Below are 72,089 nucleotides of genomic sequence, written 5' to 3'. Positions count from 1 at the left end.
TGCTTATTTGGAATAGCAATTAAAACACAATGTATTATATCCTATATAGATGTGCATGATATGTGAGGTTGTGTGTTGTATCTATGGTAATCTTTTTATCTTCGTAGCCTCGTAGGGGATGTCCTTTTCTCTTCCCTGCAACCGCTTTCTCATAGAAGAGATGTTGCGAGTTTGTCTCTGCTTTATCATTATTTTCATGGCAAGTGCTCGGCTGAGCTCCAATCTATTGTCCCCCCCCTCGCCAGACTTTCACAAGAAACACATGTCTAGCAGAAAACACTATCACTCATTCCCCCTACTCTTTATCTGTGCCTAAACCTAAACGTAGATTCCATGAACAAAGCTTCTTTTTCTTAGAACTGCACGCCTGTGGAATTGTCTTCCGTTTTCCTGCTTTCCAGCTGACTACAATATGGTTGCCTTCAAGTCTAACGTAAACAAGTTTTTGATGAACCGTTCCATATAAGTTAACAAATTTACCGAATTTCCATTATTAACGATTACTATATTGTCCAATTTCTACTGTACACTATTTAACCCTTATCCTCGAATGGCCTCTTAACCTTGATAATGTGGTGATGCCGATGTAAAAAAAAATAAATCTTCCAAATATATTAAAGATAAAAGATTATCTCTCTGTAAAGTTTTCACCTTTTTCCCGTCCAATGCAAACCTAAAGTTCGTGATAACTATAGATAGCCATATTTTTCTGTTCTAATCTAAAGACTGAACACTGGATTTAGGACCAATCAAAATTCAGACATATTTTTAACTCTCCACAAAAAAATAAAGTTTATTTTCGTTTATTTGTTTATACCACGTAGCCAATATATATTAAAAAAATCCGTCAAGACTGAAGGCAGCCACATACACACACACATACATATATATATATATATATAAAATATATATATATAATATATAATATATATATATATATAAATATATAATATATATATAATATATATATGCATATATATATATATGGCGATTAAGCTACACTGAATATTCCACGTTTCATCCACTCTAGGACTCTTCAGGCTTATGCGCGAATTCTGTGGTTGTTGTCGTTTTTATATGCTCATCTTCTGTTGAGATTTTAGTTAGCCAATCAGCTTTCTAGTATCCACCGCACCCTTCCTATCAGCCAATGAGTATGCATTTATCGGACAAAGGCCTATTTGACCTCTGGTTGACCTGTTCCTTTGTGTGTGCTCTATTTAGTTTCTTTATCTGTTTTAAAACTAGTTTGGTGTTTTTTTTTGTTTTTCTTAATGTTAGTTTATATATAAATATATATATATATGTGTGTGTGTGTGTGTGTGTGTGTGTGTGTGTGTGTGTGTGTGTGTGTGTGTGTGTGTGTGTGTGTGTGTGTGTGTGTGTGTGTGTGTGTGTGTGTGTGTGTGTGTACATACATATATGCACCCGCCTGATAAACCCAACTAAACCAGAAATAGCTAGAATTAGCAAAACAATACTTTCTAGAGTAAACAAACAAATCAAACAAGACCCAGAATTAAACCAGTGGGCAAATACTGCCGAAGCAATCACCTGGTTTAAAAATATAGAAAACAAAGATAAATGTACGTTTATACAGTTTGACATCATATACTTTTATTCCTCGATATCCAAAGAACTTTTTAACATTGCCCTAGAATTTGCCGAGGCATACACTGATATATCCTCGGAAGAAATCAACATCATTAAAAAATGTAGAAAATCAGTTCTAATAAATAACAATAACCAATGGATAAAAACTAAAATGAAAAATTCGTTTGACTTGGCGATGTGTGCCAGGGATTCTGCAGAGGCATTAGATCTTGTGGGATTATTCATTCTATATACCCTCACAAGCATATTTGATACTACGGATATCGGCCTATATAGAGATGACGGACTAGCTATAATAAAAAAAAAAAACTCCAACAAAGTCACGGGAGATAACTTTAAGAAAATCATACACACGCAAATGAAAAAAATTAAGCCTAAAAGCAGACGTATCAGCTAACATAAAAATAACAAACTTCCTGGACGTCAAGTTAAATTTAGAACACATATGAACCCTACTTAAAAGATAACGCTACTCCAATATACGTAAACCCTAAGTCCAATCACCCACCATCAATTATAAAACAGATTCCTAACTCGATCGTAAGTAGACTCAGTAATAACTCAAGCGATGAAAATGCATTTAACAGGTCAACCAATACCTATGAAACAGCCTTAAAAAATAGTGGATACAAAAATATTGATATCAAATATAAGCAACAAAACACCAATAACTATAATAAATAATAATTTGATAATATAGAACTATAATTTGGTATAGGGCTCCATATAATCAAATGTTAAAAACAAAACTTGGCAAGAAATTTCTAGATCTTATTGAAAAACACTTTCCCGCAACCAACCCCTTAGACAAAATTTTCAATAAAAATACCCTAAAGTTATCCTACAGTTGTTGCGAAAATTTAGAGATGATAGTTAAAGCACACAATAACAAAATATTAAATAAAAACAATGTAAATAACAACAAAATAGACAATAAAAAAGTAGACGTAACAAAAATAAAACTAACAGTAGCAGAAATAATAATAATAATAATAATAATAATAATAATAATAATAATAATAATAATAATAATAATAAACCAGCCCCGGACAAGAACAACCATACTATAAATAAAAATACTAATAACGAACAAGATAAATGCAACTGTAGACACCGTACACTTTGCCCACTTCAAAATAAATGTTTAACCAAAGCGTAGTTTACGAGGCCACAATATTTTAGAAAGAAACCCCAAATAACAAGAAATATTACGTAGGTATGACTAACTTAGATTTCAAACCCCGATACTATGACCACAAAAGTACATTCAACAATAAAAAAACACAGTATGAAAACAACACTAGCGAATAAATACTGGGAACTCAAAGAAAGCAGACATTCGCCGGTAGTCGAATGGAAAATAATAAGACAAGCTACCACGTGTAGGGACCTAGACGACCCATGTAGATTATGGCTTCATAAAAAAATTTGCTATCCTGTACTTTAAAGAACCCCAACATCTATTAAATTGTAGAAGAGAAATAGCAAACAACTGTGTTCACAAGATAAAATGTACCCTAAGATAGCGATACAAAATAGTTTTAAAACTAACAAAAACAAATGAAAATAAACAAATAAATAAATTAAATAAACATGAATATACATAAACTATCACACATATATGTATGTATATATATATGTATATATATATGTGTGTGCATATATGTATGTACACATATATATATTTATATATAAACATAAAAAACACTAACCTAGTTTTAAAACAGATCAAGAAACTAAATAGAGCACACACAAAGGAACAGATCAACCAGAGGTCAAATAGGCCTTTGTCCGATAAATGTATGCTCATTGGCTGATAGGAAGGGCGCGGTGGATACTAGAAAGCTGATTGGCTAACTAAAATCTCAATAGAAGATGAGCATATAAAAACGACAAACAACCACAGACTTCGCGCATAAGCCTGAAGAGTCCTAGAGTGGCTGAAACGCAGAATATTCAGTGTAGCTTAATCGCCATATATATTTGATAAATTACTAACTAGCTCTACCTACGTATTGAGTACTTTTGAAGTAAATACTTAAAGTTTACGCATAAATCTATACTTTCGTATATTAATTTTATGTGAGTAAATTAAGTATTTATATATATATATATATATATATATATATATATATATATACAAAATAACAAACCGAGTTATGCGTTCAGGTTTATTTCGAGACTTCCTCGAAAGGAAGTCTCGAATAAAGACGAAACGTTGAACACATAAGTCGGTTTGTTCCTTTTTATTTCTCTATTTTGTCGGAATACTATCTCCATTATTCTTATCACACACACACACACATATATATATATATATATATATATATATATATATATATATATATCCTGTGTTGATGAAACCGTCTTTCCAGATTGTAATAAAACGGAAATTGTAAACAAAGGACGAAAAGCAGCCGATGGTGGGCATTGTTTCCAAATGAATTACTTTAGTCTTATTTTTTGTTGTTGTTTCTTTGAACAAAAACAATTACTTGAAACATTTGACTAATACTTAAATGCGGTCATTTTTTATATATCGTGAAGCATTTGATTAATGATTAAATTCAGATAGTTTTTAATGTATATCTTATAAGTAATTAAAAAAACAAATATGTCGGCTAGAATCTTTCTTTCACTAAAACAAAAAACTAGTACTGTTATTTAAAACAAATTATAAACCCGCGTTCAGTTCCGATTCTGTAGAAAGAACCTAATTTTTATTGGAATAAAATATGGAAAATCTGTTTTGATATTAAACAAGCCTGGGTGCCCGGCGTAACCCGGGTGTTTGAAGGTGTGCGTTGAGCAAAATAAAAAAAAAAGTGGTAGTAGGCGGGTAGGCTCGAACCCGTAACGAAAAGAAGGAAAAGAACGTGAAAAAAAACGTGACGTTTTTGCTGTTGCGTCCATCGCCAAATCGGAAGTGACGTAGGTTCAAATTAAGGCTATTCAATCAAAAAGAGGGGATTACTTTCGAAAATATCGGCGAAGAAACGATCCCTCCCTGTAGAAAAGTGTCCAGTTGAGGGTGAAGGAATTAATGTTTTCAGTCAATTCTTCGATATCTGTCGTCCGAAGGGTCGAGCTTCAAAATGGTATCGATCTCGTGAGAATCCATCGCCTCTTTCGAAAGTTTTAGGCAGACATACAAACAAATAAACATACATACATACATACATGCACACATACATTAAACAGATATGTGAGATTTATATTATAGAATGTTTTTTAATTCAATTTCAACCCCAGACAAGGCACAGTGCCACTTTGAAGTAGAGGGCTACTATCGGGGCCATAAGTTGCAGGGATATTATGAAGGGAGATGAGTAGCAAGATGTCTGTTCATATTGCACTTGAACTTCTGCATGTCAGTACAGTTGGGAATACAGAATCCTAGAAGGAAGTTCCAAAGTCTAGCAGTTCTGGAGAAGAAACTATTGCAGTAGAAGGTTTTCTTACATCTAGGGATCTCTACTGTGAAGGGGTGGGATTTAGCTGCTTGTCGGGTTTGTCGGGGGTATTTACGTCGAGGGGGTACAAGTGCTTTCAGTTCGTCAGAGCATTCACCATTAAAGTACTTGTAGAACAGGCAGAGAGACGCAACATTTCGTCGATGGGACAGAGGCTGAAGTCTAGATGACAGTTCAGGACCTACCAGGTTGGCGACTCTCTTTTGAACCCTGTCCAGGAATGGCAGACAAGTAGCAGATGCATCAGCCCAAATGTGACAACAGTACTCCATACATGAGCGAATGGTGACTTTATATGGGGTATAGGATACGTTCAGGCGCAAATAGTTTTCTTGCACGGTAGAGAGAGCTAACCTTTTTCGCAGCAGGTACGTTATAATATAAAATAAGTCACTGTTTATCTAGGCCAAAAGTCACACAAGGTTAAAAGTATTATAGTTCAATTGAATGCAATGGATCCATCTGGGCGCGAACCTTGTTTAGCAGCTTCATTTAATCGCTCATTTCTCACTCAATTATTTTTAAAAGACTGATTACATTGAAGCACTTTAGCGATCTCTTCTGAAGACAGCACACAAATGTAGTTAAAGTAAAACGTTGCCAAACAGAAAAAAATGGTCACTTTCATCACGAATACGCCGCTGGCTTCGACAGACTTGATCGTTCTTCTTTTTTTTTACGGTTAAAATTAAAATTATAACCTTTTTTATTTCTCATAATCATTCCGGATTTAATTAAAAATAAATATTTTATAATATTTTTCTCATTTCGCCCAAATCATTTTCAACTGGCGAACTTAAAACCATTTTGCGCATATAACAGCGAAAGAATGGACGAATGAAAGATAAAAAAAAAAAAGATATCAAAGAAATACTCAGTGAATAAAAAAAAGAAGGAAGTAAAGAAAAATAAATAAATAAATAAACAAGGATAAAGGGAAAAGTGAGAGAAAGAAAAACAGATGAATGAATAAAATGTTGAAGAATAAATAAAGAATAAATGATTGAATGATTAAAAAACGACGAATAAACGAAAAAAATGGCGTTCAATATGAATGATAAATCTATAATATAAATCTAACCTGTCTGTTTAAATGTATGTATGTATGTATGTATGCATGCATGCATGTATGTATGTATGCATGTATGTATGTATGTATGCATGTATGTATGCATGTATGTATGTATGCATGTATGTATGTATGCATGCATGCATGTATGTATGTATGTATGCATGCATGCATGCATGTATGTATGTATGTATGTATGTATGCATGTATGTATGTATGTATGTATGTCTGCCTAAAACTTTCGACAGAGGCGACGGATTTTCACGAGATTGATATCATTTGGAATCTTGATGTCTTGGACGAATTATATCGAAAAATTAGCAAAAAACATTAATTTCTTCACCCTCAACTGGGCAGTTTGCTACAAAGATGGATTGATTGTTTTTTTTTGTTTGTTTGTTTTTTGTTGTTTTTTTTTGCGGACCATTTTTGCCACTCATCGTATCGGCTGGATTGACTTTGCCTAATTTTACCGTTCCCAACTCTCGGTCGCGTCATGAAGTAGGGTCAGATTTTCTTTCAATTTTTGCCTACAACCATTTTTTTTTTTTTTTTTTTTTTTGCTTAACACAAAACACCTGGCCACCCAGGCTAGCATATCATAATTCACATGTAATTTATTTTTAATCAAATAAAAATTAATAAAAATAGAAGAAATAAAGAATAAACGATTAAATCATTAAGAAAATTACAGGATAAGAAGAGTGACAGATAACTGAAATAAAAAGGTCACTTTAAATAAGAATGAGAAATGTATTGTCATCCATCGATGAATTATTTTTTAATTGAAAAGAATGAATAAAAGAACTGAATGGTTAAGTGAACGAACCGATGGCTGAAAGGAATGATGGATTAAAGGAGAATGATTGATTAATTAAAGAAAATTAATAGAAAGAACTGATTCATTAAGGAATTGTAGAATAAATGATTAAATGATCCATTGACTGATTAATGAAAGGAATGATGGATTAATGAAAGAATGGCGGATTGCTTAAAGAATGATGGATTAAAAAAAAAGAATGATAGGTTATAATGAAAAGAATAATGAAATATTGAAATGTAGTAAAGTACAATAGATTAATGAAAAAGGTATGGGTTAATACAAGAATTACGGATTAATCAATAAAATAGTGGATTAATAAAAAAAAGGATGAATTTAGGAAAGAATGAAAGATTACTGAAATAATTGCGGATTACTGAAAGAATGACGGATTAATGAAAAAAATGCATTAATGAAAAACGATGGATTACTGAAAAAATAATGGGATAATGAATGACTGATTAATGAAACGAACGACGAATTACTAAGAGGGATGATGGATTAATAAAATGATTGAATTAATAAAATGAATGATGAATTAATGTAAAGAATGATTAATTAATGAAAGGAATGATTTATAGTGAAAGGAATGATTTATAGTGAAAGGAATGATTTATAGTGAAAGGAATGATTAATTAATGAAAGGAATAACGGATTAATAAAATCCGAGTGATAAATAACTTATGATTTATTTGTGAAATACGTTTTCTATAAAAAACGGTGAATAGATGTAAAAGAAATAAAAATGGCGAAGAAAGAATAACGATAAACTAATAAAAGCAAACGATAACAAAGAAAGAAAATAAATTGATGAAAAAGAGGGAGCGAATTACTAATGAAGAAATAACTAAAAATATTATCAAGTGGGAACTAAAGAGAAAAAATAACGAAAAATAAAACAAAAGAAAAAAAAGAAAAAGTAAAGAAAAAAATTTCTGCGAAACACTAATGAAAAAGTAAGATCTTTTTTCTATTAACTTCGAAATCTTTTAAAAAATCATTTAACATAGCTTCCAGCAAAAAAAAGATTGATTGATAATGTTGTGGTTGCAAGGTTGAACAATAATTAGTAAGGAAATACAATGAAGACGCAAACAACAAGATAATGCAATAATAAGTGTATTAAAGAAAAGGTATATTTACAATATGTACAAATGACGGTGTCGAGTCAGAGTCTTGGTGGGAGGACATGTACGCTCTTCGGCGTCACTTCCGGTGGCATTTGAGTAAGACACACCAAGGCCAACCTAGGCTTGCCATTTATAGTGTTATGTTATTCGCATATGCAAATAAGTGGTTGCCACCACAACACCCCCCTCCCAAGATTTGAAGTCACACAGATTTCAATATCTTTTTCTTTTTGGGTTTACCATTAATGGTTCATTCACTTTTCTTTTCCTACCTGATCTTCGGGGTTCAGGTGCATTTTGAGGCGGTTCCAAATTAAAAGATTCGTATATGATATCTATGGTGTCCTCCTCTTCGACTGTTATCGTATCATCATCATCTTGGATATGACATTTTTTATCTGATTTAGGTGCCTTTTATGTATATTCTGTGGACCTTTAATCATGTATGTACAATCACCAATGCTTTTATCCACTACTCCACATTCCCAGTAAGATGTGTTATTTCTGTAGCACTTAAAATATACTCGATCTCCCGAGTTATATTTCTTTCTTCTCGTGTGTGTAGTGTTTCGGATAATTGCCTGCCTTGGCAATAGTTTGTCAAACGCTGATTTTACCTTTCTGGCAAACATTAGATCAGCTGGTGATATGTTTGATGGTGTACTAGGATGTGGTGTAATCCTATATACTTGCAAGAATTGTTGCAAAGCTTTTTCTGTTGGTGTTCCAATGGATTTCTTTAACGCTCGTTTTAGCGTGTCCACGAACCTTTCCGCGAGGCCGTTCGACCTTGGATGATACGGCGGAGTCGTGATGTGCTTCACTCGGAACGTGTCGCAAAATTCCTTAAACTCTGCGGATGTGAACTGCGTTCCGTTGTCAGTGACCAGTGTGTCTGGTACACCGAATCTTGCAAACAACTCGTGTAGGAACCCTATTGAGTTGTTCGTTGTTGGATTCCTGTAACGCATTACCTCCGGCCATTTTGTGAAACTATCCACTACAATTAAATAATAGTTTTCACCTACTGGACCAGCGAAGTCCATGTGGATTCTCGACCATGGTTGGTCGGTTTTCGGCCAAGGTTTGTGTACTATAGGTGGAGATTTTGCCGCTAACTGGCATCCTTTACATTTATCAATTGTTGTCGCTATGTCAGTGTCCATGTTACGCCAGTACACGTAGCTTCTCATTAACGACTTCATTCGATTTATCCCCGGATGTCCTGTGTGGAAATATCTTAACATCCTATTCTGCAATGTTTTAGGTATTACCACTCTCTCGCTGTACAGTAACACATCGTCACATATGGAGAAAACTTCCTGCACCTTTGTGTCCGTTATAATTTTCTCTTTTATGTCCTTTATATATTCGTCTTTCTCGGCTTCCCTTTTAATGTCCGACAAAGTTACGGGTAGTTCCTTAATGATGTTTGCTACCATATTTTTTACTTCAACATTTGTCCGAATTGCTGCAATGACTGATTCTTCCAGATTGTGTTTCTGTGGTATCAGTCTTGACAGTCCATCCGCATGGCAAATCTTTTTTTATGCTAGATGTTGTAGCTGGAAATCGTAATTAAGTAGTATTGTACCCCAGCGCAGCAATCTATTTGTGGTGTATACCGGCAATCCTTTTTTTGATCCATAGATCGTGATTAACGGTTTATGGTCGGTTTCAAGTATGAATTGTCTACCATATAAATATCGGTGAAATTTAGTCACGGCAAAGATTATGCTCAGCGCTTCTTTTTCGATTTGTGAATATGCCCTTTCGGCTGGTATCAGCGTTCTCGAAGCGTGCGCTATTGGTTTTCTAGACCCATCCGGCATAATATGTTGAATGCATGCTCCTAAGCCGTAGGAGCTAGCGTCACTAGCGACGACTATTTTTAAATTTGTGTCAAAGTGCGTTAAGAATAATTCGGATGTTAGTGCGCTCTTTATTTTGTCAAAAGCGGTTTGACATTCTTGCGTCCAGTTCCACGGTGTATCCTTTTTAAGCAGATTATTTAAGGGGGCTCGCAAGTTATGCATTCCTTCAATAAAAGATTGGTAATAATTTGCGAGTCCTAAGAAACTCTGCAAGGTTGTTACATTATCGGGTGCTGGCATATTTTTTATCGCCGCAGATCTGTCTGGGTCTGGACGTCGTCCATGTTTGTTTATTATGTGTCCAAGATACTTAATCTCGCTCATACAAAAGTCACATTTACTTTCTTTTACTTTAAAGCCGAATTCTTGTATTTGAGTAAATACTTGTTTCAAATGTTCCTTATGTTCTTCTGGGGATTTGCTCCTGACAACAATGTCGTCCAGGTATGCACATGCGCACTCAATACCACGTAGCATGGTGTCCATCGCTTGCTGAAAGATGGCAGGCGCGACTTTGATGCCAAAAGGCAATCGGTTGTATTTGTATAATCCATTATGCGTATTGATGCATAGTATTTTTGAGCAATTCTCCTCGACCGGTATTTGCAAATACGCGTCGCTCAAGTCTATCTTGAAGAAGATATTACCCCCATTCAACTTCGTGAATATTTCCTCTGGGCTTGGTAGGGGGTAATGGTGATCTTTTAATAGGGAGTTGACCCCGGTCGAAAAGTCTGCGCACACTCTAACTTCGTCATTCTTTTTCTTTACGTATACGGTGGGGCTGCCCACTCGTTGTGTTCTATTTTTGATAGAATTCCCGTCTGTTCCAATCTATTTAATTCTTTATCAATCTTTTCCAACCCAGCGAACGGAACATTTCGCTTTTTTCTAAAAATCGGGCTGGCGTTTTCTTTAAGTTCAAACGAGGCCTTGAATTTATTGCAGCGACCTAAGTTAGTCGTGAATGCCTCAGGAAATAATTCTTTTAAATCGTCTTTTATATTTACTGTTGTTGGAGAAGAACATTCTAATTTTTTACAGAATGTATTGATTGGGTTATCCCATAGTCCGAATTTCTCAATTAAATCTATTCCAAACAGATTTTCACTATTTTTTAGTACGAATATTTTTAATTTCTTCGAAATCCCTTTCAATTTTATCGGGAGGACAACTTCTTCAAATTTTATACCACCATCAGTTACCGTCCGGGCTGCTTTACTAGTTTTCATCATGGCCGGTTTTCCCAACTTTTTCCACGTATTCAGGTTTATTATAGAAACATCGGAGCCGGAGTCGAGTTGTAACTTTATTGATGTTTTAAATATTTCCACTTTTACGTATTTTCGCCGATCTTTGTCTAATTTTGTATTTGATTTTGTTTGCTGTACTCTCTTTCTGGTGTAATCTTTATATCTGCAGCAATCGCTTTTGTGTCCCACCTTCTTACAAATGTAGCATTTTTTCTTCTTATAAGGACAATCTGATTCCCAATGCTTTTCTGCACATCTCTTACAGTTATATTTAGGAAGAGGCTTGTTATATTCTGTACTATATTTATGGTTATTATCTTTGGAATATCCCATTCGATTGCTTTTCTTTGCAAAGTTCTTGGTTGGTGCGTATGGTTTTCTAACTTTTCTTACATATGCCACTCCGGATTCTTCTATATTTTTTTAATCCTTTTTTAGTGTAATGGCCCTTCACAGTCCTCTGCTAGTTTCTGGAGGGTTAAGTCTTGCTAAGATTCCAGCTTAGACAACACTCGTCTGCGTATTTCTGCATTTTTCGTGGAAACTAACCCTTGAGCGTAGATTAGACATTTAAAATCTTCTACCGCTAGTTCTGCAAGCTTAAAATTATCGCAGTTTTTATTGACAACTGATGCGTATGTCAAATAATCTTGGTTGTCCATCTTTCTTAGATTCATGCACAGCCATCTTTTATGAAAAAGAGATATATTTGGATTAAATAATTCTTTTAGTAATTTTAAAGCTTCCATGAACTCTAATTCCGCAGTTTTTTTAGGTAATATGTAATCTACGAATTTGCTGTGTTCTGATGTACCCAATTTTCTGAGTAAGAGGCTCACTTTCTGACTATTTGCCCAATTTTTACAGTCCAGTTGAAAAACATCCTCGTATCTTGTGTAGTATGCTTCAAAATTCTTCTCTTCCTCAGGCACATATGTGTCCATGCTATTAAAAATAGTTATATGGGAGAAATTAACACTATCGACATTTTCTCGATTACTCTTTAGTAGTTCCAGTGTTTTAGCAAAACGTTCATCTTGTCTTTCTTCATATTCCAATTGTAGTTTCTTATGCCTTTCTTCCTGTTCCAATTGCAGTTTTTTCTGCTTTAATTGTGCCATTTTCTGCTTTTCTTCTTGTTCCTGCTGCCATTTCAATAATCTGTCCTCTCTCTTTTCCTCGCGGCCAGCCTGTGCCTGTATTTGTGTTTGCAAAAACTCGTTTTGTGTAGCTTGTCTGCGTTCATCCCGCTCAGCCTGTGCTTGTAAAAATTGCATGAAAATTTTTGATAAGTCTTCCATGTTTTTTTTTGTTTTGTTTTTTAGTGTGTAGTTAAAAAAAAATATTGTACCATGTACAATATACACCGGTTTGGGTTACAACAAAAAGGCAAATTGCTGTAAGCTCCTGTTTTCAATAATAATATCGCTGCTTGCAATAATATATTCTTTTTGCGAGTCACACTGCAAAAAAAAAAAATAAAACAGGTTTATCTGAAATCACGAAATGGAATTGACTTTCCGTTTTTAGGCACTTACTAATAAGTAACTCTTTCCACAAAATAAAAGTTTGGGTTTTTTGGGGTTTTTTTTTTTTGGTTTTTTTTTATCGAGTCACAATTGAATAAATGTATGCAGTACATTTAGTTCTTTGAGTTTTTTTTTCTAGTATTTTAGTAATTAAAATACCTCTTAAATTGAGATTACCTTTTTTCCGTGACGTTTTACTGTATTATCCGTTATTCAGTGACAACTTCAAGAAAAAAAATCCTTTCCTTGAATTTTAGTTTTAGCTGTGGTATTTCCTTTTAGTACCGACGTCAACCAAAACATTAATTAAAAAGTCCTTTAGTTGTTGTTTTGTTTACGGAGAACAGTAATTAGAATCCACTTTTCGTAGGTTACTTCCTTGCTTTTCGTAATACGGGTCTGACCTGTCGTATTTGCGACAGAACAAAGTTCGCTTTTCGTTTGCAAGTTGGTCCTTTAGTACGATTTGTCGTGTAGCGACAAAACAAAAATTCACTTTTACATTCGTTTGCAAGTCGGATTCCCAGAAAACGGCGTAAATTGTCGCTTTTGCCACGTTAGAGTTTTTTTTTCACTTGAGTTGAAACTTCTCTTTAGCGTAAAATCCGTTTGCTCGTCAACACTTTGCATTCCTTAAAAAAAATGGTCAACCTTTGCGTTGTACTTTTTTTTTTTAAATAGTTCTTCGTCAAACTGTTATATTTGACGCTTCATATCTCGTCGCCAACTGTTGTGGTTGAAAGGTTGAACAATAATTAGTAAGGAAATACAATGAAGACGCAAACACCAAGATAACGCAATAATAAGTGTATTAAAGAAAAGGTATATTTACAATATGTACAAATGACGGTGTCGAGTCAGAGTCTTGGTGGGAGGACATGTACGCTCTTCGGCGTCACTTCCGGTGGCATTTGAGTAAGACACACCAAGGCCAACCTAGGCTTGCCATTTATAGTGTTATGTTATTCGCATATGCAAATAAGTGGTTGCCACCACAACAGATAACTTTGTCACTCAATGTTGTTTTTTATTTATTTATTTATTTTGTGAGATTCGTTTTAATTTTTTTCTATTGTTTTTTATTTAGTTACATATTTCCTTCTCCCCCTCCTTTTCCATCTCTCTCTCTCTTCCTCTTTCTTACTCTTTTTCTTTCTTTCTCTCTCTCTCTCTCTCTCTCTCTTTCACGCTGCATTTCTTGTATACTCTTCTATACTCTTTCTTTCTTTTTTATTTCGCTTTTTCCTGTGCTTCTACTGTATCTATCTATATTATATCTCTTCCTTTCTTTATCTTCCTTTTTATTACAGTTACTCTCTCTCTCTCTCTATATATATATATATATATATATATATATATATATATATAGAGAGAGAGAGAGAGAGAGTAACTGTAATAAATATATATATATCTTTCTATCTATCTATCTGCCTATCTATTTATCTTTCTATCTATCTATCTGCCTATCTATTTATCTTTATATCTATCTATCTTTATTTTTTATTTCCGTATATCTTCCTTTCTACTCTTTCGACTAAAACCTTGCGGGCATTTCAATGCTCTTTCATCTTGAATAACAACTATTTATTAACTTTTTTAATGAAAACAAAAATTGAACTCATAACCAATAAATTTGAAATTCTATTAAATAAATCCTGTGCACATTTTTATCTCTCTCTCTCTTTCTCTCTCTCTCTCTTTTACTCATACACACTCTATCTATCTATCTACTCACTTTCTACCACTATCACTACTTCTATATGTACCTCGCTGTTTCTCTCTTTCTCTGTCTATTACCCTATTTCTCTGTCTCTCCTCTCTCTCCCTCTCTCTTTCTCTCTCTCTCTTTATATATATATATATATATATATATATATATATATATATATATATATATATACTAGCATTTCAGCCCGGCGTTGCTCGGGTATTTGGCGGTGTATGCTGAGCAAAAAAAAAAAGCGGTCAATTGTTTTAACTTTGACCCCTATTATTACCCCTTAACATTTATTGTTTCGGGCTCAAATCAAGTTATTAAGTTAGATCCATGTCCAAGGGACCTATATCTAAGATTTCAAGTGTTTAAACCCAAAATTGTCGGAGGAGTTTGGTAGAGTTCTCAAATGTCAAATCGTTGAACTTTGACCCCTTAACACAAAGACTTTTCAAATCTCAGTACACTATATATCAAATTTCGAGTCTGTAGACTTAAAATTGAGAGAGTTATTGCGTAGGAAAATGTACACCCACAGACACGTTCACTTATATATGTTATATATTCGTTCTTCATTGAGTTCTCATTAGGGTTATCATCCTGGGGCGCCATTTTGAATCATTGAGGGGGACCAAATTGATCTTTCGTTACATTTGAATATGTTATATAGAGTTCTTCATTTAGGGGCACTTTTTACGTTTGGGTGTATACACTATATAACATCAAAGATTCCGTGTGATTGTCTCTAATATAAATGGTTGTGTGTTTGATTATCATAAAGGGAATCGTGTGTGTGACATGTAATTTCTGAACCTACCTCTGTTTCTCGCTGTGGAACCATCTGGCAATTTCTCATCCTGGAGGGAGACTTGATACCTGTTTGACGAAGATTTATCACTCCAAGACGATGAAATGGTTTTATAGTTTTTTATTTCACTTTCCCCAGAGGTTCTGCAGAAGTGGAAGTGAAATCGGCTTGTGTTAGTTCTTCTTCACACACGTCAGCGTTCGTCTCCCCCCTCCCCAGTTAAGAGGGGGGGACCACGGAAAAAACGTCCGTCTTCTTCAAAGCTTAAATCAAATCTCCAGATCTAGCCAACCACGTCACACATACGTAATTTGGTCAGCTGACCTTTGGTTCTGGTAAACGTGTCTACCTCCACGTTTACTCACCTCTCTCTCTCTCTCTCTCTCTCCCTCTCTCCTTCTCTATTCTCTTATAGAGACACAGAGAGAGAAAACAGAAAGAGTAAGAAAGCCAGAGAGGGGGGAGAGATGCTCGTTAACACACACATATATATATATATATATATATATATATATATATATATATTATTATTATTATTATTATTATTATTATTATTATTATTATTATTTCAGCCCGGCGTTGCCCATGTGTTTGGAGGTGTATGTTGAGCAAAAAAAACAAAAAAAAAAGAAAGAAAAAAGGCGATCAATTTTTTTAAAACTTTGACCCCTATTATGACCCCTTAACATTTATTGTTTTTGGCTCTAATCAAGTTATTAAGATAGACCCATGTCTAAGGAAACTATATCTAAAATTTCAAGTGTTTAGACCAAAAATTGTCGGAAGAGTTTTGTAAAGTTCTCAAAGGTCAAATCGCTCAACTCTGATCCCTTAACAGCCAAATTTCTAGCCGAAAACCGATCACATCGATTTTCCCAAATTTCAGTACCCTGCATATCAAATTTCGAGTCTGTAGGCTTAAAATTGACAGAGTTATTGCGTGAGGAAATGTACACAAACACACACACATACCCACACACACACGCGCGCGCGCAGACACTTTCACTTTTATAGATATATAGATAGATATACAGGGTGACCCCCCCCAAAAAAAACAGAGGACATTCAATTGTTTTTCTGAGCATTTTACAGTCAACGGAGAAAAAAAGGGCAAAGACCCTAGTGTTTTGATGTGATGTTTTGAATATAATAAACTAGTTATGATCAAAGTTTCATTCCATTCAGACAAAACACTAAGAAACGGGGCCTAATTAGAGTTGGGGCCCGTTTTTGGCAGGGGTCACCCTGTATTACATAGAAATATTCGAACATGAAAAGTAATAAGGTTAAGATTAAGCTTAGAAAAGTAAAAAGAACTAGTTGTTAAAACTGGAATAGAAAAAGACATGATATTCTAGTAAAAAATATTGCAGCATTAAGAATTTTTAAAAAATTCCATTTGACATCAATTCTTAATTAATATGGCAATATTTTAAGTTATAAAATTATTATATTTTTACTAGCGGGGCGTTTCCCAGCGTTGCCCTGGTTTTTAGAGGCGTGTGTGGTTGGGGGGGGTAAAATGAAAACAAGGCGAAGTAAAAACCCTGTTTGAATATTATAAAAACAAACAATAAAAACTATTTTAAAAAATCGTATAAAAAAAACAATTAAAAAAATGAATGGTGGTGCCCGTGTGTTTGAAAAATGCCAAAAAAGTTTAAAGGGGGGGTCGAATTCGAAACATTGAGGCGAAAGCGCAAAAAAAAGACGTGATGAATTAAGAATTGAATTAGGTCAAATATTAATTCCGCAGTGAAGTTTGTTTTAGTTTAGTTTCAGTAATCACATCACACTCGAATTCTGAATGAATTTTTTTGTTTTCTCGAATTCTAAATGAATTTATTTGTTTTAATTTTAATTTTAGTGTAATGCAAGTGAATTTACGATATCGTTGCGTAGTAATCTTTGTGTAAAAATAAATGTTGAGTTGAAAGTACTAATAAATAAAGGTCATAGTTATATTTCACGGTTAGAGTCGTTAAAACCGGAAGTAAAATCCGGTTAGTCTCGCATATTGCGTCTTTTTTATTTCTATTTTATTATGAAAAAAAACAGAAAATCAGGGAAAAAAGATTTTAAGAAAAATAAGAAACGGCATAAGTAACCTTGTACAATTACAAACCGGTGTGTTTCCTCGTAGTGTTCCTTGTGAACGCATCCACTGCGGTGTAAATGGGGAGAGGGGAAAGGAGGAATCTAATAGAGAGAAAAGATGTTGCAACTCCCATTGAATCTAAGCGATTTTGGCAGTGGACTCTCACCGGAAAAAATATAGGAATATACCATTGCCGAGGAACTGTAGAGGTAATAGGCCTATAGCAAACCTCAGATAATGTGCTACAGTCTGTACGCATTACATTTGCATGTAATTTCATGATTTTTAATCCTATTAAGGTCAAAGTTGGAGGGGGAAAATGAGTTCATTTTATTTATATAGAGAGAGAAGATAGAAGAATAGAATAGAAGAAGAAGAAGAAGAAGAAAGAAAATAAAATAGATAGAAGATAGATAGATAGAAGAAGATAGAAGAATAGATAGATAGATAGATAGATAGATAGATAAAAGAAGATAGAAGAAAAAAGATAGATAGAGAAGCTATATAGAAGAAGAAGAATAGATAGAAGATAGAAAGAAGATAGGATAGAAGAGAAGAGACTAGAATATCTTGTCTTTTTCTTTTTAAAGTTTAAACAACTAGTCCTTTAGCTTTGCCATGTTTAAATCTATGCTATATTACTTTACGCATTTTTCTATGTAATTTATGATTTTTTAAGGCTTTGCTTTGAAATAAAAATTTATCTCTCTATTCCACTTGTTACCTATGAATTATCAGCGACAGTACAGCCGAGTGACAGATCGGGACAGTGTTGAATTATTAGCGACAGCTTTTTATAGCTACTATTGCCCGGGTGTTTTTAGGTGTGTGTATGGAGGGGATAAGTAATAACCCTGAAACGATATTAAAAAAATCGGAAAAACCAAATCCAAAAAAAAGCAGCGAAAAAAAACCGCTGTGTGTATTGGGGGGGAAGTAAACTAAAGAATAAGCGAAGTAAAAAAAAAAGAAAGAAATGTTGCCCGCGTGTCTAAAAATGTAAAAGAAAAAAAACAGTTTTGGTCGTGAAGCTGGATTGAACCCGGAACGCGGAGGTGAAACTAACTCTAACCACTTAACTGTCTAGGCTAAGAGTAAGAGGAATTGATTATAGCGTTAAAATAAGGCTTATAAAGCGAGTGAAAGAGGTTTAATTGACAGATAGCCACCAAATAAGGTCATCGCGGGTGCGTCGTTACGAGATGACGAAGCAGTATTTTATTTTTTTATTAAATTACGTATTTCGTTTCCTGTCTAGACATCTCTCTCTATCTGTCTCTCTCTCTCTCTGTTTGCGTTTGTGTATGTGTGTGTGTCTCTCTCTCATTCTCTCTCTCTCTCTCACTCACTTCTACTTCCTTACTCTAAAGACTGGAAAATGGCGTCTGGCTGTTTTGTTTTTGTAAAAACTTCGATCGTTAATATTTTTTGTAAGCGTATTTTTTTTTACTTCACATTTTTGGCTTGTTATTTTTCGTTTAACTATCGTATCTAACTATTTTGAATGTGCTAATAACTTTGGTAACGTTGCCATAGCGTAGAAGTTCATAGTTTAGCTTGTGTAAGGGTTAATTTTTTTTACCGATAACATGTTTTTGTAAATTCAAACTGCCATTGGAGCTTGCTGGTGTCAAGATCACGTGACATGACTCAGCGGGTTTTAAATACAAGTTGACCCAAAATAAACGGCCCCGTGTATACTTTATGTAGAAGATTTGGCGCCCGTATTTTTTGGAGCAGTTATAAATCGATTTAAAAATATATAATGTTTAACATTAAAATGTAACTTTTGGGGGACCCCCCCCCGCCTGCAGAAAATCGATCAGTTGACGCACTTCTGATGGTCCTTTTGGGCTAATTTTTCGATATTTGTCGTCCGGAGGGTGGTGCCTTAATATGATGCCAAGTTTGTGAATTTTTGTTTCGTCGGTCAAAAGTTTTTAGCAGACACACAAACATACATACATACATACATACATTTTCGCTTTTATATATATATATATATATATATATATATATATATATATATATATATATATATATTACGTTATCATCCTCGCTGTTCCCAGCCGATTTGATGTAGATTAACAGATTTTGTTGCTATGGTAACCAACAGCCAATCAAAAATAAAAAAAACGTTTCTCCGTTACTTACAGATTCTGAGAATTTTTTAACACAGTAATTTTATAACTTCTGAATTACTGAATGAAAATTGAAATTTTGTTTTTCAAAATATAGTTGAGAAGGTGACTTATGAATTGTAATAATTGTTTGAAATTTGGTTGCAAGATAAATGAGAAAGCAGGCCTAAATGAGTAAAACTAACACATAACACGGCATATCCATCCATAGCCTTGGACCCCTGGAGCAGCATAGGCACACACAACAAATTTGTAGATGTTTTTGTAGCAAGGAGTTCTTTTTACAGTGTGAGGGTGTTGGCCCCACGCCCAACCTTCCCAGAAGGTACATACAGCGCATAGCCTTCCCAAATGGTCACCCATCTGGTACTAGGCCAGGTTCGACGTTGCTTAACTTCGGCATGTCAACGTGATTGTGCTGTACTTGAACAATATACATACTACTCTATTTCTTTCTGTATCTTCCCTCTTTCTCTCTCTTCTTCTTTTTCTCTTGCTTCCTCCATCTATCTTATCATGTTCGTTACACTGATATATTAAGATGCAAGTGTAGGAAACTATATAGGATCACCTTTGCTGTGACGTCTTGTCTGAAAACTGAGGCAATTTCGCTTCTCTATTTTATTTTATTTTTTACTTTATTCGTACAAAACGTAGTAAGTGGTTGCTCCTGATAAATCAAGAGTCACCACATGGTCAGAATAGAGTGTAATTTTCATAGCGTTTCGGTCGATGCAACTTCCGACCTTCTTCTGGTGTATCTTGTCGAACGTAGGACTCTGTCTGCCAAACTCTGAAATCTGCACGGAATTCTGAACAGAACCATTTAGTTAATCTACTGTGTAGCATGCTATTTTTCCGTCAGCCACGACTGGGTAGAAGTTCTAAGTAATACACAATTGTATTTTGAGTGTTGCCCACTCTGAAGATTGAACCTTCGAACTCCAGAAGAGTCTAACTATTACAATTGAATTATACCATGTACTTTATCCACTACACCACGGGTCATTGCGATCATTCAGAAACATAATAAATATAACAGTCAAATATTTTCAAACCTTGGGTAAATAAAGCGGAGTAAAAATAATTGTCTGATTTACAGTGGATTTTTTTTTAACATTTTCACCTCAAACAAGGCACATCGCCACTTTGATGTAGGGGGCTACTATCAGGGACATGAACTACAGGGGTACTATGTGGGAAGTTGGGCATCAAGATGTCGGTTAGCGTTACACTTGAACTTCTGCATGTCAGTACAGTTGGAAAAGCAGGAACCCGGAAAGGAATTCCAAAGCCTAGCGGTTTGGGGGAAGAAACTACTGGAGTAGAAGGCTCTCTTACATCTAGGGATCTCTACTATGAATAGGTGGGATTTTGCTGCTTGTCGGGTTTGTCGGAGGTGTTCACGTCGAGGGGTTACAAGTGCTTGCAGTTCGACGGAGCATTCTCCGTTAAAGTACTTGTAGAACAGGCAGAGGGATGCTACATTTCGTCGATGTGACAGAGGCTGAAGCTTAGATGACAGTTCAGGACCTATCAGGTTGGGGAATCTCTTTTGAACCTTGTCTAGGAACGAGAGACTAGTAGCAGATGCGCCAGCCCAAATATGACAACAATACTCCATACATGGGCGAATGGTGACCTTATAGAGGTACAGAATACTTTCGGGCGTTAGTAGTTTTCTAGCACGGTAGAGAGAACCTACCTTCTTCGCAGAGGTCCTGGCAATGCTCTCAATGTAATTGTTCCAACTCATGTTTACTGTGAACGTTAGACCGAGGAGGTTAAAAGATGTACTTTCAGATAAAGAGTCTTTGGCCATTGCTATTGGTGGTAGAGAAGGATTCTTGTAATTATTGAAGGAAACAAGTTTAGTCTTTGTAGCATTTAATTATGTAATTATTTTTTTTTGTTTGTCGTCTTCTGGTGTTTGATGGATATCAAGAACACAAATAGGATGTTAAGTTACATATCATAGTATCACTATAAAGTTCAACATTATTTTCTACTTGCGTACGTATTTTTATTCTGGGCGACATCCTGCCAGTTTCTATCATTTTTTTTATTTGAATACATGGCCATGGTTTACATCTAAATGCAAGTATACTCATGTCAGGTTGTCCTGACAAACTTCTGCACAAAAAGACACTGAAGACACTCGAGGGAGGCATCTAGTTGGCATGTGTAGGTGTGTGTATATATAAATATTATTATCTTTAATTCTGTATGCTGTTCCTTCAAGGCAGATTTATTTGCGTGGTTTGCGCGTGGTTTGTGCTTGGTGCTTTATTTGTGGGCTCCCAGGCACGAATTATACTTTGCTATTTAGAAATCAGTTGGCGAGTCCTCTAAGGCATTTTGGATACGCCCCTTTTCTAATTAACTTTTTAAATAAATAGTTATATAATTATCATTACAAATATTTACGCTATTAATACAATATTAAGAATTAAAAAAAAACATACGCAGTAAAAAAATAACATACACAGGTGCACACAAGAGACGCCTTTCGTAAGATGGATCATATATATATATATATATATATATATATATATATATGTGTGTGTGTGTGTGTGTGTGTGTGTGTGTGTGTGTGTGTGTGTGTGTGTGTGTGTGTGTGTGTGTGGATAGATAGATAGATAGATACACACACACAGATACACACACAGAGACACACACAGACACACACACACACACACATATATATATATATATATATATATATATATATATATATATATATATATATATAGTAAACTATGAAAAGAAATTAATGGCAATAAGCTACATGGAATCTTCTGTGTTTTATCCTCATAAGGAATCGTTAGGCTAAAATGAAATTCGTAATACCGGGTGCTTTTATATATACACGTGATGTTTAGTCTAGATAGTAAACCAATCAGATTCATCATTATTTTCTCTCACGGGTTAATATTTTCATTAGACAGTAATATGGTTTCTCTCCAAGATTCGGCTGACTTTTACTTCCTCACTTTTGTTGTGTTTTATATAGAGGTGAAGCATACTTTGCTCCAACAACAACATGGCAAAAAAACGACATACTGAAGATGGCGCTTTCCGTCGAAATATATTTATATACTTTAACATAAATTTCTTACTAAATAAACATCTGTCTATTTTGTAACAATGCGTTGGATCTGGCTTCAGACGTATATAATACGTATCTTATTTAATATATATATATATATATATATATACTAGCTGTACCCTGCCACGCGTTGCTGTGGCTCAAATTGGCGCAATGGAAAAAGTTCCAAAATAAGAAAAAGCATGTTTCTTATAGGTTTAAATTTCCATTTTGCATGGGTACACAGTTTTTGTTGTTCCATTTTCTTAGCTGATATAGAGATTTTCCGGTTTGGTGACTCTTGAATATGTAACATAAATTGTCCATGTGAAAAAACAGTCAGTGTGTAACTGTAAGGCCCACAATTGTAAAGATTGTTCCCTGTGCTTTGTTGATGGTTATTGCAAATTACAATAAAATTGGAAAGTGCAATTTGCTAAAGTGTAATGATGTATCCGGTGGAATCATAGGAATGTATAGAATGAAAATATATTCATGTGTGAAAGGTCCTGTTAAGATTGCTGTTTCTATGATATTGTTTGTTATTTTTTTTTACTGCAAGCTATGTGCCATTGCAAAGCTTGGATTGGTTTATATTTCACAACATGATAATTAGTACACCAAATTTCAGTTACAATACATGCGGTGGCATCCCTGGCAACTATAACTGTTGGATAATTAACCACTTTATCTGCTTTCACAACAGTGTCGATGGATTTGTATTTGACTACCTCACTTGGAATTTTACATTTAATTATAGCGTTAAGTTCATGGGCATCTTTGTATTGACCTGCAAGAATAGCTCATTCACTCAGTCAAATGGAATTCTTATATTTTGAATATCTGCAAAAACCTTTTAATCTAACTATTCTTTTGATGAAATAAAATTACAGAAATTACAGAAGTTAAAAGTCAAAGAATTTTGCCCTTAACTCTGATCAGCTGGCACTTTTTCGTACCCAATTTCCCACAAGTGATGCAAAAGTTTTTGTGCGGATCGAACAGTCTGCAACTGTACATGCATATTTTGAGTTAAGTTTAATGTCTTCGCATGGAACAAAAAAGTAGAGTATTTGAGGCAAGCATTTATTTCATCTGCTGGTGTTGATTGAAGAATAACAGATAACATTTGTCTGAAATCTCCTGCAAGCAATATTACTGCATTCCCAAATGGTCTGACATTGCCACGCAAATCTTGCAAGGATCGGCCAAGAGCCTCAAGTGATTTTTTGCGTACCATTGTGCATTCATCCTAAACAATAAGTTTGCATTTCTGCAATATTTTTCCCCATATTGGATGTTTTGGAGATGTCGAAGATGAGATTTTTGAAAAGTTGAATGTTTTAAAGTAGAATAAATAATTCTTCTACTTGGCAGCAAGGTCGCAGGTATTCTTCATGCAGCAAGGGCTAAGGCTATGTCATTTTGTTACCAAATGGCTGCCAAAATTAATTTAATTAGAAAGGTCTTACCAGTTACTTCTGGTGCTGTTCAAGGTAGCAGTAATTTCCAAATAACTTCTATTCTCACCGTCAGTAAATTAGGTGACTAAAATAGGATTTATCCATGTTTTGACAATGCCTTATTCACTGTAATTAATTTAGGAGACTAAAATAGGATGAGGGATTAGAGATGGACAGATAGAGAGGAATATATATAGATAGAAAAGAGACAGTGAGAGGAAAATAGAGAAAGAGAAGGAGATAGAGAGATAAAAGGAATTGATAGATAAACAGAGAGAGAGGTGGAGTGTTAGAAACAGAGGGATGAAACAGAGGAAAGGAGAGAGATAGAGGGAGTTAGAGAGAGAAAGGGGCTCAAAGAGAGATGGAGAGGGTGATATAGAGAGAAAGATAGATTGAGAGAGGGAAAGGGAGAGATGGATAGAGAGAGATATTGAGAGAGGGGGAGAGAAACAGAAGGTTAACTACACTTCACCGTTTTTTTCCTCGTTCAGTAGAGCAGAAATCTTTCAAGACTGAGGCAATTTTAATGTTTTGTTATTATCCAGAGTACCCCTTTTGGGGGGGGCTAGATTTTCCTCGCATTAGAAACCGACCGGGTTATCTGTACTTTCACTTAACAAATTAATAAAAGAAAAACATATTGTAAAATTTGAATTTAACAGGAAAATACTATTTTAAAAAATAGCACGGTAACATAAGTGCATAAGTGCCACTTTAGGTACTCCTTGGGCGTTGAGTTCCATGGCGACCAGCATAATTATGTAATGGTCGCTCCCTTAGCCCCCTCCCCCTCCCAGTCAAGGCTAATGCATGCGCATGTAACATTTTTTTTTATTTACTGACGTTGGCTTAGTAACTAAACGATTTATTGATAATTTCGTAACCCTTAAACGCATGCCGGAAGATTAAAATTGGTTCATTATTGTTGTAATGAAAAAAAAAGGTTTCATTCAACACAAAACCAAAAACACATATTAATGATAAATGATTTATTATTCTATTCATTGAAATTTACTAATTTTTAAATAAAAAAGTAAAAAAAAGTTAATAAAAAAATAGTTGCTTATGTGCGCATAAACAACTTGTTTTTTTTTATAGATTAAGTCCACCTTATAATCACCCCCTCCCCAACCTCCTCATCTTAAGAACAGCTTCCGGAATAAACACCACTTTTGGAGGGGGGGCTATTTGCAAAATTTAACTGATATTTGTTGTCAGCATACCCACCCGAAAATACGATTAAAAAAAAAAGGAGGGGTTCAGTGCCCGTGGCAGAGAAGTAGATTTATTTATCAATAAAAGTTGCGGAGAAGTAAATTTATTTATCAATAAAAGTCGTCATTTAAAAAAGAAAATTGTGGAGGTGGACCTAAATGTTTTGTTTTCGCACTATTCAACAATTTGTTCATCTGCGCATGTGAATTAAAAAATATTTGTAAAAGTGAGAAGTTATTAGTAAATGATTTAGTTTTTTTTTTTAATTTATTTATTTTGTTTTTTTTTACATTAGATCCACCTCCACAAATGTTAAGAACGGCTTTCAGAATAAACACCCCCAACCTCTCCATGTTAACAACGGATTTCGGAATAAACACCATTGGGGGGGGATATTTAAAAAAAAAAGTCGATAAAAGTCGTCATTTAAAAAGAAATTTAAAATCAAATGTTTGTAAAAAGTGAGAAATTATTAATAAATGTTTAGTAACATTTTTCGGTGCTAATGCAGAGAGTGATCTGCGCTATTTTTTAAATCGTGTTTTTTTTTTTTAATTAATTGCAAGGTTAAAGTACAGAATAGGTACAAAACACCCTCCCCCCCCCATGTTAAGAATGGCTTTTTAAATAATAACGTTATTATTTCAGCATGGATCACTCTCTGCATGAGTACCCATTTTTCTTTTAATATTCATAAAAAGTAAAACTTTTTTCAAAATAAATAAATAAATAAATAAATGTTTGTAAATGTGACAGATAATCGTTTAGTTACGGCAACGTCAGTAAATAAAATATGTTACGCGCGGGGTGAGGTGGGAGACTAAGGGAGCGACTATTATTTTTTCTACTGGTCGCCATGGAACTCAACGCCCAAGGAGTACCAAAATTTAATTTTTTGTCAAATAAATAAATTTCAATCAATTTTTGCAATAAATAATAGATAGCAACGTCGTTAATTTTACGACTCGCCCCAGCATATTATAAACACCCTAACTTCCCCATGTTAAGAACGGCTTTCGAGGTTTTTGGAAGGGCGTTTTTTTTTAACATGGGGGGGTTAGGGTGTTTATAATACGTTGAGGCATGTCGTAAAAATGAAACAGTTTAGAAAAAGTTAAAACAAACTTTTTTATGTAAACAATGCCGTGAAAATAAACTAAACAATTAAAACGTAATGTTTCATGAGTGAAGCCTTAACATAAATAAAATTTAAAAAACATAAGTACATAAATGAATTTAAAGTTTTAAAATATGGGATTATTATTATTTTGTGTGTGTGTGTGTGTGTGTGTGTGTGTGTGTGTGTGTGTGTGTGTGTGTGTGTGTGTGATCCGCGCTATTTTTTTAAAATCGTTTTCCACGTTTAAAGTTTTATGATATGTTTTTATTCAATTGTAAGATTAAAGTACAGAATAGGTACAAAACACCCTTCCTTCCCCATGTTAAGAATGGCTTTTTAAATAATAACATTATTATTTCAGCACGGATCTGTGATCCGTCGGATCACTCTCTGCATGAGTAAGTTTTTTTGTTTGTTTTTTTTTACTTATCGAGTTAACAGAAAATGAAATCTTTCGTCAATTCGTGGCTGTGAAATGAATCGAACCGGAAGTTCAGTTTTATCAACAGAACAGATTCGCAGTAAAAAAAATATTTATTTTATTTAATATTTTAATTTTAATAAATCGCGAGGTAAATTTATTTCAATAACATAAAAACATTCCTCGACTCTAAAGATGGGTTGTCTGAAAATTTCAAATAAATTGGTAACTTAGAAATAGGGTTTTATTTGTTTAGAACGAACCAACTTTACATTTATATATATATATATATATATATATATATATATATATATATATATATATATATATATATATATGAGGTATTGAAATGAAATTAGATTACAAGGTGGTGAATCTAGTGGTTTCTAGTCTTATAGAATACTAGAAGGAAATATTCATATAAGACGGATTAATATAAAACAATCCCAGCCAAATAAAATTGCTCAATATACTAAATAGAGCAAATAAAAATTCTAGTTTACATGTTCAAATTTCATTTAAAAGGATCAATTTTCAAATAAAATTTAAAATTTATTGCTTGAATCAAAGAATACAAATTTAAATTAATGTCCTTAACCCATGAGTTTTAAATATAAGCACATCTCCTCAGAGAAAAATTTCTAGCAAAATACTAATATTGGTTCCCAATAATTTTACTAAGTAGCACATACTGAGGAAAATATTAAAAGTGAAATGCTTTAAAGTGACATAAAGGGAATGGATGTAGAATGTAAAGAAAGAAGATGATGAATGGTATCTAAATGCAGAATTAATTTTTGAAAAATGTTTAATCTCCATAATGCGTGAAAGTTGGTAAAATCTGGGTAAGAACTGAGAGTTTCTGGTAATATCCATGGTAAAAGCAGGCAGCAGGAAATTTTCGCCAAAATTAATCCGTTTTCCTAATGGTAGTATCCGAGGGTAGAGGTAAGTTCCGTTGTTTAAAGTTTTAAAATTTAGATGATCAAACTGAAGTTCAAAAATGCCAAAGGCAATAATAAAATATAAAATAAAATATAGTGTTATACAAGTTATTATAGGTGCCACAGGGCTTACGAAGAAGAACCTGAAGTCCTACCTAACTAATATTCCTGGTGAACCAAGTGCAAAAGAGATCCAGACAATTGCACTTAAGGGAACAACGAGGATACTAAAAAGATCTCTCGGTTGGTTTCACTAAAAAGCAGGGAAATGTTGACAGCTGGTTTGACTGCCCCATACTCAGCATTACAATCTTCAAAGAAAGAAAATGAAAAAAAAAAAAGAAGAAACATTTTATCTATATTTTTCGTAAGACTGACGCAGAATTACAGGTCGTCATGTTCTCGATGCTATAAAGTGTGTCGATCCTAAGAAAATGAAAAATAACATAATTTTATGTCTTCTAGCTTGATCCAGACCAATGCTTGACATCAGTGTCGGGTCTGTTCAAGAATATATAACTCGTTGGTGGGACTGAAGAACAATCTGCGGGACCATAAACGAACACGTTTAATGAAGGAGTGAGACACGTTTGACAAGACGTTGCAGTCATCATATATATATATATATATATATATATATATATATATATGTGTGTGTGTGTGTGTGTGTGTGTGTGTGTGTGTGTGGTATAAGAAGGCTGTATCAATGCAGGGAACCTTCTTTCGTTTGTCCATTTTTTTCATACGACGTGCCTTAAATAAGTTTTCAGATTTTTCTTTCGTATGGGTACTTTTATTGATAGTACGCACATGAAACTTTACTCCCCTTCTAAGTAATCTCCTCCGGCTGCAATGCCCTTTCTGTGCCATTCCAACAACTTTTGAAAGGATCCATAGAAGTCCTCTTGTGTGAGCGTGTTCATGACCCTCGCCACAGCTTCTTTCATCTCCTCAGCTGCCTCATAACGACAGCCTCTAAGGTTTTCCTTGAGCTTAGGGAATAACCAAAAGCCACTGGACTATAGGGAGGTTGAGGAACTGTCTTCATTCCCATCTTATTCAAATAGTCTGTGACAAGGATGGAACTGTGAACTGGTGCACTGTCTTGGTGTAAATGTCACTGGCCCGATTTAAAGAGTGCTGGCCTCTTCCGGCGGAATCTCTTCCTTATCTCCCTTAAAACTTCGTATACAAAGTATTCCTGGACTATCTGTCCTGTGGGAACCCAGTGCATGTGGATCAGGCCGGTACTGTCAAAAAAAGAATCATCATAATTTTCTTGGTGGATTTGCTGTCTGGTCTTCTTGGACTTAGGAGAAGGAGCATGCTTCCACTGGGAGCGTTGTCTCTTAGTCTCTGTACCAGAGCAGTAGATCCACCTTTAATCGCAGATCAGCAGAGCACCAACAACTGCGGGATCTGAATTGATCCGTTCGATCATCTCCCTGCTGTCATGACAACGTTTTTATTCCTGATCTTCTTTGAACACCCTTGGGACAAACTCCGCGCAAATATTACGCATTTTTAGTTCCTCGCGAATAATTGTGTATACATTTCCCACACTGACATCAAACTTTGCACTTATTGTTTCTATAGACACACAAGGGTCCTTATCCATGAAATTCTTTATTTGGACAATCAACTGGTGTTCTGACTTCCATACTCCTTCCACACCTATAATCATCTCTCACAGACACCCTGCCTTCCTTGAATCTATTATGCCACTCAAAAACTGATGCTCGATTCATGCAAGATGATCCTAAAGCAATCCATACGTTTCCATGGCATTTTTTTCCAAGTTTAAAACAGAATTTTATTGCATATCGTTTTTCTAAAGTATCCTCGCGTACAAATTGGATTTTTAAATTCACCACTGGCTGTAGTAGAGTGTATTTCAATTCCTGTTGTACCTGTTTGTTTGAACCTGAAATCATAAGAATTGGTCAGTCATCTCATAAGATGTATAGCAATAACATACTATAATTTCAAGAGTCTACGATCATTTTAAATGCTTGTATACAAATGTCTGGAAACTTCTTGAAAGCGCCCCGCATTTGGAGGAGTATAAGAAGACTGTAGCAATGCAGGAAACCTTTTCTGTTTATCCATTTTTTCTCCTACACGTCACACTAATTCACCTGCCGGTTTCTTCTATTTCTACATCTTTCTTAGACTTATCTTTTTTTTTACCAGCAATGCTTCAAGCAAACTACCTTTCCCTTATATATATGTATATATATATATATATATACTAGTGAAAGTATATATATATATATATATATATATATATATATATATACACAGTGGTCACTATTTATCAAGGCCCGGAAGCCACTCAGGGATAAGGGTTATTGCATGTACATTACGTTAGTGTGGAGATTTGATGAAGTGTTTAAGGGGGTGGTTCATTAGGAATTTGTTAACGTTGGACTTGAACACATCCAAGTTGTAGTCAGGTGGGAAGCAGGCAGACGGAACAGAGTTCCACAGGTATGCAATTCTAAGAAAGAAGCTTTGTTCATGGAATCCACGTTTTGATTATATATATATATATATCACTAACATTAATATAGGTATCACTAACATTAATGATTTTATGAACCACACAGAAAAAGCAATAAATACGGACACAGAAAGAAACATACAGGTTTACACTCAATAAACAAAACAGAAACACGCTCACACTGTACAAAAGCACACACACATCACAAAAAATTATAAATATACATACGCGGATAATGTAAATAGACACTCATGCATCCCAAGAGATCTCCTATCGTAAACACAGACGCAAGGGTCAACAAGTACATATAAGCATGCACTCACAATGAAGATACAAACAAACACACTTGATTGGACTGTATAACAAAACTCTCCAACAGATATGGTGATAGACTTCTGAGGCTCACAAAAAAGAATTAAGTATTCCAATAACCATGGAACTAACTGGACACAGGAAAAAGAATATACCCGGTTAACCAAGTGCAAGATAAATGCAAAGTGCACTTAAAGGGACAGTTAGAATCTTTAAAAAAAATCTCTCGGTTGAAGTTTTTAAAATAGCAAGAGAATGTCTGGCATCCGGCAGGATTTCCCATTCGCCATAAAACAAACGGATAAAAAGAAATTGAAGAAAAGGTACGTGCGCACTACATGCATACACGAGAACAATAGAAACACAAACATGGAGAATCTATCTATCTATCTATCTATCTATCTATCTATATATATATATATCTATAAAAGTGAACGTGTCTGTGTGTCTGTCTGTGTGTCTGTGTACATTTCCCTACGCAATAACTCTTTCAATTTTAAGTCTACAGACTCGAAATTTTATATACATGGTACTGAGATTTGGGAAAATCGATGTGATCGGTTTTCGGCCAGAACTTTGGCGATTAAGGGGTCAAAGTACAACGATTTGACCTTTGAGAACTCGACCAAACTCCTCCGCCAATTTTGGGTCTAAACACTTGAAATTTTAGATATAGTTTCCTTGGACATGGATCTAACTTAATAACTTGATTTGAGGCCCAGACAATAAATGTTAAGGGGTCATTATAGGGGTCAAAGTTTTAAAAAATTGACCCCTGCGGTCTCTACCAAATTACTCAGACAATTTCTGGTCTAAACATTTGAAATTTTACATAAAGAGTATTCAGAGATTGGGCAAGCTTTTTAATCGGTTTGGGTCGAAATTTTTTAGTTACCAATATATAAATGTATGTATGTATGTTTGCATGTCTGCCTAAAACTTTCTACAGAGGCGATAGATTTTCACAAGATCAGTATCGTTTATAAGCTTCACCTTTCAGACGATAAATATAAAAAAATTGGCTAAAAACATTAATATCTTCACCTTCAACTGGTCACTTTTCAACAGGGGGGTCGCTTTTTTCGCCGATATTTTAGAAAAGTTATCCTCTCCTTTCGATTGTCTAGCCTTAATTTAAACCTACGTCACTTTCGGTTTGGCGGTGGTGATAACAGCAAAGACGTCAGATTTTTTATGTTCTTTTCCTCCTTCGCAGTACCGGTTCGAGCCTGCCTTCCCACTACCACTTTTTTTTTTTTTTGTTGTTCAACACACACCTCCAAACACCCAGACAACGCCAGGCATCCATGCTAGTTTTCAATAAAATAAACTTATTTTCGCGTTGTTAAATATTGAAACACGTTTATCATTTAAATATCACATTTAGAAATTAAATGCGAGAAAGATATGCAGGCTCATTTTAATTATATAATAGGGTCTCCTCCCTTTATAAAATACAATCTATATAATGATAAAACTCATATCAGCTTGCTTGCTTGCTTGAGCGTTTAACCGTGATCATCGTCATAGATGGCCTGTCAACTGAAAAATGACGTCATCGTCATAGGTCCTAGCAAGCAAGATAAGTGGAACACAGACTGTCGATAATGGGCAGACATTTTTTACAGAAAGCGTTAGAAAACTTCAAAATTGGATTAAAAAGATAAACATGATACTTTGTACTGAAACTCGTCCAATAATAAAAATATTAATAATAAAAACGTATTGAAAGGGAGAAAAGTTGTTAAAACGTTTAAAAAGAAAAGGAATACGATTTGATTTGTATGAAACTGAAGTTTATTCAATAGAAATAAATAAAATAAACAATAAATATTATTAAATAAAAAAAAATAATATTTTAAAAATCAAAACTGAAAAACAAACGATAAATTAGTTTAACTGAAAAACGAACAATAAATTAGTTTAACTGAAAAAATTTGCCTTTATCAACGCCCACCATTCAGTTTATAGTAATCGATGTTTCTATCAGGTAATCAATATATTTTGTTGGCACAGCATCTTTTCTCTTAAAAAACATATTTAGGATGATATGTGCTGACAAAATCAGCTGACAATGGCAAAAAATGTAATCGATTTTGTCACAAGATCTTTTTTGTACTCAACTTAGCACAAGAATATGACCTAATAGAGAGAGAAACGGATGTCATTTCCTGATTCAGCAGTGCAAAGGTACCATAAATCAGTTGTAGAAGTCTAGACAATGTTAAAAAATATAATAGAATTGTTGATCAGCAGTATAGGAGCGACGGAACTCATGAAAAATGATTTCAAAAAATAACCTAGAAAATATACCCAGTAAAACAAGTACAAGAGAGATACAAACTATTGCACTTCAAATCGACAGTTAGAATCTTAAAAAGATCTCTCGTTTGAAATGTATGAGATAGTATGTGGATGTCTGAAGTTTGGCAGGCTACGCCATCATCACTTAGAACAAAATGATAAGAAGATTGAAAAAGTTCAAATAGTAATTATGTGAAGTTGTTATTGTTCTTTTATTGCAACGATGGGGTAGCTGTGAAGCTATATAGGCTGGGAAAGGTAATATGGAAGGATAGCTCTTGTTCGTGCAGTAGTCCTTCCTTTCCACGAAGTCAGAGAATCCAATGGAAAGAGTCAGTACAGCTTGGCTCTAACTGCGCGTAAGATGGGGGGGGGGTCCGGTGATGGCAATATAAAGTCGGATTGCCTTAGTGTCTCCGTCTCCGGATTTTCTGCTGAAGTTTACTCACTTAGTCTTTCCCCTGATAGGGTAATCCCGCAAGGCAGTGGAAGTTCTGAATCAGAGTTGCTTTCTCCTAGGTGAGCTACCTAAGTTGACGAGCCTCACTTGGCCGAAGTGACTGGTTTTAAGGCGCTAGTGAACCACTTTACCATTTATTATTTAGCATAAACAGTTTTGCTAAGCCACACAAGAAGGCCAGGAGCTGGACTTGGTTGTCAGAGGCTATTTGAGACGCACATCATTTTTTTTTTACAAAGGAATCACCACTTATCAAGAACTAGAGGCCATTCGTAGATAAGGGTTAAAGTATGTACATTGGTTAAAAGGACAATATCATAGCAATCGTTAGAAATGTAAATTTGGTAAATTAGATTACTTAAGTGGGACGGCTCATCAAGAACTTGTTTACATTGGACTTGAAGAGGGCCATATTGTTGTCAGCTGGAAAGCAGGTAAACGGAAAAGAGTTCCACAGGTGTGCAGTTCTAAGAAAAAAGCTTTGTTCACGGAATCTATGTTTAGGCACAGATAAAGAGTGGGAGAAATTATTGATAGTGTTTACAGCCAAACGAGTGTTTCTCGTAAATGTTTGGCGAGGGGTGGGCATAGATTGGAGCTCAGACGAGCATTTGCCATGAAAATAACGATAAAACAGAGACAGCCTCGCAACGTTTCTTCTGTGAGAAAGCGGTTGCAGGGAAGAGAAAAGGGCATCCCCACTTGGCTATGAAGTCTATTCTGAACTCTGTTAAGGCAGGATAAGGGCTTCCTAACAGCTCCTGTCCATGTGTGACAGCAATACTCCATCTTTGGACGTACGTGGAGGGCATTTTTAAGGAGAGGGAGCTTGTCCCCACTATCAATCTCAATTGTGACTATTTTTGAAACCTATGTGAAGTTAATCATATAAAAACAGTTAGGATAAAAGTGTAGCAACTGTTCTGATACTTCTCTTCTTTTCTGTCTTCAGACAATGAAGAAGAACTTCAAGACTTGGGGATTTTTTTTTTTTTTTGTCTCAATCCATTTTACCTATTTGGGGGAGCTGGATTTTATCCACATTAAAAACTGGCCTTGCGCCTAACTCTCCCCTAATTGAGAGGTAACTAAATAGGAACTCAGATCAAAGCGTAGTATCTGTGCGCATAGTTGGTCCTGTGTCTTCTGGCGTCGGTAATTTTTTAGTCTTAGGATTATTTTTGTAGTAATTACAAAAGTTATCTTGGACTTTTCGACAATCGCACGCGTGTGGGTGTTTCAAGAACCTTCCCTGCCATGTTCCTTTTGCTGATAGCCATCGAGTGGGAAGCCTCCTAAAATTGGGTTCAATAATGATGTGATCGTGTTTGTTTTTAGTCACAGAAACAAATTAATTGAACTTTAATGGTGCACTCTTTTTTATTGACTATTGAATTCTCAAGATCTTTATTAGAATTACTGATTTGAGTGCGAACGGCAAATCACAAATTTAAACGAAGTAAAAAAGAAAGAAAGAAAGAAAGAAAGAAACACGAAAAGATTCTTAAGATGCGTCCATTCGATCTGTGCGTTTAGTACAATTTTAAACTTAAGCGTAACAGACCAACGAACCAACGAACGGACAGGCGTGGAGAACCCCTTCTACTGATGCAGATTTCAAATTTAAACGTGACATAATGGCCGAACAATGAACAGGATCTCCATTTACTTGCCTCCCCAGTAGGGTAGAGTTAGACGATTTTAATATGAGAAGAAACTTGGCTACCTGAAAAGAAATACACTGGATTGAGACAAAAAATTAAAATTACCTCAGACTAGAAGGAGTTCCCCTTTATTGACCGAGGACAGATACTACACTTTGTTTCTAGCTAACAGGTCAAACTAGCCCTACTTACTTGTTTGCTAACGAATTTAAAGTTAAACACAAGGTGGCTTTTTAATGTGACTGAATATCCACCCTCCCCCCCCCCACCCGTTCTAAATAGGGCACTCTGGATTAGGATAAAATTACCTCAAACTAGAAGGATTTCTCTTTCACTAACCGAGGACAGAAGAAATGAAGTGTAGCAAATAGACTCGGTCTCTTATATAAATGCATAAAATCTATATCTATTTATATCTATCTATATCTATTTCTATACTCCTATAAATTCGTTTTTCTTTTGTGTGTATTGATATTCATATTAAAAACCCTCTTTTCTATTTATTTAAAAAGAAAATCCAATTTTCTTATATATGGGTTGTGGAAATGCATTCACTAGCAAAAGATCTAGCTAATTTGCATGTTCTTTTAAACATTCATTTTAATTAATTCCCTATTAGTTTTTTCGGTTTTCTCATGGGATGATAATCTAGAGTTAACTATTACGTGTAATTATATTCATGCAGACTAGCAGGACCCGTGGAAATTCCACGGTAGTTAAAAATCTTTTAAAACACATCAGTAAGAAATTCCTTATTGTTATATTACAAAAATGAACGTATGGAAGCAAGTAGAACAAAGAACTTTAGTTTAAACTTTTATTGAATGTCAATGCGATCGTAACTGATGCTGTTGATATTGTCAGGAAGTGCTGGTGATGATTAAGGCGGTGACAGGGACGTCGATCAGCTGTTTGGAGTGAGATTAGTGGTCAGTCAGCAGGTTCTTGGGACTGTGAATTTAAAAAAAACTGTGTGACATTGTTGACATCGATTTTGTGCAAGTTCTGATGACCCCAAGTTGTTTAATATTTCAGGACATCTTGGATTACATGTATAGGTAAGGAATAGGTCTGGCTTTCCATATTTACAGAAAACTGCCATTGCATCTTGATACAGTTGTTGAAGATTCCTAGGACTTCCTGTAAATGAAGATGGTAGAATAACTGGTACACCAGAATCGCCATCTTCATTCCTTGCTAAATGATCCATTAAGCCAGAATATTGAGCAGCTCTTGGTTGACTTTGATAGCTTTTAATGAAGTTAAATAAGCAACCATCAACTTTTACATATGCAATAGACTTTTCTATTTATTTTGAATTTTATTCAATGAAGATTTGGAAATTCACAAATATTTTTTAAGTCGAATTATTGATATAGATTTCAATTAATGCATCACAACTTCCTGATAATATAAATAGAACACTTTGAATTTTCTGTACAAACGTTTTTTCCATAAAAACATTGTAATCTGTTATAATATTCAGATTCTTGTGTATTATATGCATATAAAATGAAGTGTTTCTGTAAATCTTATGAAGTACAGTTAAATTTTGATTTTTCGATGATCAAAATGATGTGAGGTAGGTTGTACCTATCAAATTTATGTCAATGTTATATAATTAAATAAAGTCAAACAAACTGTACACTATTTTTTCATCAAATTATGAATTTTAAATATAAGGAAAGCAATTTAAAAAAATTTTTTCCGAAATCATATTTACATCCAAGTTAATTTTTAGATTCCATAGTTGTTCCTGATTGTTTTCATAACACTTCACGGTAAACAATATTCTTAGTATATGTTACACCACGTTTTCTGTGCAGTTGCATTACCTTAAATTTCACACTGTGCTTAGATCGAGCTCTTGAACATGCCACATACAGTTGACCATGAGAAAATACAGGTTGTTGAAGATATATACCAACCTTATCCAAAGTTTGGCCTTGTGCTTTATTGATGGTCAGTGAATATGCTAATCATATTGCAAACTGTATCTGATGAAATGCAAATGGAACATTTGTATCACTTGGCTTTAACTTAATTCTTGAAATGATAATTGTGGAACCTCTATTAGATCCATTAATTAAAATAGCAATGATGCTGTTTTGATGACATTCTTTTATTTTCATCCTAGTTCCATTACAAAGTCCTTGATTTATGGATAAATTTTGCAGTCGCATTACTATTGCTCCTATTTTCACATTAAGTCGATGAGATGACATTCCAGATGGAATTAATGAATTTATGAACTCGATAGGATAATTTTGAAGTTCAGCATCATCATAGGGGATGTAATCTGTACTTAAATATGTATTTATGCCTCCGGGAAGATTATTTAGAATTTCTACATTTACTGTTAAACATTCTGTATTTTTTGGAGTCATGATGATTCTATTTTCCATTTCTTGAGGGCTGCAATCAAATATTTCTGAGATTAGAGAACCATTACATACCGAATCATCAGGAACATCTATGGCATCTACAGGAACGTCATTAAGACTGCTCGTTAGTGTACCATTACCAAGATGAAGGAGCCATTTACAAAACTCCTGTTCATTTATTTTAGTTCTGACGTTTTGTGTTAGTTGTAATTGACTGAAATGATGCCACAATGGGCATCTTTTAAGACAGGTGTCTTTAATAGATGTAGGTGATCCATGTGGCACTACTGGCAAAATTTGCCTGAAGTCACCACCAAATATTTTATCGTTACCCATTATATCTTGTAAACATCTATCTATAGCAAACAGTGCATGATTAGGTATCATAGAGACTTCGTCTATGATGAATACCATTATCTTTCTCAAAAAAGAAGCATGCCCTGATACAGGAGAAACGTTACAGACACCGGTTTCTGTCAGAGGTACAGGTAGTTTGAATATACTGTGGAGTGTTTTCCCTGAAGTTAGTAGCATTGCAGCAATGCCGCAGTGGCGGTTACAGTACTGCTGGAGGTGAAGTAATCATATAACATGTTGAATAAAAAGGTTTTTCCTGATCCGGCTGGGGCAACTGTTGTGTGGGGCTACTTTTTCAGTTGCCATGACAGCCTTGATTATAGTATTAAAGACCTCTAATTGTTCATTGTTTAACAATTCAACATTAGGCCCGTTTGTATTTCGAGTCATATTATCTATTGGAGGATCACCTGTTGGTTCAGGTAAACCCATTGCCTGGCAAGAAGAACCATGCTCATTAAATATTGCTTTTATCAAATGAATAACTGGGGGATATGTATATACACTGGCCCCCGCCCTTTGGGGCCCGGGCGACAAGATCAAAGTGTAGTATCTGTTCCGACAGATACTGCAAGCAAAGACCATATGTGGGGGTAACCCCACATATTTACCTTGGTCAATGTAGGGGCAACCCTTCATACCAACAGTTCCTATCAAACTCCCATTTCCCACTCATCGGGAGCTGGTCCCCATTCCCCCCTCTCTCTCTCTCCACATTAGAAAACGGCCTTGTGCCTAATTTGCTCAGTGGGGAAGCAAATAAATACAAACTGGGGGATATGTATAATATATCCACCAGTCCACTACACTTTACCGTAAAATTCGGCTAAAACAATTGTTGACGAATTACCTCCTTTGAATCGATATTGTCTGCTTGTGACAATTGAAGCGAAAACCTTATTAGGTATTAAATGCTAAAACATTTTAATACAGCTGGCTAATTGGCTATAAAGTAAGTTATTCCGAACTTTGATCTAACATTTTGATAAAAAAAAGCTTAACATTTTCTTGTATCTTTTTTTTATATTAAGAAAAATGTAAGCATCACGCTGAAATAATAAAAATGCCATTCTTAATAAGGGGAGAGGGTTTGACTATTCTAAACCTTCACCTAAATAACCATTTAATGAAAAAAATGTTTAAAATGTTCTTGTATCTTTTTTTATAATTTTTGTTAAATAAGAAAAATCAATAAACTTTGATAACACTATTGTAAGAATCATGCTGAAAGCCATTCTTAATATGGGGAGGGGGGTTAACTAATCTGAAACTTTACCTAACCATGTAAAAAAATTAAGGGAAAATTTATGTATGAACAATAAATATTTCTTCAGTTAAATAAATTATACTGTAAATCTTTAAATAAGAAATAAATATTTAAACCATAATTATTGAAACAGTATTTTACTGCATAAAAAACGGTTATGGGAAGAAGGGTTAACTATTTTGAACCTTCACCTAAATAGCGATTTAATGAAAAAAAAATTTAATGGTCTTGTATCTTTTTTTTATAATTTGTTTTAAAATAAAAAATAAAAAAACTTTGATACCGCTATTGTAAGAATCATGCCGAAAGTCATTCTTAATATGGGGAGGGGGGTTAACTATTCTGAAACTTCACCTAACAATGTAATAAAAATAATGGAAAAAATATATGTATGAACAATAAATATTTCTTCAGTTAAATAAATTATACTGAAAATCTTTAAATAGGAAATAAATATTTCTTTAAATAAATTAAATCGTAAGTAATGAAACAAAGTGTTTTATTTCATTAAAAATTATTTCATATTAAAAAAAAATTGTTGTGTCCATTTTTTATAGTATTTAAATATGTATGCCCTGTCGGTGGGCATTAGAAGATGATGACTGCCTGTAAAAGAAGCAAAATAAAACAGACAAAACATAAATAATAACTATGTAAACAACGTGAAGATGTATAAATGTTACAAAATTACTCGATTCGGCATTAAATAACACGAAAAAGGATTGATATGCCGTAAAACAAAAACAAAACAGAACAAGACGTAAAATATGTTTTGACTCTGTATTTGCGAATGGTGACTTTGGTGATTTATTTAATAAAGTCATTCTTGACTTTTGTAACATTTATTTCGAAACATATTTTTTGTTATGTAAGGCTAAGGCTCACTCAAAAGTAAATAAAAAAAAACAGATAAAGTAGCACAGTAAAAAAAAAACGAACTCGTAGCGTTAAATGTAAAAAATATATTTATTACTGAATAAAATAGAAACAGCGCTCCGCTCCGTATTCACTATAATAATAAACAGAAGACATCGTTAAAAATGTAAGTAAAATACTATTTAAACTGTGGAACGATACCTTCTATGCATAATCGTCTATAAAATAATCCAGAACCATAAATAGATAGTTCATATATATATGTTTTTTGTTGTTGTTGTTCGGAAAGTTTTGGAAAATAAAAGGGTTTAATGATTTTTTAACTAATAAAGAGTGAACAATAAAGGGAGATAATTCACATTAATTAATGTTTGCGATGATGATGACGCGTTTCATTAATTAATGTTTGCGATGGTGATGACGTGACACCGTACGTACAAGCAAATTAATATATAGATAGTATACATACTTGCATAATATTTGCGTAAAATTTTTACAGTAAACAAAAAATATATATATTTTTGTTTAATCTATAAGTCTATTTATCTATCTATATATCACTAAAAGTGAACGTGGCTGTGTGTCTGTGTGTCTGTCTGTGTGTTTGTCTGTCTGTGTACATTTCCTTACGCAATAACTCTGTCAATTTTTAGTCTACAGACTCGAAATTTGATATACAGGGTACTGAGATTTGGGAAAATCTATGTGATTGGTTTTCGGCCAGAAATTTGGCAGTTAAGAAGTCTAAACACTTGAAATTTTAGATATAGGTTTCTTGTACATGGACCTAACTTAATAAATTGATTTGAGCCCAAAACAATAAATGTTAAGGGGTCATAATAGGGGTCAAAGTTTAAAAAAATTGACCGTTTTTTGTTTTGTTTTTGTTTTTTCTTTTTTGCTCAGCATCACCTCCAAACACCCGTGCAACGCCGGGCACGATGCTAGTATATCTATAAAAGTGAAAGTGTCTGTTTGTCTGTGTACATTTATTTACACAATAACTCTGTCAATTTTAAGTCTACAGAATCGAAATTTCATATAGAGGGTATTGAGATTTGGGAAAATCTTTGTAATGCATTTTCGGCCAGAAATTTGGCTGTTAAGAAGTCAAATGTTTAGTCTACAGACTCGAAATTTGATATACAGGGTACTGAGATTTGGGAAAATCGATGTGATCGATTTTCGGACAGAAATTTGGCTATTAAGGAGTCAAGGTTAAACGATTTGACCTTTGAGAACTCGATCAAACTCCTCCGAAAATTTTGTGTCTAAACACTTGAAATTTTAGATATAGGTTCCTTGGACATGGATCTAACTTAATAACTCGGTTTGAGCCCAAAACAATGTTAAGGGGTCATAATAGGGGTCAAAGTTTTAAAAAAATTGACCTCTGCGGTCTCTACCAAATTACTTAGACAATTTCTGGTCTAAATATTTGAAATTTTACATAAAGGGTATTCAGAGATAAGGCAAGTTTTTTAATCAGTTTGGATCGAAAATTTGAGCTACGAATATATATGTATGTATGTTTGCATGTCTGCCTAAAACTTTCGACAGAGGCGACGGATTTTCACAAGATCAGTATCATTTTGAAGCTCGACCCTTCAGACGACAAATACCGAAAAATTGGCTAAAAACATTAATATCTTCACCCTCAACTGGGCACTTTTCTACAGGGAAGGTCGCTTTTTTCGCCGATATTTTCGAAAGCCATCCCCTCTTTTCGATTATCTAGCCTTAATTTAAACCTACGTCACTTCCAGTTTGGTGGTGATCCTAACAAAGACATCAGGTTTTTTCCCCCCGTTCTTTTCCTTCTTCGCGGTACGCGTTCGAGCCTGCCTTCCTACTACCATTTTTTTTTTTTTTTTTTTACTCAACACACACCTCCAAATACCCGGGTAACGCCTGGCATCCATGCTAGTAGTTTTAAAATGTAATTGAAAACGAGCCTAATAGATGAAATAACAGGTTACAATTTACAATTCTAACTTGACAGATCAAAGCAAATGATGACAAAATGTTGTCGCATGAAAGACCGACCGAACTACTTATAACGGTGCTTGGGCGCAACTAAAAATTAAAGCTCGACTTTTAGAATATGTGTTTGAATATTATCACGGGCCTTTTATATAAATACTAAGTGGTGGGGGTGTCCGACCTTGCCCGATCGTAAAATATGCTTAAATATATTTTAATTCATACAGATTTCGTCTATATTATTATGAAGCTAATTCACTATTGAATATTATATTGTACCTAATATATAGTTCTGACTTCTAAAGTTAAATATTTTCACACAGACACACATATATACGTCTAGTGTTTTATTTATATAAATATGAAAATACTTAATAATGCTGTTTAATACGTACAAATAACTCAGCAATAATAAACGTGACAGGTGAAAACAAATATGAGTTAAAACTTAAGCGTGATAGACGGACAATTTGACAGACTCTTTTATAGCGAGGATTGGATATACCTAAAAAAATAAATAAATAAAACGCGTTTAAGTCTTTCAAAGTGTGCGTATTTTGAATACTATTTAAACAGTAACTGTGACAGACCAAAGAACACCCTATTTAAAACTTGAGCATAACATACAAAGAACGTGCTATTTTAAACTTAAGCACGACAGACCAAAACCATGCTATATCAAATATAAACATGACACACCAAGAACTTACTGTTTCCAATTTAAGCATGACAGACCAAGAACCTACTATTTAATGACAGACAGAAAAACACGCAATTTCAACATTAAGCATGGCAGACCAAAAGCATGAATTTTCAAACTTCAGCGGGACATACTTTTATGCAGATGTATGGGTGCATCTAAAATAAGATGTGTCCATTCAATCTGTGCGTTTATCGGTGATAATATTATTTCAAATTAACACAAGATCGATCGACCGACAGACAAAGCCTCGTATAAAAAGATGAGGACACACATCTAAATGGAAAGGAAAAAGACAGAAAGAAAACGCTATTAGCTTGCTTTTTGTCAATTGATTCTCCCCCGTTCACTTCTAGTGAGAATATCATTGCGAAGGTTTTCTTTTCTTCAATTGTTAAACACGACAAGGCAATTTTATAAACGAATGCCAACCGTCCCCCACCCACCTCAACCACTGAATTATTCCATTAGGGACATAACAGAAAGTATCCAGAATTAGTTGACCTTCGAACTAGGATCAAAGTGTAGTCTTTTCTGACATTTCTACACTTTCATATGCGAAAACAATTCATGTACTCTCTTTTTAGAGACGATCTAATCGTATAGGGAACATGAGTTGGAATAGGTACATTGAGAGCATTGCTAAGACTGCTGCGAAGAAGGTGGACTCTCTCTAACGTGCTAGAAAACTAGTTATGCCTGAAAGTATCCTGTTCCTCTATAAGGCCACCATTCGCCCATGTATGGAGTATTGTTGTCATATTTGGGCTGGCGCATCTGTTACCTCATAGATCCTGAACTGTCATCTAAGCTTCAGCCTCTGTCCCATCGACGAAATGTTGCATCCCTCTGCCTGTTCTATAAGTACTTTAATGGTGAATGCTCTGACGAACTACAAGCACTTGTACCTCCCTCGACGAAAATACTCCCTACAAACCCGACATGCAGCTAAATCCCACCCCTACACAGTAGAGATCTCTAGATGTAAGAAAGCCTTCTACTCTAATAGTTCCCCCTCCCGAACTGCTAGACTTTGGAACTCCCTTCCGGGATTCTGCTTTCCCAACTGTACTGACATGCAGAAGTTCAAGTGTAATGTGAACAGACATCTTGCTGCTAATCTCCCTTCATAATACCCTTGCAACTTATATCCCTGATAGTAGCCCACTACTTCAAAGTGGCACTGTGCCTTGTTTGGGATGAAAATGGAATTTAAAAAAGTAGCCAGGTTTTTCTTTTGGGAGAGTCGTTCTCCCTAACTTGGACGCCTCCTTCCATCCTTTTCAGTATCGGTTTTTGTCCATGTAGGCACTTGGTTTCGTCTATCTTAGCCTATTAATTACTTTTTCGATTTCGATTTTTGGTATTTCTGCATTTTAACGGACGGCGCCATTGTTGTAACAAACAAGATTTTTTCCGAACACAAAAATAATTGAAAACCAAAACATTTATTGCATAAAAACGTATCGATATATACTATTGTAAAACATTTATTGAAAAGTCTGCATAAGAAAATATAATTTTAATAAAACAATTTTGAATTAAAGCAACATTGGATTTTTTTCCAGAAACATTTTTTTGAATTAAAGTAAAATTTAATTTTTCTTAGCAATTTGATAATTTAAATTAAACATTTTTCGAATTAAAATGACATTGGATTTTTTGTTTGTTTTTTTCCCCCGAAATGTTTTTTGAATTAAAGTAAAAAGTATAGTTTTAATCTTTTATGGCACCGGTTGAAGAGTCGTCAACAAAGTTATATATATTAGATATAATATATAATATATTATAGATTATAGATTATATATTATAGATGATATATATATATATATATATATATATATATATATATATATATATATATATATATATATATTTATATATATTTCAATTTTTAAATTTAATTTTTAAATTAATAAACAATTTGAATGGAATGAAATTAATGAATTTTGTCACTTTTAAATCAGATTGAACTTTACAAATCGAGAACCGCCATCTCCCGACAGTTTGGTGTAACGCACCAAATAAAATGGCGCCATCCGTGGAATGCATACATGTCCGATTAATTTGAGTTATAGTAAAATATTTTCATGTCTTATCCGGATCCCGCTTTTCCGTTCAGATTAAATAGGGAGAACGTTGAGGTAGCTCCGAGATCGGATAATATCAAAGACCATGGCAATCCCCTTCAATATTGGCGGTCTGAACAGCAGGGGTTGAGATGTTTGGTTAATGATCTGGTTACTGGTTAAAACGAGAGGAGTTGGCAAGGTAATGTCTAAATCCGAAATGAGACACAATTTTCTGCTAATGAGGAACGAGACAGTCACCTCATGTTTAGGGGAAAGGTTTGGTGCGAAAAGCAGTCACAAACAACCTTTTAAGTTCGACAGTGTTCGTCTGTCGGAGAGGGGGGTGAAATCTTGCACACTGCTTATCTCTCGAATTTATGGATTAACTTTTCGGATTATGAAACAAAAAACAAAACCTAACAACCCACCTTTAATTCCTTTTCCCTTCTTCCCATTTCCCGTGTATCTTTCTGTCTCACCCACTTCCTGATTCGTTTTCTAACTTAAAATGTACCAAACATTAACACTGCTACCCTTTTTCTTCTCCCATTGCAAAACTCATTCATGTTCTGCAGGATAGGGAACAAAAACGATAAAATTCACTACAAAACAACCAAACCAAACACTACAAACAAAGCGATTGAAGATACAAAAAGCTTGGAGAATAAAAACCTTCTAAAAAATAACTGGATTCAACATGAATATTATTACCAAAATAACTGGATTCGGCATTAAATAACCCAAAAAGGATTTATATGCCGTAAAACAAAACAACCAAACCAAGCTCTACAAATAAATATTTGAAGGTATAAAGAACTCGAAGCATAAAAAGTGTTTCGAAAATAACTGGATTCGACATTAAATAACCCGAAAAGGGTTGATATGCCGTAAAAAAACAACTAAAAATCCTCTGTGCAATACATCTGTCGCAGGAGTTTCGCCATATAGACGTGGTGCAACCTCCAAAGAAGAAGCAGGGAAATGGTGAAGTCGAACATGGAAGCACTTGGGGCTCAAGCCTGAATACTTGAGCAGAGGATACACAACCGTCTTCATACTTGGCGTTCTCCCTGTGAGAACACAATATTTGGATGCTGTCGTAAGCCAATATGAGGACGTCGAAATGGTCATTCTTGCCCATGGTTCCCGCAACCTGTGATGATGATGGACTGCATTATCAGTATTAGGCTTGAACTCATTTGATTCGACTCAGTTCCATGTTTGTTTAAGTAAGAATCTTGAAACTTTCGGTGAACGTGGTAGGAGGAGGGGGACAACGATTGCAATGCTGTCACTTCCAGTAACAAGGACATATGATGAATCAATCCTCGCTCAGAGAAGAAAAAATCCTTTTAGATGGTAGCATATTTTTTTTTTTTTTTTTTTTTCCCCTACCTCGAGTGTTCCTTTCTAAGGAGCTGAATATATGAAAGGGAGATAGAAACAGGGGAGAGAAGGAAGGAAGCGACAGGAGAGAATAGAGAGAGGTATTAAAAGAAAATTTCGTATTATTTGGTATCTTCGAACTACTGTTCTTGGGTGTCATTTTCTACAAGGTTTCCGTCAATGTAACCTTCGACCTTCTTCAAATGTATCTTGTCGACCTCAGTAATGTTTCTGTTGAACTCAGGAATCTGGACGGAATTTTGGACAGAACCGTTTATTTACTTCACAGGAGTACCATACTCTACTTCCGTCAGCCATGACTGGATAGGAAGAGGAGAAAGGGACCTAACTCTATGCGAGTTTAACCAGTTTCCTCTAAATGAGAAAGTTCCATGGGAGTATGAAATTCACAAGCGGTCCCTTGTCGCATGTCTATCCCCGTTAGGGGAGATTACGACGTTAGGTTTTGAAACTCTTGCAGGAAGGTGTCGACGTCCTCCTTCATACAGCGTCTGGAATTCCTAGATTGGTCACCCATGTGGTACTGACTAGACTCAACGTTGCTTAACTCCGGTGATCTAACGAGAACCGGTGCGTCAACGTGATTATGTCGTATGACTGAATAAAGGTCTTAAATAATTCGCAATTGTATCTTACGTTCGCCCACACTGAAGAGTTAACCTACAACCTTCAGGAGAATATCACCCACAAGAACCCGTGGCGCAGTGGTTAGAGTACTTAAAAAAATCAATTGTAAAATGATATTTTCCTGAAAGTTGAAGGTTCACGTGTCTTCTCGTACTCAGGAATGATATTGTCCTTTCTGCATAAAATTATATTAAACAAAATAGAGCCGACATTAACAACCCTTACGCCTCGTAGATGTGTTTCAAAACCCATAATGATTAGTTATTTACTTTACGAGTGCATTTTATACATAGAAATATATAAACATACAGTAGAACCCCAGGATACGGTGGACCTAGGATACGGTTATTTATTTTATTTATTTATTTTCGTGTTATGATGTAGAATACGATGTTTTTTCGGACCCTGGTTATTGCATTTGCCCCGTCTTACAGTGTTATTTAGAATTTTATTTGATTATATACATGTGTATTATATACTGTATTTTGTTAACTAATTTTTAATGTCGTATCCCATGGTTCTACTGTATAAACATGCCTTATTATTTATAAGTAATGATAACGGGAGTGTTCGATTAGTCTAATCTTATCTTATACATATGTTGTTGTTGTTGTTGTTGTTGTTGTTGTTGTTGTTGTTGTTGTTGTTTCTTGTTTTTGTTTCTTGTTTTTTCAACCATTTTCGGGTTATTGAATGTCAAATCCTGTCATTTTGGTAAATGTTTTCTGCTTCGATTCCTTTAGATTCAAATATTTATTCATGGTGTTTGGTTTGGGTGCTTTGTTTTACAATATATCAACTCTTTTCAATGCCGAATCCAGTCATTTTGGTAGAAATTTTTATGTTTCAAGCTCTTTATATTTTCAAATATTTATTCATGGAGTTTGTTTGTTTGTTTGCTTGCTTGCTTGCTTGCTTGCTTGCTTGCTTTGCTTTGTTTTAAGGCCTATCAGTTTTTTTTTCGAGTTAGTAAATGCCGACTCCAGTCGTTTTCTCTCTCGCTCGCTCTCTCTCTCTCTCTTTCTCTCTCTCTCTCTCTCTCTCTCACTCTCTCTCTCTCTCTCTCTCTCTCTATATATATATATATATATATATATATATATATATATAAAGCTGAACGTCTGTGTGTGTGTCTGGTTACGAATAGGCTCCTATATTGTTGACTATTATAGAAAACTGATCACATATAATGATGGAAGATTATCGAGGCACGGGAATGGGTATGTTTGATCTGACAGAACGGTGGTTCATTAAAATAGTGAGGTTTGCGTACGCGCCTGGTCCACAAAGTATGGAAATAAAAAAATTTTAAATTTAAAAAAAAAACGTTTACAAGTGTTTTTGATATAGATGTACATAATAATACTTTGATAATATGTTTTAACTTAAATAGGGATGGTATAATAAAATTGTGGGGTCTGCGTTCGCGCCTGGCCTCGCTAGAATGGAAATAGGCACAAACTTTAATAAAGACTTTTCATATCTATCTGCGTAAGTATACTTTGATAATTATGTTTCAGTTTGAAGAAATATGGTATAATAAAATTATGGGGTGTTTGTTCGCGCATGACCTCCATAGAATGAAAATATGTCACAAAGTTTAACAAGGTTTTTTAATATAGATCCACAGAATATTGTGATAAGTGTTTCAGTGTGAACAGGTACGGTATAATAAATTATGGGGTTTATCTATTTTATTTTTACTTTCATCATATTTTGCTTTGGTTTTGATACCCCCAAATTCGAAGCTATCTCTTTACAACACTTCCTTTTCATAACCTATCATACTTTCATAAATCAGAGTCCATTTTCTGTAGGATGTTTTTGAACCCAGTCAACGACAGTTACTTTTGCTAGTATTGTAATATTTATTTTTTGTGTTTGGTTTGGGTTTTTTTTTTTTAAGGAAAAACTGTTGTTTCCATTTTGGGCTTTGCAAGACATGATTGATTTTTTTTCAAAGGGAAAGTAAAAAAAAAACAATGAACGCCATTTTGATTTAACTCTAACCATCTCAAGTCATGCCAGGGATTACCACCACCATGGCATATAAGAGGAAGAAAAAGAAAAAGAAGAAAAGTAGAATATTTTATTATTTGAAAATTTGAAAAAAAAGTTTTATTTTTAATAATTAGCAATATTTATTGAAAACAATTTCACACTTGTCTGGTCTTTCTAACCGCTAAATCTTAATTTATTGTCGCATGTTTCGAACAGTGAATTCCTTCAGGACAAGATCAAAGTCTAGTAACTGTTCCGGCAGATACTGCAAGCTATGACTAGCTAGGACTAGCAAAGACCAGATGCGGGGGCAACCCCACATGCTTGACCTTTAACCAGCTCCCATTTCCCTCCTCTCGGGAGCTGGTCCCCTTTTTCCCTTCCCCCTCCCTTGACTCCTCACAATAAAAATTGGCCTTGTGCCTAATTTGCTCGGTGGGGGAGCAAATAAATACCATCTGTTCCGGCAGATACTGCAAGCAAAGACCCTATGTGGGGGCGACCCTACATATAAGACCTTAGTCGATGTAGGGGCAACCCTTCATACCAATTGTCACTATCCAGCTCCCCTACTCCCCGGGGAGCTGGTCCCAATCTCCCCTTCACTCCTCACTTTAAAAATCGGCCTTGTGCCTAATTTGCTCGGTGGGGGAGCAAATAAATACCATCTGTTCTTCAGATGCTGCACTTCAATTTCTTGTTCTCTATCAGTGGAGGAGAAATCCTTCACGACTGAGACAATTTTTATTTTTGTTCCTTTTCACCACGTTAAAAAAACGATCCTGGTGTCTAACTCTGTCCCGTGGGGAGACATTGTAAATAGGAACATCAATGTTTCATTCCTTTTTTGTCAGAAAGCCGGGATCTTCAGACAAGTCTGTTCTGGTAGTACCAGATCACAGACACTTGAGTCAAAAGACATGGGTTATTGTGAAAGAGAAATGAGACAAGCGTAGACGTTTGTGAAGTAATTACAATATGCAAACAAATACGGCAAGATATCGAGAAAATAGGAACTACAAATAAAAGGTTTACAATAAAACTCGCAGTAAAAAGAACTGACCAGCGCATGTAATTATTATTGGATAAGCAATCATTTCGATGCGGTAAAAAAAAAACGAAATAGCGAAAAAAATCGACTCATCAAGCAACGGAATTGTTTGAAATAAATCAATAAGAGACGCTAAGAATACAGACAATTACCATTATATGTTTGTGAACGGAATCCGAGGTGACAGCCAAAGACGTCCTGATAACGGTGTATCAAATCAGACGGTAACGGATTCTAAGCTTTTGAGGCGTTTGTGGAAATCTGTAAACGAAGAGCAAACGCACGACTATAAAACCGGGAGCTGGTGAGAATATTCAAATCCTTCTGAAAGCGGGCTTTTTCACAACATTATCAAAATGGGTTAGTAAAAATTTAAGATAAAATACTGGTCTGCTTCTTTGTGTGTCTTTGAAGCATGTGGTCATAAGAGAATTTCCCGCGTTTTCTTTGTATTATTGTATTCTAAAAGTGTCAGTTTCATAGGCGCATCTGATTATCTTTTGATTATCTCCTTTCCGTTCTCGAGCGGTTGAGTCCCCCTCCCACTGGAGAAAGGATGCTTCTGAGCTAAGAGGAAGAGCTTCAGTAGAGGATTTCCCCCTCCTCCTCTTTCTCTCTCTCCCCCCGCACACACACACACACACACACACACACACACACACACACCTCCTCTCTATCTTTGGAAACTGGTTCAATATAATAGAAGGAAAGAAAAAGGGAAACTATAAACATGCACTAGACTGCACGATTTAGTGGTACATATAAATGGTAGACATTGCAGACGATGGAGGCTCGACCCTAAGAAAAGAGGAAGAACAAAGAATTGAAAATATCTCTGGTTTGAGACTGGCCACCCAAACGATGTATTTTTGTTTCAAATATAATAAGTACCTCATTAACGTGATTCAGATTGAAACAACTCACTTGAGAAAAGTAATTTCCGAGATTATCTACAAATAAGCTCCTTTCAATGAATACTATCTAGCTGTTATTTCTAGAGGCTATCTCGAGTAATCAACTTCTGAGTGGTCGAATGGTGACCATTGACAAAGACTAGAATCTAAGATTTCTGTCAGGATTGAAAAGATTCTAGGAGATGAAAAGAAGATACAGTCAGAACAGGGCCTTTGCGCATAACACAGACAGTTGTGTGTGTGTGTGTGTGTGTGTGTGTGTGTGTGTGTGTGTGTGTGTGTGTGTGTGTGTGTGTGTGTGTTTTCTGATGGTTGGCGGTCAATTGTGCTGTGTCCTTCTCCAGGCAATATGTGCGCTTAGAGCTCTTAGCTAAAGGATTGGGTTGATGGACTTATGTTCCGTGTTTGGTCCAGTAAAAATATAATTTTGCAAGTCTGCTATTCAACCTAGGAAAACGAGTCCCATCTTAGCCTCCAAAGAGAAAAATAAAGCTATGTTAATTGTTTTAAACTTGATTTGCGTTTTTGGGGAGAAGAAGAAGAATTCCATTATTGCAGCAGTGACTGAATCGAACAACAATTCTGAACCGGCGAAACAAGTGAACACACACAAAAGCATGTTCATAAAACGATAATGTTATCAGCATCAGGTGTTGTTTTGTTTTTCTTAGCAAATGCGAATTACTAAGGGCAAACGAAGTGAGAAAATCATACCTAGGCTAAAAAGCACAGCGTTCGACTAATTAAATATTAGAAAAGTAATTACCATCTTTAGTATAGTTCTGCATTTGTTTGATCAATAATGTTTATAATATTTTCATCGAATGTTTGTTGGCTTGGTAAGCCGAAAGCAAACTCAAAGTGTTTCTACGAATTGTGACAATGGATAGGCGCTCATAAACCAAGTAAATTCACGATTATCACTGGTGTAGCCCGTCGTTAACAGACCAACATTACTGGGAAAGTCGCGTGTGACGGAGCCTAACGCTTCACTCGTCTCCACAGCGATTGGTTGGAACAAATTCCGTTGAGAAGACTGCTTGCATATTTTGCTTGCTTGCAGTATTCTTCTGACGTCGCTTTATGTCCAGGGTTAATTGCCGATTCTGTTACGCAAATGCGTGAAAGTGTTAACACAATTCGCATCTCATATAAGCGACTTGCCATTTACAAAAAGAAACAACATCAGCCCATCGGGCCGTTTGCCATCCCCTCGGTCGATGTTAACTGGTTTAAGGATTGATGAAAATTCAGCAAAGATTAAAGCCTATTGGACGATATGATTGAGAGTTGTGTCTAGGGAATCTAACGGCTCTCTTTTTTCATAAAAGGATGTGGCGAGTATATACGTCGACCGGCTGATTATAATGCAAACTGGGTTCTGCATACTTTCGAAACTGCGTAGATTGACTGCGAATCTGGGGCAATCGTTATCGACTAAATTCCCCACAGCCAATGATGGCAATGCTGTTAGTCACGAACCGCTGTGTTACGAACTTGTAAGTTGGAGGAAAGGCAGACGATGTTGAGCGCAGGACGTTCTTTGTTATTCGACTCTAGTTTTTATCCTGATCTTATTCTAGCTCTTTTATCTCCACTAACTGTTCCGGAACAATGAAGTTATTACCTCTTCAATTGGCGGACTGATTATTGATGAGGTGAATTAAAGGAGATCCGGATGCTTTATGTAGAATACTCTCAACCAGATTCTGCCTGACGCAAATGGAGGAGGCATAAACTGGCAAGCAAAGTCGGTTGTTAATCAAAATCCAAGTCCACCAAAATGGATGGAAAAGGGGCATAGGTTGACATGAAACTAAACTGTATTACACTAAACGCACTAAACTAAATTACACCACAGAGAAAAAAATGAAGATTTCGAAATGCAGAAGTAGCTGCGAAAAAAAACCTTTGCCGAATGCTTATCAATCAGTAGAAGTCAGGATGACAAGTTGGAAAAGTTTTTGTCGGTGTCAGGTTGGATCATTAGTTTGAAGATTATAAGTTCGTCACGATTGGGAATGTTAATCCCATCAAAGATTCTGCTTGATTCTTCAAGACGGCCGACATGAAATATTCTATTGAACAGCTGACGTTGATGACTTCTGACTTAGTAAGGCTAACCTCCAGTCCGATTGCAGCAAAGACACAGGGATACGAGAGTGAGATTGGTTATAACCATGATGCTAGAATTGACGTGTGAGTCAAAGGATAAAGCACAGTGGCTCGGCAGAGATAGGTATCGAGAAGAGATTCTTCCGTCGGATGGAGCTGCGTTTTTCATATCCAACTTAATCAACAAACGATCACTTTGCCATTGTTGTTAGTGACCATAATGAACACCATAACAGAATGCGCTACAGCTTCGTGTCCACGAGGAATTCTAAAACCGAGTTGGATGAAGGACAATTTAATGGCCAGTGTGCTAATCACAAAATTGTGGCCATTTTTAAAGCGAGACGACGAAGAAGGATTCCGGTGGCGATCGGTTGAATACGCCATCTTTCAGGCTTAGCAGCGTCAGTTTCGATGAAAATAGATGCTTATCGTATTCGAGAGAATATCACTTGAAAAGACTGGACAGTGCAGATGCGAAAGGATACCGCATTTCAGCTGTCGCAAAGCATATCAAATCGAGCAAATGTTCAGGTCAGAGACTGTCTATTCCTCCGTTACTGCTTGAGGCGAAAGATTTAAGGCTGCTCGAATGTCATCAAAGGACACGCTGACTCGTGCAAATGGTTGATTAGGAGAGGAGAAGAGAAATCCTATCATCTGGTGATGATTAAGGATGTTTTCATTACAGTGCCTTCAACGCCTCATTGTTCGGACATACGATGGTATCATCCGAAGGAACGAGTTGAACGGCTGACAAAACGTCACTCTGTGCTAGTTTTACATTGGCAACTGTCCTCAAATCTGCTGTAGACTTGCGTTGCTGAAGTTTTAGGTTGATATCGGGTTTGTCCTTGTGCCAATCGAAAAGCGGATGTTGGCTTCCACGTCGCTGGACAACAATATCTTTGGTCTTGTAGGAGGATCTCGTAAGATTAGTGTCCTTTCCAGAAACTGATAAAATTTTCGGTGGTAACAGACTCTATGGTGGAAATCACGTTTTTTTGATGCGCCGATTCTTGCTGCTTTTGGTATGCGGACTAGAATGTAGCTACTTCTGAGATGCAAGTGGTCAGACGTTCAGGGAGATTGCTCAGGAAAGCCACAGGCGGAGGACTGAGAGATGATGTGATTAGAGATAAGGGGAGTAATTTCATAATCGGGTTTCAGCATAAATTATTCGGTTAATATTAACTATGACATCTCTCTGATATCTTGTTTACTGGTTTGCATCAATAGCATTCCTCACAGGAAGCTCCACCTCTGCCACTAGATGAGAATCATTTAGTCGGCGTCTGGTGCTCAGCCATATCGATAGGTAGAAAATCAGAGCGAGAACGTCGACGCAGATGTGAGAATGAAATCGTGGTGTAACTTGAATGAGCCAGGACCTGGATGCGAAGACGGGGATACTCATTCATGGCTGCTTTTCCATAAAAGCAGGTTATTTGTTCTTGGCATGAGTTCAAAATGAAAATTTAACAAAATCCTTGTTTTTAAAGAGAAATATATACATTTTCGGTGCTTATTTAAAATTACACTTTTATAAAAAGAACATACACAAATTTTTTTTTTTTACGTATTTGTCACGGAATGAATATGTCATATTCCAAAAATCACGTAAATTGATCAAGTAGTTTTGTTTTTAATAAGTAAATAAAATTTAGAATTTTTAACGATTCTGATGCCAAATATATTCATTATACGGCTGGTTTTTTTATCTCGATAATTCAAATTGAGTTGTCTCCCCCAATATTTATGTTGGATAAAAACATAGCCGACCAAAAATCATATAATTTGATTTTCTAAGTTAAAAAAAATACTTCATCAAATTATGCAATTTATTCAATATAATATCTTCGTTCCGTGGCAAGTACGTAAGTAATAAAAATGTTTCTGTATTTTTTGTTTATTTTTGTAATAAGTGCACTTCTAAATAAGCACCGTATTCTCTTTTTTGTATTGTTTTTCAAAAATGTTGACGCTGCCAAAGAAAAATCGGCTTGTAAATAATAGTTATTCAAATAAAGCATTCAAAAAGTGTCTTTGCATAGTCTGTACTATATAAACAGTGAAAATGTACGTACGAACACAAATGTGTGCAAAGGTGGTAACGTACGTACAAACATAAGAGTATGTGTAAAGTGATAACGAACATGCAAACATAAATGTGTGTGAAAAGAGATCTACGAACAAAAATTGGTGTGACAGGTGATAACGTACGTATAAACAAATGTGGATGAAAGGTGATAACGTACGTACGAATATTAATGTGTGAAAGGTGATAACGTACGTACGAATATTAATGTGTGAAAGGTGATAACGTACGTACGAATATTAATGTGTGAAAGGTGATAACGTACGTACGAATATTAACTTGTGAAAGGTGATAACGTACGTACGAATATTAATTTGTGAAAGGTGATAACGTACGTACGAATATTAATTTGTGAAAGGTGATAAGGTACGTACGAATATTGATTTGTGAAAGGTGATAACGTACGTACGAATATTAATGTGTGAAAGGTGATAACGTGTGTGTAAACATGAATACATGCATGATCATAATTGTGTGTTAAAGGTGATAACGTACGTACGAACATATTTGAAAGGTGATAACGTACGTACGAACATAACTCTGCGTGAAAGGTGATAACGTACGATCAGAAATGTATGCGATAGGTGGTAATGTATGTCCAGAAATACATGTGGTTGAAAAGTGATAACGTATGTACGAACAGAAATGTGTTTGATAGGTGATAACTAGGGCTAGGACAACAGCATATTCTTTTCCTTGTGTTGACTCTCAAGTGTGTATCCTTGGATATCTTATATGCTTTTATATGGCGTGATGTGGTTCTCGGTTGATTAACTGTGTCGGATATATACTTCGGAGTCAAAACAATGAAAAGAATATGCTGTTGTCATAGCCCTAGTGATAACATACGTTCAAAAACTTAATGTGTGTAAAAGGTGATAATGTACATACAAACACAAATGTGCGGCTCAATCTAGGACATTGAGCACTTCTGTAAGTAATGACAACTTCATAAAATTACTAAAACCAATTGTTCTAATATCCCCTTGAGTAGAGAAATTACACTGGGCAACATTTTTTTATGTTGTCTAAATTTCTACAACTGATTTAGAGTACTTTTCCACTGCTGAATCAAGAAATGACATCTATTTATCTCCGTCGGGTCAGGTTTTTGTGCTAAGCTGGTTTGGAAAAAAATCAGAATTTGTGACAAAATCAATTCCATTTTTGTGGCATTATCGGCTGATTTTTCAACACATATCATCCTAAATATGTTTTTAAGAGAGAAAAATGTTTTGCCAACAACATATATTGATTACTTGATAGAAATATGATCTTTCCAAACCTCGACCTCCTTCTTTTGGCCGTGATAAAGGTCTTACTCAGACAGTTACCAAATTCTTGACGACCCTCACAGATCGTCAACTCGATAAATACTCAAAGTTTACTACTCGGGCAGTTCCGAGTGAAATCTTATCAGTGTCCAGTATCTCCCGTCGCGCCCTCGCTGCGTCTCTGTTGTATAAAAGAACGAATGATCCCCCCCCCCGCGGTTGGCGGACGTTCTTTGCTGTAACGTTTCAAAACGAAATCACAACGGACGACAACAATTAATTTGAGTTAGATAAAAATATATATTTGGGGAACTTTGAAGAAAATTTGCAGAAGGACAGTCTCCAAGAAGACCTTTACAAAACACAATATACATGATTTGTTCCTTTCTTTTTCTTATGTTGGTTCGCCAATGTTCTGATACTGCTATCATATCAGTCAGCAGCAACTATGAGAGAGGTTGGGAGAGAAAATTGAAAAAATGACAGCGTCAAGCCAAATTTTATATCCCGATACAAATCTTTACTTTGACGGAATTGAACCCCATAATAATTACCTTCACATTCTTTGAAAATTCCTACCTTGAACGTTTCCATTTTCACATCAATTCACAGTGTTCTACCGGTATTCTAAGGAATTTGCTATACTGTACAAAAATTGTCTGGATTTACGAGGATTTTACTAAGACGATACTTCACAAATGTTTACCTTGTTGGATTTATAAACAGTTACCATATGATTCGCCTTGGAACTTTAAACTAAAGACTTCACTGGAACGAGTATCCTTTTATTTTTTTATTTTATTTTTATTTTTAATTTTTTTTTTATTTATTTATTTTTTTTTTTTTTTTTTTTTTTTTTGAACACCTTTTTATACATTTTTCTCATCCTATTTTCTGTATTTTCAGATCGTTTCATTTCTTTGTATTACTTTTTCACCCCAAACAAGGCACGATGCCACTTTGATGTAGTGGGATACTATCTGGCACATAATTTGTTGGGAGTTAAGCAGCAAAATGTCTGTTTACATTACACTTGAACTTCTGCATATCAGTACAGTCAGGGAAGCAGGAACCCGGAAGGAAATTCCAAAGTCTAGCAGTCCTAGGAAAGAAGTAGAAGGCTTTCTTGCATCTGAGGATCTCTACTGTGTAAGGGGGTGAAACTTTGCTGCTTGTCGGATTTTTGCGGGGGTATTGATGTAGAGAGACTACAAGGGCTTGTAGTTTGTCGGAGCACCTACCATTAAAATACTTGTAAAACATGCAGAGGGATGCAACATTTTGTCGATGGGACTGAGGTTGAATCTTAGCTGACAGTGTGGAATCTATTAAGTTGGCGATCCTCTGTTGGACCCTGTCTAAGAAGAAGAGATTAGTATCAGATGCATCAGCCCAAACGTGGCAACAATACATCATACATGGGAGGAGGATGGTCTTGTAAAGGTACAGGATGCTCTCAGGCGTAAGTAACTTTCTAGCACGGTAGAGAAAGCCCCCATTCTTTGATGCAGCCTTGGCAATGTATCTGTTCCCTGTGAGTGTTAAGCCGAGGTGTTTGAACGAAGTAGTTTCAGGTAATGTATCTTAAGCCATGGCTATTAGTGGTTGAGAAGGTTTCTTATAGTTATTAAAGGAAAGACGCTTAGTCTTAGCAGCATTGAATGTGACCATCCATTTTTGTCCTTATTCCACTACAGACTGGAGATCTTCCTCTAGGGTTTCTGCCATTGCCTTGGATACGGGTTCATTTGTTTTCCTTCGCGTCTGTTATAGAGCGCGATGTCGTCAGTAAATATACCCATCTCAGATATATTTTTTATCAGGGAAGTCATTTCTAAATATCAGGAATAAGAAAGGTCCAAGAATCAACCTTTCAGGCAGACCCGCATTTATATCATACTGTTTTGATTTACGACGATCGAGGACAACCTGGATTTTTTTCTCTTATTTAAGAAAGATTTAATTATGTTACGTATTAGTCTAGTAATACTATACGATCTGACTTTCCTGAAAAGACCATCGTGCTATATCCTTTCATTATTTTTTTATCTATTTATCTATGTATTTTCGACTCCTCTATTTATTTATTTTTTTACACAGTGATCACCACTTATCAAGGCCCGGAAGCCACTCAGGGATAAGGTTTATTGCAAGTGTTAGCACCGTCTATATTCTAGCTATCCGAGATTTTTGAATATCTCGATAGATAGATAGTTTGTTTGCATATGTTGTTGTCTCGTCTAGTGAATGGAATCACCGCTGTTCATCTATCTATGAATAACAAGACGCTTTGTTATAAAACAATTTGATTTATTTAATAACAACATATACACATCAATACGGCGGTGAAGGAATGAGAGGGTGGCAGGAAGGGTGTGGTTGCGACCGTGACAGGCAGTTGAGCGTCGTCTGTCCTTTTCTGCTGTCACCTCTCTCTCTGTCCTCTTTGACTTGTTTATGATTGCTTTTTATGAATTTTCCCGTTAATCGATTTACGTAATCGACCCACATTCTGACCCTGTTGATATTTGCATTTGGTCTTATTTGCGGCCGAATTACGTCATCTTATTCCCGGGTTTCATTTTTGTCGGTCAGGGTTTAAGTTCATCCGAACTTTGCTCCATTCAACGTCTGACCTATAAACCGACTTGCGTCATAGGACGAGGTCATCCAATTCCAGTTCATTCGCCCCTCCCCTTCTATTGTACACAAGTACATTACGTTAGTGTGGATATTTGATGAAGTGTTTACTTAAGGGGCGGTCCATTAGGAATTTGTTAACGTTGAACTTGAACACATCCAAGTTGTAGTCCGGTGGGAAGCAGGCAGACGGAACAGACTCCTCCCCTTCTTTCTCCCCGTTCTCTTCTATCTTTTTTCTATTTTTTCTTTCTTCTTTTATTATTAGCTCTTCTTTATTGATGCCACTTATTTCATAGTGGTCTATACTTTTTGCATTATTACCTACATATAAACTACCCTTTCGATTCTTAATTTGTTGTTAATAATTTCCAACACTATTGATAATGTCTGCCCATTTATTTATTTATTTATTTGTTATCACTTATGTTTTAATTCATATTTTGAAGCATGAAGTAAATAATATATAATTATTTTATGGTAATGTTTTAAGCTCTATTTATAAGAACATTCTAATAGGTCAATTGGTAGAACTTCACACTTTGATTTCCGATCATGATATCTGCTTTATTGGTCCCCCGACAAAGGACAGATTGAACTTAGTAATTCACTCCTGTTCGTTTGTTTGCATTTTTCTCAATAACTACACCTTTTTTTTTTTTTTTTTTGGAAATTTTGCACAAACATTAGTCATGGTGAAAGTAAATTTTTGCTAGAACAGATTTTCTGGAATAACTCTGCTGTACCTACTTTTACTTACTATTTACCATATTATCCTATTCCTTCATTTTTATTTCATAGCCTCGTAGGAGATGTCCTTTTCTCTTCCCTGCAACCTCTGTCTCACAGAAGAGATGTTACGAGTTTGTCTCTGCTGTATCGTTATTTTTATAGAAAGTGTTTGACTGAGCTTCAATCTATGGTCCCCCCTCGCCAAACTTTCACAAGAAACACTCGTTTAGCTGAAAACGCTATTAATAATTTCCCCCACTCTTTATCTGTGCCTAAACCTAAACGTAGATTCCATGATCAAAGCTTCTTTCTTAGAACTGCACGCCTGTGGAATTGTCTTCCGTTTTTTTGCTTTCCAGCTGACTACAATATGGTTGTCTTCAAGTCTAACGTAAACAAGTTCTTGATTAGCCGTCCCACTTGTTAACAAATTTACCGAATTTCCATTGACTAACGATTACTGTATTGTCCAATTTCTACACTCTTTAACTCTTATCCTCGAGTGGCCTCTTGGCCTTGATAAGCGGTGATGCCTATGTAAAAAAAAAAATTCTAAATATCATTAAGCAAGTTTTTTTTTTTTTTCTATATTTGCATTCTGTATAATTCTGGGTTTTCTCCTCTTCCGACGAGAAGCATTTAGCTTCGAAATGTCATGGCCTAAAAAGATTTTTCTTAAATTTCCCCTTAACTTTTCCTTATTGTTCTGATGATATAATAAAGTTATAAATAACTTTTAAGTGTTGCATTTAATATTATAGTTATTGCTCCCCTTGACAGTGTTGAGTTTTCCTTATCTTGATACGTTTTTCTTTGTTCAAGATTTACTCTTTGGTAACATAATTATATATATATATATATATAATAAATAAAATGCGTGATTGCTATTTTTTGATTGGTGCTTTTGTTGTCGATTGAGTGCGAAATCTGCATATTGATTTCATTAAATCTTGTTGATTTATTTCTTCGATTTAGATTTTGATACCAACATCATGGACGGGAGCAGCAGGAAACCGCTTTCAGATTTTCAAAAGCCGGTGATAATTTTTTTTCAAAAGTGAAAATCCGACTTGGGGACGGACAAAATGTCTGGCTGTGTTACACAATTTTTTTTTTTTTTTTCAACGATTACAAAGCATCAGTTTGATAATGTTGTTGAACTGTCGACGTGACATACACTCTATTGATGACTTGAAAACGTGATTGGCAAAAGCTTGGAATGATATCCCACAAGCTATCCTTCAAAACGCCACACGAGCTTGGATTTCTATGTTTTGTTTTTTTGGTTTTTTTTACACAGTGGTCACCACTCATCAAGGCCCGGAAGCCACTCAGGGATAAGGGTTATGTTAAGACGCTGCAGTGAAATGCACGGATGATATTTTGAGTATCTCTGATTATAATATAACATTTGTCTTTGAAAAACTTTCTAAAAATTATTCTTCGTAAAAATAAATCGTTGTTTGACAAATTTCCCGCTTTTCTAGTGACCACCCTGTATTAATATTCATCAGAGAATTGGCTCTGTAATAATAAATACAATATATGCACGAATTAAAATATATTTAAGTGTATTTTACGACAGAACAAGATCGGGTGCCCCTCGCTTGTATTTAAAAAAAAAAGACAAAGAATTGCTTTGTTGAAGTTTGAAATATTTTTGTACACAAAAAAAAGTGTGTTGAACACAAAAACTTTGCTAAATTCTAGTTTAATAATTAATTAATTGATTAACGTATGTAAAATTGAAATTTTATGTTCTTGTTGTAAGGAGTAGAAGAAATCATCCCCCGCTAGATTTCGAAGTTGGTTTTGTACGATGTTAAGGCAGGAAAGAGTGCTATGTGCGGCATCTCCTTAGATGTGATAGCCGTACTCCATTTTTAGATGTGATAATTGCTACTTCTTGACAGAAGCTTGCCATCTCTTCAGATTGATGTAGTACGTCCGTGCGCACGTCGGTGGCTCTTCAAACCAGCTTACACTCTTGGAAAATCGTTCGCAGAGGTGACAGGGGTACTTGTCAGTATTTGGTGTTGTTTGTGGTGTGACTTGATTATGCACCTTGGAGAGTCTTGTCAAAACGCTTGCTGAATTAGAAATGAAACCAGATATATTATTGCAATATTTGTGTGATCTGGGAAGCAGCACAGCCTCATACAATTGTTGGTCATGCCTGACATTGTGTGACCCCACATGGTTTATTAAACCGGATTTAGACAGAAGAAATCTGTCATAGATTATGCCTTTCAGTTCTTGTTGCAACTCGGCAGGAATTGCGGGTTCATCCTGCTTTTTAAGGGCACGCTTCGATACTGTATGCTTAAAACGCTTTTCCTCAAACTTTCTGCATCCTTCTGCGATGGTTTTTCTCCATTTATTTCGATCTGTAGTTTAAACTTCCGAATCGTTTGTAACAATCTCTAGCAACTTTAGGTTATCCTTGAATACATCCTTAAAACAGTTGTTTCGTTATCCTATCATGTCTCATTCTAAGTGTCCAATCCAACGCATTTGATTTTGGACGATCCTCTTTTCTGTGCCACAGCAGTTGGATTATTCAAGAACAGGAGTATCAGAAGTGTAGGACCTCCAACTGATGTTCTTTTAATGAAACTTTTCCAGAGTTTTAAGATGCCTTCGATATGTAGTCCATGTTTCTGATGCATACAATAGACAAGTCAGGACACGTGCCTCATATACACTGATCTTTGTCGTTATACCGATTCCTCTATTCGACCATACACGTTTTTTACACGTTTTTTCAAGCTTACCAAAAGCAGGACAAGCCTGGGCTATCCTACGGACTATTTCATTTCTACTCGGCATACTTCTGAATTAGACGTAACGTAGACAACGATTTCTAACTAATTGAGAGAGATTGGAAAGACAAAAATCTTTATAAATTGGTGTCTCATGAATCGAACGATAACCAAAAGAAACACCATTATGAAGTGTCATCTTCCCTTCTTTTACGCAACAAGAACGGCCCGTTTCTTGACTGAGTTGTGACTTGCGATGAAAAGTGGGTTCTTTACGACAACCGGCGACGCTCAGCTCAGTGGTTAGACGCCGACGAAGCTGCACGACACTTCCCGAATCCAGAGTTGCACCAAAAGAAGATCATGCTGACTGTTTGGTGGTCTGTGACCAGTCTCATCCAGTACAGTTTTTGAATGCAGGCTAAACCATTACGGCAGAGATGTACTATCAACAGATGGATGAAATGCATCAGAAACTTCGATAACACCCAGCATTAGTCAACAGAAAGGTTTCAATTCTCTTCCACGACAATGCTCGACTGTATGTTACTAAACGAAGTTGAACTAATTGGGCTACGAAACTTTACCTCATCCACGATACCTTCCGGACTTCACACCTACCGACTACCACTTTTTGAAAACGCATCTGAACATCTTTCTGCGTGAGGAATGCTTCAAAAACCTAAGCGATATCAAAAAAGCATTCAGTGACTTCATTGCGATCAGAAACAAGATTTTTAAATTACTGGCAGAAATATAATTGTTTTGCGTTGACAAAAGTGTGTTGATTCTGATGGTGCTTATTTCTAAGGCTATGACAACAGCATATTATATTCATTGTTTTGACTCTTGAGTATATATCCGACACAGTAAGACACAATTAATTAGCCGAGAACTACATCACTCTACATAAAAACAAATAAGATATCAATGGATATATACCTGAGAATCAAAACAAGGAAAAGAATACGCTGTTGTCATAGACCTACTTATTTCGATTAATCTTTTTATTTGATCCTAGATATGTTCATCTGAGTTTAAAAGTTAAAAACCGCAAGAACTTTCTTGTTAGCCTGATAGTTAAAAAAAAAAGAAAAATATACAATGTTTTTTTTTTTTTTCCTTTTAACACTTTATTTAATTTTGATTTGTTTGACTTAGTTTGGTGGAGTTTTGTTCGGTAGCTTTTGTCCAGTCACTGACGGGCAAGCACCTGCCGCTTCAAACAACTCATTGGCTTAGAAATAGAGGCAAAATTTACACTGATTTTATTATTATTAATTTTACCTGCCGACATCTTCAGGGTGGAAACATATTGTCAAGTGAAGGGTTTAGAGAAAAATAATTCAAAATACAAAATGAGGTTTGTATTACAATCCACAGAGATACGAAAAAGTTATTTAAAAAAAAAAAAACAAATATATAACAAATAAATGTTATCAAAGGCAAGGTAAGTTACTTTTCTACCTAACTGAATAGGTTTTGGGTGTTTTTATTTAATACAAAATGTTTATTCGGTTCGAAAACAAGTAGTGTTAAGTGCTACATGCGAACAAGAAAACTGGCTGTGATATCTCTTTCCTTTTTTTTAAGTTTTGATAATGACTTTAAAATAAAAAATAAAGAAAAATAGTGGTAGAAACCCACTCAATAAATCACGGTAACATTCATTGGATGGATTTTCGCACCGAATTTTTTTTTTTTACACGGTGGTCACCACTTATCAAGGCCCGGAAGCCACTCAGGGATAAGGGTTATTTCAAGTACATTACGTTAGTGTGGAGATTTAATGAAGTGTTTACTTAAGGGGGCGGTTCATTAGGAATTTGTTAACGTTGGACTTGAAGACATCCAGGTTGTAGTCAGGTGGGAAGCAGGCAGACGGAACAGAGTTCCACAGGCGTGCAGTTCTAAGAAAGAAGTTTTGTTCATGGAATCTACGTTTTGATTTATACATTTTACATTAAATAAAAACACCAAAAACTTATCCAGTTAAGTAGAAAATTAACTTATCTTGCCTTTGATAACATTTATTTCTTATATATTTGTTTTTGACAACTTTTCTGTATCTCTGTGGATTGTAAAACAAACCCCAAAATACATACGTACATTTTTTTTTTAAATAGGATTTGTAAATTTCCTTTAAGTTATCCTTTTCTTTATTATATTTTTGCATGCGTTAAAATTAGAGTTGGGTTTTTAAAAAAGTCATATAAAATTTTGTATAGGCGAGTTAAATAAAGCAGATTATAAAAATCAATTTAATATTACGCATTAATAGAAAGAAACAAGAGCACTTTTGAAATTAGGAGAGCACCATGTAGAAAATAAGCCGAAATAACAACGATGTGACCCTGATATCTTTGAAGTCTCGACCAAAAATTAAAAAAAAATAAAACAAAAGACTGATAGAAATGTACTGAATAAATGTTACCGTAATATTTATTGAGTGGATTTCTACCAGTAATTTGTATTATTTTTTTCATTTTTAAGTCATTATCGAGACTCCAAAGATATGACCCTATCGTGTCGGCCATTTTTCTTAATCTCACGTCACGCTCGACACTACTTGTTTTTCGAACCGAATAAATGTTTTAAATCTATTGTAAAACAATCCCAACATTCTTATTGCAAAAAAGTTTTAATTGTAAATGTAAATTTGAACATCAATTTTGCCAATTTTCTGTATAATGACTTGTTTTTTAACAAGTAAAAATCGTTTTGGTGCAAAAAATTTTAAAGCAGTGGCTGCCAGTGATTAAATCATTGAATTAAGTTTCCATTTTCAAAACTTAAAAAATAAATTGAATTTAGGTAAATATGGCAGGGATAAAATTCTATTTAAACTTTTTTCAGATTATTATACATAAATATTTATGATAAGATATTTATTAAATAAGACGTTATAATTATTCTTTTTCTATGCTTCTACAGAATTTGAACCTAACCAAACCTACTTTTTCCAAACTAAAACTAAGGGATCTTAGCATTATTTTCAATTAAGGGAATATGAGCTTAGCCTGCACTTCACGAACGATTCTAATTTTCCGCTGTCAAATAACAATTTTTACCGATTTAATCAGTTTTGCCATTTTTATCTAAGCCATTTTTACCGTGCCATTTTTACCGAGTACCAGAACTTTTACCCAGTCGTGACTGACAGTACGAAAGCATGGATTTAATAAAAAGGTTTCGTTCGAAATTCCGTGCAGATTTCCGAGTTAGATAGAAAGATTCCCGAGTTTTATAGATACACCTAAAGAAAGTCAGAGGTTACATCGACCGAAACGTAGTCCAAATTACATTCAATATGAGAACAGTAGTCCGAATAATCCCAATAATACAATAAAAAGATCATGTTGCATTGTCAATACATCATGGTTTATTATGCAGATTTATTTATTGCAAACAATTGCGTCGTCTGACTAATGTATTGTTTTTTTTATTTATTTTATAGTAAATTAAAACAACTTGCTTTTGTGAATTGGTGAACTTTTATGAGAACAAGGATGTAATGAAAGAAACAAGGGAGAAAAAGAATTGAGAAACCTAATTTTTAAAAACGAAAAAAAAAAAATAATAATACCATAAATCAGTCGTGAGACTGAATATATCCGCCTAGCAACGTAATTTGGAATTCCATTAAGTCTAGCACTTCAAGGGAAGAACTATTAGAGTATTTTAGAATGTGAAAAGTGACAGAATTTTCGATGTAATGAACAAGTTCAAAGTTATATAAGATACCGGACTTCATTGGCTATGATATGGGCCAACTAGCGAGTCTCTACGATGAATAGAATCAAAGTTTTCTTTTAGGCTTTTTCTCTACATGTATAAAAAGTTAAGTACGTCCTAAGATTGAATAATGTTGCCATATCTGGACAGGATCTGCTCGAAACACCTATCCTGCCTTAACAGAATTCAAAACAGACTTCGTAATCTATTAAGCGATGCCCTTTTCTCTTCTCTGCAACCTCTTTCTCACACAAGAGATGTCGCGAACCTGTCTCTGCTCTATCGCTATTTTCATGGCAAGTTCGACTGATCTCCAATCATTGGTCCTCCCTCGCCAATCCTTCACAAAAAAAACACTCGTCTAGCCTATCAATAAATTCCCCACTCTCTATCGTTGCCAAAACCTAAACATGGATTCCATGAACAAAGCTTCTATTCTAGAACCGCCGGCCTGTGGAACTCTGTTCCACTGGTTTGCTTCCCAGCTGATTACAATTACTTAATCTCCAAGTCCAACTTAAACAAGTTCTTGTTCAGCCGTCATCGTAAATTATCTAATTATATCAAATTACTTCTACAAACGATTATTACGCAACTGTCCTAATGATTACAACACGCACATTAACCCTTATCCCCAAGTGGCCTCCGGGCCTTGATATATGGTGATTCCTTTGTAAAAAAAAAATCAAAGCATATTGCTTCTTGGACGTAATGGGCTACTATTTGGAACTATGCCTACAGGGACACTATGTATGGAGTTGAGCAGCGAGATGTCTGTTCGCATTACATTTTAATATTTACATGCCTGTACAGTGAGGAAAGCGGAAAACGGGGGATCCAAAGTCCAACAGTTCAAGGGAAGCAACTATTAGAGTAGAAAGCTTTCCAGTGTCTTTGGGCATCTACAATAAAGGGTCAGATTTTGCCGCCTGTCCTGTTAGTCGATGACATGTACTACGAGCTCTTCAGTTCGCATACCATTAAAGTATTTGTAAAAGTGGTACAGGGAGGCAATATTGCGGCGATGGGAAAGAGACTCTTTTTTATTATTGGACTCTGTGAGAGACTAGTGGTAGATGCAACGGGGCAGATGTGGCAGCAATACTCCATGCATGAGCGAATGGTGACTTTGTAGAGATAGAAAAGTACGTATCGCTTAAAGCATATTCGTGATCTTGACTATCTCAAAATTAGACCAGTTCTATGTTAGACCATGACCGATAGTTTGCCCAAGTTTGGGGACGATTAATCAAGAGATATGAACGTATTTTTATTATTATTATTATTATTATTATTATTATTATTATTATTATTATTATTATTATTATTATTATTCTATAGTAAATTAAAACAACTTGCTTCTGTGAATTGGTGAATTTTTAAGAACGAAGATGTAATGAAAGAAGAAAGGGGCAAAAAAGAATTTGGAAACCTAATCTTTAAAAAAAAAAAAAAAAAAAAAAACGAATCAAGATTTTTAAGTTACTTGCATTAGTGTTGGGACGATTAATTGGAATCAAAAAAAATCAGAATATTTGATGGTATCGGAATCGATATCGGAATCGGAAATATTTGTGCCGATTTTCCGATACCAAAACGATTCTTTTAATTGTCTTTTTTTATTTGATTTTTTTTAAAGCAAAATTCTCCATTGCTGGCAATAATAATGATAAAATAAATATTCATTGATTTTAAAACAGCAGTGAAACTAAAATCGATAGATCGCTCCCCCCCCACAAGTATATTTTTACTTTTAGAAAAATATCTGCACATTTGGCATGTGTGTTTTTACGGTAATCGGAGGAAAAATACAACTATATAGTTAAATATTTAGAGATTTTTGAAGAATCGGAATCGGTAATTGTATCGAAATCGGGAAAAATATTGGAATCGTCCCATCACTAGCTTGCGTAAATACACTTGTTCTGCTTTTTACGCAAACGTAACCTCCTTGGCGAAGGTACTTACTAAACAGATAAAGAAAAATAAGAAAGCAGTAAATAAAGAATAAAAATATCGAATCTGCTATTATCTAAAAGGAATTTTGTGTGCGCGCGTGTGCATGTTCATTCTCTACGGATTCCTAAACGGCTGGACCGACTTTTTTTTAATTTCACACAAATGTACTTTATGTGCCTGACAATGTTCTTAGATAAGTTTTGCGTCGAAATGTCTTCAATAAGTATCGATAATCGAAAAAAATCCATTGAAAGACAAAATAGGCTGTTTTGACTAAAGTTAACGCCTTATACAGCCTAACATCACAACTGCATTTGAGAATTCTTATGACCGCACAATCAGACAGGCCAGGCATATAAAAACCAACAGTAAGTTCTTTGATAAGACAGGGGTGCGTTCGAAATGAATGTTTCTGTTGGAAACACAATTGAACCATGATTCTTGACTCTTTTATCTTAAACTTTAATTCAAGCCTTTATATAAAAAATAATTTTATAAAACCAACCGTACGTTCTCTACAGTGCAATGTAAACTACAATGTATTTTGGACTAAGTCACTGCAAAGAGACATGTGAAGCTTCCTCCCGGTGCACCGTGATTGCTCTCCAACAAGAGCAGGCATTCAATTTGATTGTAAAATAGTCGATTTCAACCATTTCGATGGCAATAAAATATGAAAGGATGAAACATTTGTTGCTGCTTATTCAATCCCGGCTAAGGTCGGGTCTCCCTGCAAGTTAATATATTAAAAGAAAGAAAAAGAATGGATTGAGGAAAAAAGAAATTAAAAGAGAACAAAGAAAGAATGAAATGGATACCAATGGTTTGTTTTACCTCTTTTTACGGCATATCAACACTTTGGGTTTTATTTAATGTCGAAATAAAACATTAACAACGATTTGTTTTTACTAATGAGCCACTACTTATCAAAGCCAAAAGCAGCTTGGTGATCAGTTTTAATGTGGTTGCCAGTTGGATGATGAATTATGAGAGGATTGGAAATGATGAATGTAATGACTAAAATTTAATTATGTAGGAAGATGGTTAGCAAGCATTGGCTGTCATTAGATTTGAATACGATTATTTTGCAGTCTGAGGAGAAGCAGTACCGTGGTAATGCGTTCAACTGATGGGAATTCGTTGTTCCATTGGCGGGAACTTCCTGTACGTTGAGATGCCATTTAGTTTTAAATACATAGAGGAAGAAATTAAATTTCTATGCAATGATGGTACGTAGACGAGTTCTTGTTGTGAATGTTTTACAGGGAAGTACCAGATATTAAAGCTCAGTCTAGCACTATCTACGTATTCATTGTATTCAGATAGTTGAACATAAATTGTTGTTTTTCCATATCTGGGTGAAAGGTCATGGGTTCATACTGTTTCCAACGATATTCGTGCATGAGTGAATGTGAAAATAAAAATGAAGAAGAAAAAAATAGACGAAGAAATGATTGGTTGGGTGTTTAACGGCATATCGATCCTGATAGGTCATTTAATATCATGAAAAGTTCTTTATCGATTTATCGTAGATTCTTATGTGCGAGTTATGTGCAGTAGTATTGGGTTATATGTTTTGTTTTGTTTTTTAATATATAATGGAAATATCTATTTGCACTACTGCTTACTAAGAGAACAATTTTAATTCCAAAGTATAGCGTTTTATTTTAAACTAGTTGTCTGTGTCCTGACGTTGCTTGGGAAAGTAAATTCACTCAAGAAAGTATATGCCAATTTACGTTAAATGAAAACCATTATTTCATCTATGAGAGCACTCAATCTATATATTGTTGGTTGGATGATTGGTTTTTAACAGCATATCGAACCTAATAGGTCATTTAATGCAATAAAATGTCATTTATCGTAATTTTTTTATGTTTAGGCTATTTGCAGTAGTATTGGATCGTATGTTTTTAACGTATTATGGTAAGCCATATTTGGGAGATGGGTAAAGAGATTTTTGTGTTGCTCAAATTTTCTTGTTAACTTTTGTAACTTTTAGAAAATTGAATACATTGTCTGCATTAACATCCTTAAACAGGTCCTCTATCTTGTCTATTTGGTAGTATTTTTGTATGGTTTGTAAGAGGTCTTTGCCGGCAATGAATAACGGTAAAGATTGATTGGTATTGTACGCCTTTTAAAGGTTATTTTCCCTTCCCTTCAAGAGATATGAGCTAAGTGAGTGATCGATTCACATGCTTGCTAATATTACCTCCTCCATTCTAGATGTTCCAGTCCTTGCCTCCATTCTTTGATGATAATTATTATGGATTGTAATGTATTTCTAACAGTAACCTTAATACTATCTCCTCCATCCTAGATCTTCCGTGTCCTTTTCGTCATTCTTTAATTAGAATCATTATAAAATAATATCTAACTCTAACTCTAACCCTAATACTACCTCCTTCCTCCTAGATCGTCTGTGTCCTTGTCGCTATTCTTTAATGATAGGCATTATGGAATGCAATATATTTCTAACCCTAGTCCTAATCCCAACCCTAATACTACCTCTTCCATTCTAGATCTTCCATGTCCTGGTCGTCCTTTTTTAATGATAGTCATTATGGAATATGATATATTTTCAACCCTAGCCCTTACTTCCTTTTAGATGTTCTGTGTTCTCGTCGCCATTATTGGATGATGTGATAAAATAGTATGAATGATATAAATTTAAAGGAAAAAAAATAAGAGTAACAAAACTAAAAACATTAATTAATCATGAAAATTTGATGGAAGGAAAATATGTAAATAAAGTAAAATATAAGCTTCTGGGTTCGACCTTTACTCCTGATCTGAAGTGGAACACGTACATCAAGTCTGTTGCCCAGGTCGCTGGGGAAATGGTGGGATTCTTCTACTGTTACATGATAAGGGCTGTCCCCTTTTCATGTAAGTATAAAAATGGAGAATTTAGTTTAAAATGAAAATGAAATGGCATAGGCGAAATTCGAACCTCGTAATCTAGTTTAGAAATAGATTACGTGTGAGAATTTAAAAATGTGAAACAAAACATTTGTTTAGAAATAGATAAATATTTCAAGAAAAGAATGTGAGCTGTCAAGTTTATTATGAAATTTTAAATTGAAAGAATGCAGCTTATAAGATAATGTTTTAACATATTGAATATAGGTTAAAATTCCTTTTGTAGAAATAGGAAAAGTTTGGACACGTATGTCCAGGACACGTGAAAGAATGCACATGTTTTAACATGTGTATGACGTCACGGAAAATAGAAAGTTCGAGGAATAGAGAAAAACTTTAGTTAGAGTTAGACAGTCAGTGAAGAAACTCGGAGAGAGACAGTCAGACGTCCAGGAGCGAGACGTCACTTCAAGAAAAAATGTGAAACTTTGAATTCTTGATGATGGAATCACGGCCGTGTGAAGAATAAACCATCAAGTGTTTTTGTTAAGCTCGTCTTGTGTCTTATGTTTCTTATACAAAGGTAAAGTCCAATTGTATTATATATTTGTGTTATATGTATTTACATACACGTCTCAACATCATAATGTCCGAACTGTCTGAACAATATGTCCTCACTCAAAGAGCCTTCCCCTTCTTCCATCAGCAAGATCTAAGAAAGAACATTTTAATATATAAGAATTATAACATCAACAATCTTTCTAAGCCTCTCTCTCTCTCTGTCTCACTAAGAAAAAGCATCTCTCTCAAAACTAAGACTCATCTCTTAATAAAAACCCCGATATGCAACACTACCGCTCCAGAAGATATCTCACTGCTGATGCAATTCTCTATCTATATAAAAGCCAAGTACGTCCAAGGATGGAGTATTACTGCTAAATCTGGTCTGGAGCTGCTAAAAACAGCCTATCCTACCTTGACAGAGTACAAAATAGACTTCGTGGCTTAGTGGGGGATGCCCTTTTCTCTTCCCTGCAACCTCTCTCCCACAGAAGAGACATTGCGAGTCTGTCTTTGTTTTATCGTTATTTCCATGGCAAGTACTCGTCCGAGCTCCAATCTCTGGTCTCCCCTCACCAATCTTTCACGAAAAACACCCGTCTAGCTGAAACCACTGTCAGTAATTTCCCCACTCTTTATCTGTGCTAAAATCAAAATGTAGATTCAATGAACAAAGCTTCGTTCTTAGA

Source organism: Euprymna scolopes, chromosome 10 (assembly GCF_053919585.1).
Source record: "Euprymna scolopes isolate OS-2025 chromosome 10, ASM5391958v1, whole genome shotgun sequence".
In the NCBI taxonomy this organism is placed as follows: Eukaryota; Metazoa; Mollusca; class Cephalopoda; order Sepiida; family Sepiolidae; genus Euprymna; species Euprymna scolopes.
This window is presented reverse-complemented; position numbering follows the sequence as displayed.